Consider the following 60,948-nt stretch of genomic DNA (forward strand, 5'->3'; position numbering starts at 1 on the left):
GGATTAGCTAATTTTGGTGGTACTTTAAAAATAAAAAGCAACTGCAGTGTTTAAAAGTACTTTCTGAAGGGTTTTTAAATCTGCAAGGAGGAAAAAAAGATTATACTGCACTGGTGCCTTATAGTTGCCCAGATACATTGTGTGCGATAATTTTCATGTTAAAAAAAATAATGATCAGGTTAAAATATTTTAACCAAGAGATTACCAAACCCCAGCTGATGGCCTGCTTTTCTCAAATAAGGAATTTCAAGATATTAGAAAGAATTTGGACAACCTCTTAGTGTTCATTTTACTGGGATCTGAGATTTTATGGTTTCTGTACGTTCATTCATTCATTCTTCTAATAATTAATGAAATCCCTCTATGCTAGAGTACTGATGCTAAACTCTGGGGGGTATAGTGTGGAATAAGAAAGACATGATCCCTGCCATCAGAGAGTTCAGTGTGGCAAGGAAGACTAACATAAAGAAGTAACTATATTATATTGCTGTGTGTGTGTGTGTGTGTGTGTGTGTGTGTGTGTGTGTGTATTGCAATTGTAGTAAGTGCTATGAATGGGACTCAGGAAGAGCAAATAGCCAAGAGTCCTGACTTCCTCTGGGCACCCTGGATACTTTACCTGAATTCTTTCACTAACTCCTCACCACAACAGGATGCCCATTTTACAGGTTGAGTGTGAGGCTTGAAGAAATCAAGTGACTTGCCTAGAGTCATATAACTAATCAGTGGCAGAGCTGGGGCCCTTTGAATGTGCTACCCATGCCTGGTGTGACTATGTCTTTTTATTTTAAATAATACTTTTTTAAATTAAAAAGCGACAAACGAGATAAAACTTGGAAAAGAAATGCCCCTCAAGTGTCATGGGCGTGTGTTGGTACCAGCATTAGGGAGTGTAACCATACCACAGGACCTGGGGTCCCTGTGTTCCATATACAAGGATTTCAAGCATTTAGAAAACCTACAAAATTACATGGAAAAAATGTTTAATCCTCAAGACTCTCAAACTTAGCATGCCAAGGAAATGTGGGCTGTGGAGTATAGCTCTCCAGTATCCACTGATCTGGAGAGCAACAGGGTAACTCCATGCTACCCCCCATTTTGGATTCCCTGGGTTGGATTAAGAGAATGACCCACCACCCCCTCCACTCCCAGCCAGGGTTCCATGGTTTATAATGTGGGTGTTACTAAAATGCAAGTTGTTTCTTAGAATCGTCACCAGGGCTCCCTTGACCCTGAAGTGCAGTTCACCTGAAATTCTCAAACACATCTAAGGCCCCAGGAGGAAGTGCTAGACACAGAGGCAAAGGGAAAACCCCAGCCTTAGGAGAGAGCAAAAGAATCACCGGGAGATGCCAGGAATCTCTTGTTATTTCCTTTCCCAGAGTGCCGGCATCTGGGCTTTACAAGCCTGTGTAATTGCAATACCTCTAGGGCATTTCCCTATAGCTCGGCACTTTTTGGTCTAGCATTGTATACAAAACAGACATATCAAATTTTTCCTTTATCTCTTCCCCTTGGTGCAAGCTGACATGTTGTTTGCCTTCTACAAGATGTCATCTCATTGCATTGTCTCAACAACCCTCTGAGATGGGTATCACATCCATTTTATAGATGAGGAGACTGAGGTTCAGAGATCATTTGAGCAACATCACACAGCTAGTGAGTGGAGGAACCAGATTCAAGCCCACGTCGGCCTGACTCTCTGAGCCTGTGAATGTCTTAACTGATGCCCTGTGGCAACCAGTCTTTTGCCACAGTCGTAACCTGGACAAATTAATAGACGTGCTTGTGGAAGCATCAGGGACAGAGTGCTGACTCGACAGGAAGGCCAGATCTGGTCCTGTCTCTGCCACTCACAGCCTTTGTAATCTAAGGGAGTAAAGTGTGGGGCAAGGTTCTCCTAGGTTAGCAGTGGTCCTAACAAAGCTGTGATTTGTCAATATTCAGTCACCCCAGCCAAGGGATGCTCATTTTTAAGGTATTGACCAAAAATTTTGAGTCTTATTCTTTGTATGATTTATTCAGTGGTCTCTGAGCACATGTTCCTGCTCAGAGAATGTTGGTGCTCTCTGAGATGGATGGAGGTGTTTCAGAATGAAATTAAATAATAATCTTCACTATCTAATTTAGAAATAGGGTACAATTTTCACATTCTAAATATTTGCACAAACCCTGGACACTAATCTAGATTGAGTTTTACTATAAGATGGTGGCTGATTGGGCACAAAATGAGGCATTTCACTTTTCATAGTGGGTATATCAAGATTTTATGGTCTTCTCCCATAGAACATCTTGATTTTCAGAGCTGTGGGCCCCCAACATGGGTGAAACCAAAGCTTCTCAAAGTGTGGTCCTTGGACCAGCAACATCAGCTTCACCTGGAAACTTTTAAGAAACGCAGATTCTGAGGCCCCACCTCCCACCACCCCCAGATTCAGCCATCTGTGTTTTAACAAGGTTTCCAGGTTACACTGCTGTGCACTCAAGTTTGAGAATCACTGGTGTCATTGTGTAGGAGCAAGTAACCTTTGAGTTTTGAGCAATTATCGTCTAAACACGGAGAGAAACTCAACCTCGCTACCGGATCGTTGCCATAATTTGGAAGATCGCCTCTGCTTATCCCCTACCCCACTACCACCCCAAGTCCTTTACCCCCAGGTGTCAATGCACATACTACCTTGGGTACAGTGATACGAGGTATAGCTGGTCTCCCCAACTGGAGGGTAGGCGCTTAACACACGAACTTCATAAATATTTGTTGAATGAAAGTGTTTGCTCTTAGAAGGCAGAATTCAGGCCAAAATCCTTCTTTTTTTTTTTTTTAACTCCCAGTGACTCTAGCCCAGAGCCCTTTACCTAGTAAGTACCAAGTATATCACTGCTGAATGTTGATCCAGACAAGTCATGTTCTTTCTCTGAGTCCTGAGTTTCTCAGCTTAAAAATAAGAGGATTCTATCAGAGGGCTGGTCCCCTTCAGCTCCAGATGGTCTGTGGTTCTCTCTTTGGAGATATTCTTAGCCAGAGACTGGCACCGGGCTCCTGTAATTCATGTAGTATTACTCTGATAGTGCAGACAAGAAAGAGAAAAATCAAGATGAAAAACAATGTACATAGAATGAATATGGTTTGCAAAGCAACTGAATAATTACTGACATCATGTCTTCTCTTCTCCTCTCTTTCTCCCCGTCCTGCAGATGCATCCTCAGCAGCTGGTCGTCTCTTGGTTTTCCCTGGTTTTGCTGTCATCTCCCCTCATGGCCATATGGGAACTGGAGAAAAATGGTAACCAGGCTCTCCTTCTCTGTGGCGGCCCCGAAATCTAAGCCAGGACTTATCAGGCGGGCCCTGGGGGGAAATCAGACCGAAAGGGGCAACCAGGCCTTGGGGGGTTCCTAGTGAGTGCCATCACTGGGAAAATGCAGGCCGTCTGTCCTTCCTTCACCCATGAGGGCATCTATGTCGTTTGGCTTTCATACTAGGGGCCAGAGTAGGAGCTTTTTGTGGAATGTGATAGGAAAGGTTATATGGACTTCACAAGTATTACTAAAAACCAGCTGTATCATACAATGAAAATTCCAAAGTGAAGGCTTTGGAAGGATTAAGAACTACGTTCTCTCATCCCCCCTCCACCGCACAATATCGCTCCCCCCGAGCACCAAGAGGACTCACCCCTTACCAAGCACTTTGGGGGAAGCATAGGATTTAGACTCATGTTGACTTGGGCTCAAAGGCTGACTCTGTTAGGTGACTTTGAGCTGGGTCACCTCTAAGGCTGGGTTTCCTCAACTGTGAACTAGGGATTACACCTACGACACAGATGATTGAATGTTAGTGAATGCAGGAGACAACTCAACACCTGTGAAGTGAGGGAGTAAATGTTAGCCAGGATTGTTTTGGTTGTTTGAAATGATGCCTCTGATGATTCAAAAGAAACTGTTTATAATCCCAATGATTGATAAAAATTACTAGTAGAATAATAGAATAGGTAGGTATTAGTAAAATCAGGGGTTCCTCTATCCTATTTTCTCACACACAGTAAATAATGTATTAACTGATGGTTAGCTGTTCCTGAAAGATCCTCAAATGTTTCTCATGGAAGCCAACATAATGTTGGCAATTACTATCTGTAATTGTATCCTGGTAATAATAGTTAATATTTGTTGAGCACAGTATTTCATTTAATTCTCACAACAACCTTGTGACATAGGAACAGTCTGTATCCCATTTTATGGATGTTGCAAATAGAGGCTACAGAGATTAAGTAACTTCCCCAGTTTGACAGCCCTGGGAAGGATGGAACAGGGGACTTGATCCCAATCCTGTCTCACTTCAAAGCCTGTGCATTTAAGTATTTGAAGAAGGTTTTAACAAGAAGGACATGAAGTAATTGTTTCCTACATGCTTGGAACACAGGAGGAAATAGGCATAAGTTAGAGTGAAGACATTTCAGCTGATGATCAGAAATAATCTGTTGATAGGAGAGTACCACATTAGAAAATGGATAGATGGTTAAATGTCTGCCTTCGGCTCAGGTCAGGATCCCAGGGTTCTGGGATCGAGTGCCGCATCAGGCTCCCTGATCCTTGGGAGCCTGCTTCTCTCTCTCTCTCTCTCTCTCTGTCTCTCATGAATAAATAAATAAAATCTTAAAAAAAAAAAAAAGAAAATGGATACCTGAAAGAATTTTTGGACTATCCCTCCATTCTTAATCATTTTGGGAAGGCAACAATCCAGCTATCTCCCTTCTGCCCAAGGAGAGTTTGAGAGTTTTAGACCCTCCCTTGAGCAAAGGTGAAGGCCTGAGCCAGATAATTATGCCAGATCCCTTCCAACGCTGGGATTTTTGGTGAGCTCAGGAAGCTTGGCCCTTGCATAGTAAACCCCGAAGTTACTTCTAATTTGGTAAACCACAGAAATTCCAGGAAGTCAATGTGAGAAACAGAGGGCAGACGACTTTGGAGGCAAGATGAGGAGATGAAGCCAAGCACTAGGTTCTGGAGGCTCTTCCTTAGGCTCCCTCTTGCAGTTGTTGTCCCCCGCCCTTGGGTAAGGGTCTTCTAAGCCTTCTGAGTCTTAGTTGTGACAGGAAAGATAGCCTTGCTGTTCAGTTGCTGGTGGAACAAAGAAAAACTAGAGAAAGCCAAAGGAGCCACGCGGTTTTATGTCAGCATGGCTAATCATTTCCAAAGAGTTGGGTCTCAAATGCTTTTTACCTCATGTCTTTGTTGCCCATTCAGTAGTTATAAATGCCTCTGGTCTAAGAACTTTCTGGATGCCAACAATAAGCGTCACCGTTTATAGAGCATTTAAGGGCACTGTGTTAAGCTGTTGGATGAATTCGCTTGTATCATCCATGTCTCGACCTGCTGAAGCAAGCACTAATATTTTGTTCATTTTAAAAATGATGACATCGAAGCTTAGAGTAATTGAATGTCTTGCCTAAGGCCACAGGCAAGTGTAAGATATAGAGCTGAATCTAAACTCAGACCTATGTGACTCCAGAATCCAGGCTCTTAAACAGTGTGGCTCTCAAACTTGAGAGGGCATCAGAATCATCTGGAGAGCATAAAAACCAGATCATCGGCCCCATCCCAAAGTTCCTGATTCGACAACTCAGATTTTGCTTTTCCCGCAGTTTCCTAGGTGTTGCTGCTGATGGTGGTTCAGTGATCAGGCTTGGGGCACCATTACATTAAATGACTCTAGTTCATTAGTAAGTGATGCATGCATGAATGAAGCTGGGATGTGATGCACTCATTGCAGTACTCTCCTAGGCCATTCCTCAAGTGCCAGTTTAGATACTCAGGTTAGAGATCCAATGCCAAGCCAACAAGGCAGAAGGCCTGAGATTTAGCTCTTATGCTTCTAACTTGGTATAAGCTTGCTTAGCCTCTTGGTTTTGGCATGCTCCTCGATGAAATGGGAAGACCAGGATCTACTGAACTGCTTCATAAGAGTGTAAAACTGTTTTAAAAAAATAGAATGAAAATCTCCATGGGTGAATTAATTTATATAGTAGGAACTAAATCCTCAAATGCCCATGGAAAATTATAGGGCAGTTTCTCTGTGCAGTCATTGGACCAAACTTTGGTATGTGAATAACAATAACCAACACTAAAAAATTAAAAAAAAAAACAATAGCCAACACTGAGTTTACAATGGTAAGCACCATGCTAAGTACTTTATATGTTTTTTTTTTAATTTAATCCTCATAGCCAAACCTATGACATAGATGCTATTATTATCATTTTACAGACAAGGAAACTGAGGCTCATGGTGATTTACTACCTTGTTCCAAATCCCCTAGCCAGTTAGTGGGGACAGGATCTCAGTGTTGGTCAGTCTTTCTTGACATCTCTGTGCCCTGCCTTATTCTCCATGTAACTGCAATTATACTGGAAGGTTCTTCTCGCCACCAGGCCTTTGGTAAAGAGTTTTGTGCTGTTCACATTTTTCGATTATATCAAGGCCTTCCCCATCTGCCAGAGAATCGGAGGTTAATTATTAAGAATAGGCTGCCAGTTAATGACTCGATGGCAGCTATAAAACTCTTTGCTTATCTCTTCACGACCTTAAACCCAAGTAGGGCTCAGTGACCTGAGATCAATCATCTCAGCATTTGCTGTCACGAGCAAGGCTGTGCTCTGCAGTGCAGATGCACGGGTGGCTCATAAAACCCAGTGCTGGGGTTCCTGGAGCTTACAGTCCAGTTCTCCACTCCCTGTGCTCTCCAGTTTATGTTGTAGAGTTGGATTGGCACCTGGACGCACCCGGAGAAATGGTGGTCCTCACCTGCCATACCCCTGAAGAAGATGACATCACCTGGACCGCGGACCAGAGCAGTGAAGTCTTAGGTTCTGGTAAAACTCTGACCATCCAAGTCAAAGAATTTGGAGATGCTGGCCGGTATACTTGTCATAAAGGAGGCAAGGTTCTGAGCCATTCACTCCTGCTGATTCACAAAAAGGAAGATGGAATTTGGTCCACTGATATCTTGAAGGAACAGAAAGGTAATTCTATTTGCTCAGAGGATGTCAATTTTCTCTTTTGCTCCATAAGAAATAAATTTAAAAATGTAAAAGGTTAAGACATGACTAGTGATATCAAATCCCTTACTGAAACCACCCAGCCCCTATGTTTTCCTTTGCTTTCTTAGAAGCTTTGGGTACCATCCAAATCTGTGAGAGATTTTCACGGTTGGTTTTCCTGAAGTTCTTTTTAAATGGCTAATGGAAATTAACCAACGTGTATAGTGCATAACTCAGCACGGGGCGGCCACCTTGAAAAATTTAATGCTTCCCTCTGATGTGTTAGGTGCATAGTATACTCTGCAGAATCAGCAACCTATTGAGACATTCTCAGTCCTCGCTGAACTGCCTATCAGGGGAGCAGCATCATTTTCCAAGGGAATACATGGAAGATCTTCACTCCTGTATGAATTGGTGGCCTATGGTTCAACACATTTAAGATCTATCTGAAAGAAAACATGCAAATATTGAATTTTTGTTGTTTTCAAATCCAGAATCCAAAAATAAGTTCTTTCTAAAATGTGAGGCAAAGAATTATTCTGGACATTTCACCTGCTGGTGGCTGACGGCAATCAGTACTGACTTGAAATTCAGTGTCAAGAGCAGCAGAGGGTAAGTGAAACCATTCTGATTTCTCAGTATTTTGCTAGAACTATTTCATTAAGAAAATAAGGGCAACCTCGCCATGGCCTATCAGTTAATGATAAGGGAGAAAACAAAGTCAAACCTATATTTTTTCAATGCCCTCTCTTGCCTAAATTGGGGAAAGAACATGGAGATTTAAGCTAATCACCTGAACAAATGTGTGGGTTAGAACAGGATATTATTGGGGCCTGAGCATAGCCTCTGCTGTGTTTGAACCCACTCACCCAGATTGCCTGGCAATGCTTCGTTAAGGCTCATAGCACCACGGGGAGGGATAAAAGGAGAAATCGAAGCTACAAATGACTTGCCGAAATTGCACCTTGAGATGAAAATAGAAACAAGAGCTCCAGCGCATAGATCTTGAAAGCCCTGAAGCCAACTCCAAAATCCTGAGGCTTCTAGAAATTTTCCCAGAGCCAGCTCAACTCCTTTTCCTTCTGCCGACACCACTAATCTGAAGTTCATTGTTTGTCCGATGCACTTGGACTTCCCCTAAGAAACCAGTTTCCATGGATACTGAACCTATGTTAGCAGGTCTGTGTGACTTCCCTCCCTCACCATCCAGGTTCCTGAACAAGGCAGGGCGACAGAGCAAACCCCAGGTGATCAGCCTGGCCTAGCCACCATGTAACTGAGTACACGAACCTCTGGGGTCTCCCTCTTCCGTCTTGAAAATGAAAATGGTTACTAAAGGAATGCTTATACAAATGCACAGAGACACAGATACCAGTGTTCATTGTGATGTTTTTGGTAATCAGCAGGGGAAAAGTTAAATAAAGTGCAGCGCCTTATCCTCCAGCTTAACATGCCGCCATCAAAATGGATAACCCAGTCTGTGTGGTCTGTCATGGAGCGCTTCCCATATGTTCAGAGAGGGAAGAGATGGTTATAAACCACACATATATATAGTTGGGTCCTATTTAATGAAAAATAAAATCGTTGTGAGTATATATATATATAGGCAAAATATGTGTGTTTCCATATATACATGTGGATATATGATTGCTTTGAATATTCATAGACAAAGGTCTGGAGGGATATGACAAGCTCTGAATAGTATTTCTATTTGGGGAGTGAGATTAGAGTTAAAAAAGGCACACACATTTCATTTATACACATTTTTATCTTTTTAATTTTTTACAATTAGCACGTATCGATTTTGTCATTACAATGGGAAAAATGAATTTAAAATTTTAATAAGGAGATTTAACCAAGGGCTCTGGATCTAAACATTTCTGGATTCATTTAGGCCAGAGGCACGGACATGCAGTGTTGTCTCTAAATATTTGTACCACCTCTTGTGGCAAAGCTTGTTCTCCTGGGGAGGGCAGCTTCTTGGCCCCTGTGGAGAGATCAAACCCGTTGGAGAAATTGTGTCCTCAGATGGCTGTCTGGCTCCAGCCACTGGGAACTGACCCACGAATGGGTGAGACACGAGGTAATGTCTGTCTTTGATTTCAGCTTCTCTGACCCCCAAGGGGTGACATGTGGAGCAGTGACACTCTCAGCAGAGAGGGTCAGAGTGGACAACAGGGATTATAAGAAGTACACCGTGGAGTGTCAGGAGGGCAGCACCTGCCCCGCGGCCGAGGAGAGCCTACCCATCGAGGTCGTGGTGGGTGCCATTCACAAGCTCAAGTATGAAAACTACACCAGCAGCTTCTTCATCAGGGACATCAGTGAGTCCTCTTAATTATATGTGCTTCATAAAGATAAATGCCATTTGTCACATGTTCACAATGCCCCATGCACCAAGGTAAGGGGTTTATGCGCCTTGTCTCCTTTATTCTGTCCCCCACCCCGAAAAGAGTACGATGTAGGTACTATTCTCTGCATTTGAAGGAAGAGAAAATCGAATCTCAGACAGATTAAGTAAGTTGCCCCGGATCTCACAGCTAGCAACTCAGACCCAGTTCTGCCCCATTGGAAAAAGCAGGCTCTTGGCTACCCTTCTATCTGCTGTCCAGGCAGCTTCTGTGGTGAATCCAGGAGGACCCCCTCAGGCATAGTATTTATATTCAGAACCAAGTTTTCCCTACTAATTGTAGTTATTCCCAGTCACGCTTTCTCTAGCATTTGAAAAAAAAAAAAAAAACTTCATTATTGGAATATAAGCCCCTCCAAAATGGACATCTATTTTTTTTAATCAGAAGATGGAGATTTTGCCATTTGTCACTTCCTTTGCCATTTGTCCATTGAACGTTCATCATGAAATGAAATTCATAGAACCACAGGACTTGCTCGAGCATTTGTGGAGAAATTACTCTTGGCAGGTGGGTGGGGGGAGTTTGGGTTTACATAGGATAGCCAGGGAAGGTCTCTCTGAGGTGATATTTAGCTGAGTTCTGAAGGAAAGAAGATGTCAGTTGTGTTAAGAACAGAGAGAAAAATATCTGAAAAGCATCTACTGGGAGCCATGGTCTTTGGGCTTTGGACATTCCATAGAATGTCTCCTCTGCCCTCATCTAGGCAAAGGTGCTACTTGAGGACAGAGTCTTTGTGGTACTCGCTGCTCTATCTTCCAGTAGCTGGCACATAGCTGGTGCTCACTCTGCACTTATTGAATGAATGAATGAGCAGAGAGACAATCTGACTTCAACTACCGCCAGACCCCATGAAAAGACAACAGAAATAGTACTAGGTGGAAAATCTCTCATCTCATCCCTAGCCAGAGGCTCAGCTCAGGTCCAAGTTTGGTGCCAAGAGGGGTACGGAGCACAGGAGGGTGGTCCTTCCCCACCTAGCCCAGATTCAAGAGTCTGGTTGTCTCTACGGAATTTCTTCTGAGCACGACGCCAAGACGGTTCCACTGCTGGGACTCATCGGCTTGTGCAGGGATGAGAAGGATTCCGAGCCTCTCTCAGGTTCAGCCAGAGAGGAGGGGACACTGGCGAGGACACCAGCGTGAGCACGAGCAGCAGGGGGGCCTCATGTCTGCCAACCAGGTGCCAGGGAAGTTAAGCAACTGTCCTAGGGACTCACGGCTGGTCAAAGGGGAAAATGGGATCAGAAGCCAGAACTACCTTACACCAAAGCCCCCTGAGGAAAATAAAGGGTGTTTCTTTATCTTCTTCCACAGTCAAACCGGACCCGCCCATGAACCTGCAGCTGAAACCACTACAAAACTCTCGGCATGTGGAGGTCAGCTGGGAATACCCTGACACCTGGAGCACCCCGCATTCCTACTTCTCCCTGACATTCTGCATACAGGGCCAGGGCAAGAACAATAGGGAAAAGGTAAGAGATGATATATACCCAGAGCCATATACCCAGGTTTCTGCAGGCCCACATCTAGGAGACGAGTGATGATAACAGTAGCTAACATCTATTGAGCACTTTCTCCTTGCCTCAGACTGCTTTAAGGGTTTTACATGGATAGCTCACTTAATCCTTAACATAACCCTACAAAGGCAAGTGGTATTATCATCAACACTTCACTGGGGAAGACAGTGAAGCTCAGAGAGGTTAAAGGACTTGCCCAAAGTTACCCAGCTAGGAACGGCCAGAACCAGGAAACCAGTCTGGTGGACACAAATTCCACGTACCTAAGCACGCTGCCGCCTCCAGTATGGGTGGTCATTAATTCTTGTGCTCAGAATTGGTCCTCACATAGGAAATCTGGGCTCCAGGGGTCTCAAATCATTATTGTTTCAAGTTAGTGAGTATAATGAATGATAGAACATGCGTGCTATGTCTCACCCAAAATGGGTAATTGCCAGCTGTCCCACATATCGTGAAATGATTTTGAGCAGAATGTTAGTGCTTACAGAGGCTAAGACAATGGCTTTCAAACTTTCCTGCCTTGCCATCATAATCCCAAGGTCCAGAAGGCACTTTTATAAAGCCCAACACTCCTGGGGCCCCGGTTTTTGAAATCACTGGATAAAGGCCTTATTCAGGATGGTGTTTAGCATTTGGTAGAAATTCTGCCATTCAGTCACTCCCTGAGAATTTATTTTTGTAGGGGGGAAGGGCTATTCTGGAGTAAACTTTACCTAAATACTATTTAAAATCTTGATATGTATCTTCCCTACATAAGATTTATATCATTAATAAGTAATATTTACTGAACACTTTCTACTGATTAAAGACTTGGCCAAGAGTTTTACGTGAGGATTACCTTTAACATTTCCACATCTATGAGATGGGAATAATTATTTTCCCTCTTTTTATAAAGGATGAAACTGAGACACAGAGCCCAAAGCATTTTCCTGTGGTCACACAGCTAAAAGTTAACAATCCCTGGATTTCAGCACGTTTTCTTTTCTTTATTTTTTTTTAAGATTTTATTTTATTTATTTGACAGAGAGACAGCGAGAACAGGAGCACAAGCAGGGGAGTGGGCAGAGGGAGAAGCAGGCTTCCGGCTGAGCAGGGAGCCCGATGCGGGGCTTGATCCCAAGACCCTGGGATCCTGACCTGAGCCGAAGGCAGACCACTGAGCCACCCAGGCGCCCCTTCAGCACGTTTTCTGATAAAAGGACCAGGATATAGTATTTCAGAATATCCAGGGGACAGCTAGAACATATCTGCCTTTGTCCCACCATCAGGCTAGTACAGGGGTGAGTGTGCACGGGGCCTTCAGGCAAGGCAGCTCTTCTAGAAAGATGAAAGCTGGACCAAACCATCTCTCCCTCTGGGCTGAAATAGAAAAGCTGCATCTGTATTTAGAGCTTCTATCGGTAGGTGGCGCAAGTTCTACACAACTCCAGTGTTTATTTGCTACTGTGGTGCCCCAAAACCAAGGTGTGCTTATTTGGGGAGATCAAGCTTTGCAGAAATACGCCCAGCCCCTCTTGTGACTGCATTGCCAACGACTTCCCTCTCCTTTGCAGAAAGAGAGACTCTGCGTGGACAAAACCTCAGCCAAGGTCACGTGCCACAAGGATGCCAAGATCCGCGTGCAAGCCCGAGACCGCTACTATAGCTCCTTCTGGAGTGACTGGGCATCTGTGTCCTGCAGTTAGGTGAGCAGGCCCACAAAGCCCAGCCCACACCTGAACACTCAGTGTCCCCGGGTGCCGGGCAGTGGTGGGGGGCAGTGCGGGAGAAGAAAGGAGAGATAGGGTGCCTGGCTCACAGTCACCAGAGTCAGAAAGATACCTTTGTTCATTAAACAGATATTATTTGATGCCCATGGTGTTCTGGGCACTATGCTGGGTACAGAGATACTGCAGTAAAGAAAACAGGCGTAGGTCCTGCCCTCCTGGAGGAGAAGGCAAAGAAGGGGGAAAGGGGAGAGGTAGCTACGAGTCAGAGCAAGAATAGCTCACAAGCTGTTTTCAGGAGTTAGAACATTATCCTGGGCACCTGGGGGTAGGGGGAGGACATCAGAGGCAACCAAATCCTAGGCCACATAAGGACAGGCTGGACCCTTCTGACATGGAATCCCCAAACCCAATTGCCCCAGTCATGTGTCCTGTGAAATAAGGGTTCGCTGCCGCATTTCTAATTCACAGAAACTGTTGGCCTTCTTTTTCAGGTTCCAATCTCAGGATGAAACCTTGGAGGGAAAGTGGAAGATATTATGCAGAATTTTCTAAAGACTCAATAGAATAGGCCCCCAAAGTTATTCTCTACCTAATTTGCTTTTTGTAAAGGATCATTATCATGTTTTTGCAGTATTTTTACATTTACAGGCCAAATGGCCACTGAAACAATCAGCTATTTTATTTATAGATTTTCCAGCTAGCAGGTTGCCACTGACCTTAATGCTATTTAAATATTTAAGTAATTTATGTATTTATTAATTTATTATTTTTATTGAACACTTGTGTGCCAAGATGTATTGTATGTTTCATACTCTCAGGACCTGATTTGTTAAGGAAGAGGCCCTATTACGCAAAATGTGAATTTATGTGTTATTTACACTGGAAACTTCTCAAGCGAGACTGCAAGTGTATGGGTTTTACGACAACCACTGAGAACACAATGTTCTGATGCCAGCACCGTAATATATTTGTGATGGATGAGAACACAGAAAGTAGTTAAATAGAGGCATGGAGACATGAATCCATTTGAGAAGGTTCTGAAGATGGAGATGTCAGTTCCTGTATCCATGAAGACTTCCTTGAGGTGGTGTTGATAAAGCAATTCAGGGCCACCTACCTGTACTTCTAAGCAAGTTTAGTTTTGGGAATGCCTGAATTTAGAAAGGGCTAAAAAAATAACTGAAGTTGAAATTCAGCTTCAGCCACCCTGGCAGTCCCTACTCCCATCTATCTGTAAGACATAGGAGAGGGACCCGGAGACAATGTAAGTGTCTGGAAAGTAAAAAGGCCTTATGATCCAGGAAGGAGAACCAGTAGGGCCAAGCACATAAAGCTATCAGAGTTGCCAGGTGCTCCTTAATAGCCAAGCAAAAAAGCACAAAGATGCAAAGAAAATGATCAAGAATTGCTTACTCGTCAGCGTGAGCGAACCTGACCGGATGTGACCAGAAATTGCCCACCACTAAGATGCTACTTTTAAGTAATGAATGTGCTTTCTGTAAAATGATTTCATTCGTTTTCTGTTTACTTGTTTTTAAATTCTGATGATGAACTAATAAAAATATAACTCTTCTTTGCAATAATACTTTGGGCTTTCTCAGCTGACTCGAGGATCCTATTCCCACATTTACCAGGACTGCATTATTTTTCCCCTGCCATTTAAGAATTGCCCTTCTTTGAAGCAATTTCACTTCCAGTTTTGCAGAGTTGCCCTTTCCCTTTATAGGATTCCCAAAGTCAGTGTCTTGCTGAGCTCAGGGAATGTCCCTGTGGTCTGACTACAGGGAACTCTGCAAGGGCACTGAACTGCATTATGCCCTCTTTAAGGGTTGGATGCTCTTGCTCTGTTCACCTTCTAGCCTGGAATCGACTCTACTAGTTCCAGAGCATCATGAAATAAAACTCCAACCTGGTCGAGTCATAAGCATCCCATCCCATAGGGCCAGATCCAGTGTTTATGGAGGGTTTGTCATATGTCTGGACATGTGCTAGCCCTTGAGGTTGAGGAGTTCCAGAAAACCTTGGGTGGCCTTCCTCCAAACAGTGCCCACTCCTGGCACAGCTTATAAGACAGGGATGAAAAGTTAACTTCAGTACCACTAAATGCTAAAATGTACAGTATACGGTGCCCTGGGGTAAGAACAAAGGAGAAGAATCAGTGTAACCTGGAGTTGCCCAGGAAGGCTCAATGGAGAAGGGGAGGTCAAAGAAAGGGCAGAGCCTGCCAATTCCTCTTCGGTGCTTCCCATGGAAAGAGCAAGTGGTGGGATCCAAGAGAATGGAGTCCATTCTCTACTATCTTCAATGGCCAAGTGAACATACCTGGGCTTCCTTGCAATGGCAACGTAATTATAATACAGATGTTGTAAGTGTCCTTATTTGAAGTGACTCCTGGAGCCCTTATCTACTCTGCTTCTGACCTGGAGGAACGGTGGAAGATCCCGTCATCCTTATCCAACATTTGAAACCTATCATCTTGTATTAGGAGCCCACACTTGATAGCACATGGTTGGTTAATAACAACTCTTTGTCCTCCTACAGGGCCTTTCATCTAGACATACCAAAACACTTAATGGGCACTTAATGAACAACGCTAACCAAGAAAAAATAATTAATCACATTTATGAGTACAGAGACCAGGGGACATTTCCCAAAACTTCTGGCCAGCAAAGGGCCGAGCTCAGATTTCTGGCTCCCAACTGACATGACCTCTTAGCATCCGATGAATTTTAAATTCAGTACATGCACTGAAGAGCTTGTCTTTGAAAGATATTCTCCAGGACAGTCCTTTATTATGAGGCGTCTATCCACTACAAATGTATCAAATGTTCTAGGAAAAGAGCTCAAGGGACCGCAGGAGACTCGTTCTGGCCAGCCCTGCTACATGACCGTTTGACCTTCAGCAGGACACAGAACACAACCTGCTTGTTGTCCCATCACTACTCACTCTCAACTTCTTTCTCTCCCTCCCGAGCTCTGGGTTTGGGAAGCTAAGTAATCACTTTTCTAGCCACACTGGCTGCCCAGCAAGGCCATGAGACCTAGTTCCAACCCATGACACCTAAGAAAATTCTGCTGGTGCTCTCCTGAGAAAAGACAGAGCCAGGGCGAGTATCACCCGTTCCCTCCTTCCTCTCTTGAGCAGATGAAATTGAAGAAGTCTCAGAGGAAACCCTGCAACCAGAATGGAAACCATCATGCTGAGACTATAAAAAGACTCTGGGACCCTAGCAACAACAAGAAGCTGAACCAACCCTGGTAACTACCTACCCCAGCCTTCTTGTGTTAAAAAGAGAGACCCATGTGTGTGGTTTTTCAGATGGTGGTAGAAAACACATGAGAGAAAATGTACCATTTTTGTCACTTTTAGGTGTCGCATTCAGTAGCATCTGCTACATTCAAATTGTTCTGCGACCGTCACCACCAGCCATCTCGAGAATGTTCTCTTCTTCCCAAGCACACTCTGTACCCATTAAGCAATAACCCCTCCCATGTTTGTTTTCAAAACAGGAAATAACTAAAGTGAAAATTAAATAAAGATATTCTCTTAAACATCTAGATCCCATCTCTGAGAGTCAGGACAACACTGGTAGGAACTGGTGTCAGAACACCTGGGTCTGCCCCTTACAGAACATCTGGTATACCCCTTGGGGAGCCCTGGAGCCATATTCAATGATGCCATGTGGGGTCCTGGTAATACCCTGCCTGTCTGAAGAAAGGGAACCAGGGTCAGGAAGCTTGTGCTGAGGGCAGCCTGAGCCTGAGCAGGACTAAGCTGGGGCGGCGGGGGGGGGGGAGGAGGTTCGGGCAAGCAGCTCCCATGGGAAAGACACCTCTGTTGTTCCTTCATTCACTCCACAATGTTTTTCTGAGTAATTGTGCGGTCCCAGGCACCAACCTCAACTTTCTGGATACAAGGCTAAATAAGACTCTGCTCTCCCACTTCTTCCGGTCTCCAAGGGATGAAATGCTTGAAATTCTAAGCAGTGAAGGTTACTTCTTGAGGGTTAAGAGCTCTATAAAATGAGATAATCAGTTTAATGGGATTAGCACGGTACCTGGCCCACAGTAAGCACTCAGTGAGTGGTGGCTGTTTCCACTGACTAGCTCTGTGATCTTGAGCAAATTACTTAACCTCTTCAAGCCTCAGTTTTCTCATCTGTAAAATGGGATAATAACAGTAACCACTTCACAGAGTGATTGTGAGGATTAATGGAATAACCCTTAGAAAGTGCTTATAGAAATCCCTGATCCATAATAAGTACTCAATAAAAGCTGATGGCTAATATTCTTATTATATTACCTATAACCTGAAAAAAGAATAATCTGGGACCCTATGCTTTTGTGGGGGTAGGGACATGGAGGGATCATTGTTAGGAGGTCATGATGTGTCTCAGAAGGTGAATTGGGATGGAGGAAGCATTAATCGGTCAGTGAAGAGATCAGTCAAGCTCTTCAATGTAGAATCCCTTTCTTATAAATAAAATTGCAGAAACATCCCTACATGGGGGATACCAAGATGCAATGAACCCTATTCCTGCCTTCAGGGATTGCACAGTCTGAAAGGGGCAAACATGGTGAATACATATTTTAAAATATAGCCAGGCTGGGATAAGGGTATGTGCATCCTAAATATTTCGTTTTACAAAGGTTTTCAGCTCTCAGGAAGAGCCTTTTCATTTCCTTTAGCCTTTCTGGATGCAATAATTTGGCATAAACCTACCAATTCACCTTGCCTATAAATCAGATTTTAATCATCTCTTTCCATTTCATTGCAGTTTGGCCCCTCTTCTTGGACAGCATTTGTGAGCAAAATGCACTTGGACAAGACTTTCTCCATAGAGCCATATTATAACCAAGGAAATGAATTCCCTCTCCCAGGCTCATAAAATGCAAAAATAAAACCACCATTCGGGTTGAGGGCAGAGGAAACCAGGCGCGCATACTGAAAACCCTCCTTCTGCAGGAAGCACACTCGGGGAGCGGATTTACATTTACCTTCACGCAAGTCTGGGTTTCGCAGGCACGGGGCGTCTGGGCAGCCGCCGCGGTCCTGCGCAGCCCCTCTGCCCAGTGCGGGCCCGTGTGTGTGACCGGCTGCCAGGCTCTGCAGCTGCTCACTAATCTCCCCTGCCTCTCTCATAAGGAACGTACACTATCTCTCCCGGGCCCTTGGCCACCAGCCCACCAGGCGGCTTCCCTGGCTCTTTGCAAAAGGGCCAATCGCTAACCCCAGCATGGGGGTTCCAGAGAACTGAATATTCTGCCAGTGACCCTGGGGTTTGGAGGAGAAGAAAAGTTGGGGAGAAAATCTGGGACACACCGTAGTGTCCAGTTCATTTCCTCCTTGCCACACCCACCATCCAACAAGCACACGGCTAACACTGATGGAATGGGGGCTACAGTGCTTGGGAGGATCCAGAGCTCAGGGGGTGTGTGTCCACCCAGCCCTGGGCAGGGAGACCTCAGCTCAAATCCCTGCTGCCCATTTACCAGCTCTGTGCCCTTAGGCAATTCCTTAATCTCTCCGGGCCTCAGTTTCCTTCCCTCTAAAACAAGCATGCTAGCAGTGCCAACCGCCTCCCCAGGGATGTTGTGAGAATGTAAGGAAACCAGGCTCCCAGCACCCTGCACCTGGCAAGAAGACCTCAAACAATTACACAGTTGCAGTTTCTGTGTTTATAAAGTCAGGCCAAAAAGGAGAAGCAGTCCTAAACCCACCGCTTCCTCCCTCCACATGGAGATGAGGGCTGGTTCAGGACAAGTACTTAAGCTTTCCAGTCCTGACTCAGAAATTGGTGTCCTCTGGCCCATCAGCCCTCTCCTGGGTCCACTGCCAGCACCCAGCAGTGACATCCCCCCGAGATCACAGCACACAGAGCCGTGCTCTGTTTCAGAACCATTGCACGGGCTTCTGCTCAGCCTTATTAAAACATCCTCCAGCCATGGCTGACTTCTTTCTCTGAAATCCCTCTTTTTACACTTTTGGGGTCCTTAGAGGCTCACCAGACCCATGGTCTCCCAGCTTGTTCGAGCTGAACTCCCTGTGTTCAAGTGGAAATCTTAAATGAAGTCCCACCATACACAGGCACTGGGGAGAATGGTGGCCAAAGGGACTTTAGGTTTATCAGCAATGTTCTAATTCTTTACAAGAAGAACATATTAGCATATTCCTGCATAATTAAAAATTAATTTTCTATAAAGTCCTATATGTAAAGCAGACAAAAGCTGAGTCGTTCTGGTTGAAGCCTCCCGCCCATTCAGTACCCTCTCCTACTCACCACTGAGAGCCCTGGGGCCCCACCTCAACATCCCTAAACTCTTCAGGGTCCAGTTTGAAAACCTCTAGTTATGAAGGCGAGAGAAGTTTGGTTCCTTGCTCAAGCATCCAGAGCCTGATTAATGCCAGGGCTCAAGCTTGAACCTAGGTCTCCTGACTCCTATTTCGGCTGTTCCTGACATATTGAGTCATAATTCCCAGAAGGTTGCTTTTAAAATGACCAGCCTATCACCAGCGAGGGGTGGCACATGAAAACCTAGGGATTCCCACAAACACTTTCATACTAATCAGCTTCTCAAAATAGTTGTCCAGCTTCTTGGGAAGTGGTGCTTGGAACCTGAAGAGCATCCTCTGCTCCACAGGAAAGTGGAAAAGAAACAGCAAGGGCATGCACCCTCTAAGACAAGAAAAGTCAAAATTTGGGCAGCCACAGCACTGCTACTAGCCCTAGAACACCTTAAGGCTAATAAGAAAAAAGGTGTCTCTTCCTCCGGGCAGACCCAACCCCATGCCAGGGTACATGGCTTCCTGAGCAGACAGCAGGCTCGATTTCTGCTCTCTCGACCCCTCAACCAGGGCCCTTTGTGCGGGACACGACCTGCCCAAACACACATGGCAACCCTGGTTGTGGGGACAGTGGTAAGTGCTTGGGGTAAAGAAAATTGAAGGAGAGGGAGGGCTTTCACTCATTTGCTCATTCATTCATTAAGCAAATAATTACTCATGTTTACTGTGCCAGGCACAGAGGTGCAGGGGAGAATCCATGAGCAAGGTGGGCAGGTCTGCTGCCTCCAAGATCTTACAGCCTCAAGAGGGCTGAAGCCAGCAGCTAGGACAGTAAGAGTACAGTGTGGAAAGTGTTAGCATAGGTAAGGAAAACTCTGCAGAGTTATCTGGGGATTTGCCTTCACAGAGGCTTCAGGCTGCAAGTAAGGGAGATCCCACTAAAAAGTGACTTGAGCAAAAAGGAGCTAGAAGGGCACCTAACAAGAAGTCTGGAGGTAAGGGGTGGTGGGATGAAATTCAGCAATTCGATGACATCATCAAGAACTCAGACTCTTTTCAACTTTCTTCTCCACTAGCTTCGGTATGCAGGCTTTTGTCTTCATCTATTCCCCTCAAGATGGCTACTGCAGCTTCCCGTGTCATGTCCTCATTTCATCAGGCCTGAGGATTGGAAAGGCAGTTCTCCTCTAACACTTGTTTTTAATCAGAGAAGATAGTCTTTCCAGAGTCCTTGGGCAGACACGCTCATGCCCTACCTACCAGGAGGCTGGGAAAACAAGAATCTGGCAATCTCTCCCTCTGAAGTGGGAGGCAGGCCCTGAGAGCAGAGAAGGAGCTGAGTGGGAAATGGTTCTTGTTTAGGCAACCAACAGTGCCTACCACCGGACTGCAAAGGAGGGACCCAGAACCTCGATTTGAAGGTGGGCATCAGTGGCAGACAAAATAATGCCTTTCCCAAGATGTCCATGCCTAGTCCTTAGAACCCGTGAATAGGATGAGATCATCCCAGATGATCCAGGTGGAATGAGTGTAATCACACCAACCCTTAGAAGTCAGATGCAGAAGAGGGAGAAGTCACAGATGCATGAAGCACAAGAAGGATTTAACCTTCAAGCTATTGCTGGCTATGGGGACCTCACTCCTACAACCACAAAGAATTGAATTCTGCCAAGAACCTGAATGAGTCTGGAAGCAGATTGTTCTCCAGAGCTTCCAGAAAGGAACACAGACCTGCCTTGTGAAACACTAAGCAGAGAACCCAGCCAAGCCCACCTGGACCTCTGACCTTCAGGTCTACGAGATAGTAAATGGGTATTGTTGTAAGCAGCTAGATATACGGTACTTTGTTGGAGGAGCAATAGAAACTAAAATAGGTTCCCAAATAAAAACGTATCCATGCTGTGACTTTTAAGAATTAAGAGGAATTACCAGGTAAAGAGAATAACATGAGCACAAGTCTAGAAGAAAGACATGTTTGGAAACCAGCGGAAGCTCCTTTGAACTGATGCATAGTGTGAAGGACAAGAAGGAAAGGAGAAAGAGAAAAAAAAAAAAAACACGAGGATGGAGGGTAAACAGGAACTAAATCCTACTAAATAACTGAAGTAGGTGAGTCCTCAAGGGTCAAGCTTGGGCTGCACCATGACGGCAACAGAAAGCCATTGAAAGGTTTTAAGGAGAAAAGTGATGGGTAAAACAAAAATCTGAGCCCATCACGTTACTGCTTAAAACCTGAACCCATAGTTGGGTTCAGAGCCCATGTATGAAATGTGGGCTAGAGATGGGGAATGGGGGATCACTGTTACATGCCAGAAAATTCCCTTCAGTCATGCAGAAGACAAGGCCTATGAGGAGAGGGGTTAAGAACTGGGAAATGGGAATGTGACTTTAAAAGCTTTCACCTCCCCCTTTTTGCCTTGGGAACAACGCTGAATAAGAGACAAACTGAAAACTGGAACTGTCTTCTTCAATGGTGCTGGCTGAGCCTGGTGCCAGGAAGCCCAGGGATGCTCAATAAAGGTTAACTGAATGAAGGAATGACTCAAGAAGGCAAACAAAACGGACCCCAGTGGGCAATTTTCTCTGATTATTTGCTATCAAATGGAGGAAACGTTTACTCTCCGCTTTTCTTAAGTAGCTCCACTGCCCCAGGATGCAGCCCCACATGATTTGAATGACTGAAATTTAATCCCAATATTCACTTGAATTATTTACTCACTTTCAAAATGGAATCTCTCCTTGGATGACTAAAGCTCCTTTCTTGGGAGGACTAAGACGTCGGATGTGAAGTGTTTCCAAATAAGCAGGTGTTTGATTTCACCATGCTGGGGTGATTGTAGAGAAATGGGGGGATGAGTAAACAGGATTTGGCACCCACATGTGTACTTTACTATTTTTCATCCCTGGAATTTATACATAAGATATAAAGAGAAACTAATTAAAGGTAGCCATTTCACATCCCATAAGAAACTTTTGGGATTGAAAGCCTGGAGGAGTAAGGAGTCCACTGAGAATATGCAGATGTCAGACTGTAGAGGTTTTAATCCACTCGGCCATCAACGAGCTGTAGTCCTTACCACTCTAAGCATCAGTTCTCTCGGCTATTAATTGGAAGAAATAATAGCACTTACCGCAAAGGGCAGAGTGAAGATGCAATGAGATAATGCATGTGAAGAGCCCAAGATAGAGCCTTGGGTGTTGTACGTTCTCAATACACGTTAACTCGTGTATTCGTTTGCCAGGGCCAATTCACAACGCACCCCGAGCCACGTGGCGTAAACAACAGATACTTACTGTCTCACCGGTCTAGAGGCTGGAAGTCCAAGATCAAGCTGTCAGCCAGGTTGGTTTCTTCTGCGGACTGTGGAGAGAATCTGTTCCACGTTTCTCTCCAAGCTCCTGGCGGTTTGCAGGCACTCTCTGGTGAACTTTGGCTTCTGCTGCATAATTGCCCCGATCCCTGCCTTAATCTTCACATGGCATTCTCCCTGTGTACCTGCCTGTGCCCAAACTTCCCCTTTTTGTAAGGACACTGCCTAAGAGGCCATCCTACTTCAGTATGTTCTCATCTTATTACATCTACAATGACCCCATTGCCAAGTAAGGCGATATTCTGCGGGTGTTAGAACTTCAGCATGTGAACTGGAGGTGGGACACAGTCCAACTTATAACAGTATTATTACTAGGAACATTACTCCTCTGCTTGGTTCAGATTACCAAATCAATATACCTATTTCTGTTTTCAATTTTTTATTTTGAATTCATTTCAGAAAAAGAAAATTGCAAAATAGTACAAGAGCTCCCTTATGACTATTACCAAGGTTCTCCTAGTACTAACATCATCCATACTAAGATAATCTTAGTACAAGTATCTGAAGCAGGAAATTAATGCTGATACAATACTATTAACTAATCCCTATCCTGATTCAAATTTTGCCAACTGTCCCACCAGTGTCCTTTCTCGGGCCCAGGATCCAATCCAGGATGAACATTGCATTAAATTTCATGCTCCCATAATCGCCTCAGATCAAAGACAGTTTCTTGGTCTGCCCTAATCATTTGTTATCTTGACATTTTTGAAATGCAGTGATTAGTTATTTTGTAAAATGTCTCTCCACTTGGGTTTGCCTGATGTTCCCTAAGGATTAAACGTGGGTTCTGCATTTTTGTCAAGAATCTCACACCAGGGGCGCCTGGGTGGTTCAGTTGTTAAGCCTCTGCCTTCAGCTCAGGTCGTGATTCCCAGGATCCTGGGATCAAGCCCTGCATCCGGCGGGCTCTCTGCTCGGCGGGAAGCCTGCTTCTCCCTCTCCCACTCCCCCTGCTTGTGTTCCTGCTCTCGCTATCTCCCTCTCTGTCAAATAAATAAATAAAATCTTAAAAAAAAAAGAATCCCACACCAGTGCCACTTTCCCTTTCTCAGTGAATCCTATCAGGAGGTGCACGGAGTCAGGTTATCTCAGGACTGGTGATGTTGACTTTGATCACTTGGTTTAGGTGGAGTCTACCACGTTTCCCCACAGGAGAGCTTCTATTTTTTCCGTTAGAATTAATGTATCTAGTAGAGAGATACTCTGAGAGTATGTTCATGTCCTCTCTCTCATCATACTTTTAGCCAATAATTTGATACTTGTTACAACAATAGCTTGGCCTGATGGTGATCTTCTATTTTCATCATTCTTTCTACATTTATTAATTTGAATTCTACCATAAGGAAGGCTTTCCCTCCCTCCTATATTCTTTTTAATAAAGCATTCCTAAATCTGAGGTTTTATCAGAATAGGCCATTGTGTTGATTTTCCCAGGATCCTTGATATCGGATTCTTGGGTCTGCACAGTTCTGAGATATTCACTTATATGCCTGCATAAACGGAAAAAAAAAAATCTTCCTTATTCTGCATTTCAACCTCATGGTTTTAGTCCCAGTAATAGAATCTTTGAGGGAAGCATGTGCTAAACGCTTTGTGGGGTGAAGAGGAGGTTTAAATTATTCAAGAGAACTGCTTTTATACAATTTGGATGTACCCATTTACACATAAAAATTAATGCTAACTAGATATAATTTCTATTTATTCATTAAAACAAATCCCAGAGCATTCCAGAAATCCTTAGTTAGCCTAACGTTATTCTAGGCACTTAAAAACAAAATTTCTTTTCTTAAAACAGGAAAATCCCGACTTTGTCTTTTCTGAAAACCCTGTGGCACTAACAGCAGGGCCTTCTTGCTTCTCTTGGGCGGCCGTCTCCTCCTGCCCTCCTAATCAGGCAGGCACTCAGTCAGCAACTGAGAGCCTACCCTGCATCAGCCTCTTCTCTAAGGGCTGGCCCAGCGCCGCAGACAAAACAGCCTCGAGCCCCTGCCCTATGCAGCTTCCAGATTCATGGAGGGAGATGAACTGCAAGCACGAATAACAAATCCCAGAAATGGTAGCTTCATGAAGGAACGTGAAGCAGCGGAAGAGAAGAGAATTATGGGCAAGGGAAGCTCTATGTTCATTTAGATAGCATGGACGGGAGACTCCCTCAGATGAGGGCGAGGGGATCAGATGTGATGGACAGCTGAAGGATGTGAGAGAGGAGCCCCATAGCCCTCAGTAGGGGGGTGGGGCTGGGGGCTCAGCAGAGAACATTCTGGGAAAAGGAACAGCAGGTGCCGAGTTCTGCTTCAGGGGCATTGATTGGGCCATATTTGCTAGTAGGAGGAGTTGTTGTGTGTCCTTCCCCAAACTGTTGCACTTTTGCTATATATACACAGCCTTGTTTTACTAAGTCTTAAGCTTTTAGTGTCTTCCAATTTACTTACTACCCCCCCCACAATGAATTTTTTTTTAACATGTAGTTTTGAATATCTTTCATCATCTGGAAGAGTACCATATATGTGATAGATAGATAGATAGATAATAAAGATGCATATACAAAAAGAGTCCAACTCCTTTTTTTGATGATTGACAGTCGATGGCTTTTGAGCCTCACCCCTCCTTCTTAACTCTGTCCCACACCCACATTTGGGCAAGCTCATAAGAAAGCCTGGGTGTTCCCTCCTTTGGTAGAGCATCTGAACCAAATTTTGAGTGAAGGTTCACAGCACACACACACACACACACAACACACACACACACACACACACACACACACAAACACACACCCCTGCACTGTTCAGTACTAGCACCAGCCACATGTGGATACTGCACTTGAAATGTGGTGAGATGTGCATTACATGTAAAATACACACTGGGTTTCAAAGATACTATGAAGGAATGTAAAATAGCCCATTAATAATTTTTATGTTGATTATATGTTGAAATGATGTTGTGTATATATTAAGTTAAAGTACTCTTAAAATTCATCTCACCTGTTTCTTTTAACCTTTTTAAATGTGGGTACTAGAAATTTCCAAATTATATGTAGAGTTCACATTCGAGGTTCACTTTCTCTTCCTGTTGGAAAACACTAATATATCAAGGTATTAACAATGGGTATATCTTAGGGTTTTTAAAAAATATCGTTCTTTTATCTTCTCTGTATTTTTTGAAAATGTATTTCAAACTGAAAAGATACTTTCATGCAGTTGTCAGTGGAGGTAGGGGAGCTGTTCTGGGACTCAGAGGAGGAGTGATCACCCTGCTCAAGAATTCCAGACACTGAAAATATTTTCCAATCAGTCATAATTCTAAAACTGAAGTCCATCCCCTAGTCTGCCCATGCTCTGTGAGGGGGGCAGGCAGCCGCCCGGAAGCTTTGGAGGAAATGACTTTCTAATGGTGATTCTAGAGTTTGCAAATGCATTGATGCGCCTGCTGCAGGCCTTCAAGCCCTGGGTCTTTAGTAGAGGACCTGCTAATCTGATGTGCTGTCATCGATAAAAACAAGGCATGGCTGGCTCCACTTTTTTGTGTGCATCCTTGGGGTGGCCACTTGCACTTGACCCAATCCATGGTCTTTACAAGCCTTCAGTGTTTAGATCCTTGTTCACAAACCAGGAGGACCAAGCTCAGGATGGCGATCCAGACACAGACCAGCCTGCTTTCCTCGGTAATGCTTTGGAACAAACTGTGCATACTTAATCATGCAAAAATGATATTGTTTTGAAGAGGTCAGAATTCAGAACATGCTTGGCTAGTCCAGCAACTGAGGTTTTTATTGCCACTGACTCTCAACCCAGCCATTTGCACTTAGGTAGCCCGCTCTTTCTACCAGAAGAAGGGATAATAAGAGAAGAAGGAGCAGAAGAAAAAACCACATGGATTTAACTAGATCATCACATAAAAACTGCAAATGTCCTATCACTTTTCAGAAAAATTCACCATCTGCTTTCAAATGATTTTGCAATTTGTCTCTTCTTTACACAAATAAATTTAGAAAATTCAATCTGAGTAATTTCAATTCTGTAAATTTTAAAACTTGACTGGGTAAGAGAAATATTGAGTACTGAATCTCAAAAGGCAAGTATATACAAATAAGCAATTTGTGAGTTTACATTTGGCCCTAGATCCAAAAAAGGGAAGAATTTCACTTTTGAAATAATGGCAAAGTTATTCAAATATATACAAACAAACTCTCACTTTGGGCTTTACTCTTTTAACTCTATAGACTGAAGCCATTATTAGCTACTAGAATTTGAATGCCAAGTTTTTTTAATAGCTATAATGAGTATAATTCACATATTACACAATTGACCGTTTAAAGCATACAACTCAATGGCTTTTGGTATATTCACAGAGCTGTGCAACCATCACCACAATCTATTTTAGAATATTTTCAATACTCCAAAAAGAAACCCAGCACTCCTTAGCCATCAGGCTTCAATCCCAGCATCCCTCTCCTCTCCGGCAGCCCTAGGCAACCACTGTCGACTTTCTGTCTCTGTGGTTTTGCCTGTTCTATAATTTCATATACATAGAATTACACAACAAGCAGTCCTTTATGACTTCCTTCTTAGCATAAGCAATCAGAGAAAGAATATAAATCTTAAAATTTATTTCAAAGTCAAGTTAGATATTATTCTTGAATTATGTCCTGCCTTAGATAATCAATGTCTTTCTTTGCCTTCTCTCCTTATCACATAGATAACTGGTTTGATGCTATCCTTTGAAAGACTCAAGTTCAAAACTTGAAATTATCTATACTCTAAGGAGTTCTTACAAGGGCCATGATTTAGGAAGACTTAAAGTAATAATCAGGACATTCATTGGTTATCACCAATGATTCTGACCATCACCATCACATTTATTGAATGCTATGTCCCAGGCACCATGCAAACACTTCATAAGTGTTATTATTTTGAATCTAATCACCTTGTGAAGTATTTTGATACCAACTTTACAGATTAGGATCAGGGATTGTGGCAGAGAAACCATAAAATAACCCTCAATGATTCTACCTCCTGGTGTTCACACCTTTGCGTAATTCCCTCCCGAGTGTGGGAGGGATTTGTCACTTGATTCTAACAGAATATGGGAAATGTGATAGGATGTCACTCCCAGGATTACTTCACGTTATATAAGACAACTCTGTTCTGGCAGATTGGAGTCAGAGACTCTGCTTGAGGGTTGGATGAGGTTAAGTCACCATATTGGAGAAGCTCATGTGGGAAGGAATTATGGGAAGCCTCTAGAACCTGAGGGCAGCTGACAGCCACTAAAAAGTAGGGGGACATCAGTCATACATCCCGCCATATAGCCTCAAGGAAATGAATTCTGCCAACAACCTGAATGAGCAGATTCTTGGGAAGCAGATTCTCCCCCAGGCAAGCCTCCACATGAAATCCAGCCTGTCCAACACCCTGATGCAGACTTGTGAGACCCTGATCCAGCTAAACTCTGCTCAGACTCCTAACCATGGAAATCGATGAGATAATAAATGCATGCTGTTTTAAGTCACTAAGCTTGTGGTGATGTTATGTGGCAATAGAAAACAAAACACAGGGAGTTAAGTTTCTAATCCTAGATCCCCCAGAAGTTGTGGGACTGGCTGTCCAACCCAGACCTGTTAACTCCCACGTCCGTGTTTATGGGGGCCATACCCTGCCCTGCTGTCCCCAAGTGGTGCTTTCAAGATTGCATGAGATCCCAACCTGTGCTCCAAAACACGACTTAGCTGAGTTCCTCCAATCACTCAAACCACAGGATCATCCCTGACCTACGGGATCTAACTATCTTTTCACATATGCTGAAGCTGCCTGACGCAGCAGCAATAATATGGGTCCGCCTTGGGCCCTTTTTGAGAAGTGTTAGAGCTCAGTGGCCCTGGAAGGACTTCCTCAACACGTGGGCTCCCATGCATATTCACTGAACCTCACAGTGGGGCTGGATATGTGGATGCTTAGTTACTCAGTGAACTGGATGGCAGCAGGCAAATTGTAGCACTTTGTTTTCAATGATTTGCTGTTCAGTGGCATCAGTATAATACCTATCTGTGTCCTATCAATCAGAACGGACAATCATCTAGTTTTGAGCTCCCAGAATTCCCTGAGAATATCAATGTATGAGAAATAATTATGGCATTAGATATGGTGCTCTGCACTTCTATTACTGTCTGGTGAAGGCATTTGTAAACCACATGAATCAATTTACTACTATACTAAAAGCAAAATGTTATCTAAGAGACAGATGAAAATATCTCTTGTATATCATAGAGACATAAGACTATAGTAGTTCACCCACCCAACATCACTGTTATCAGTAACCGGAACTTACAAATTTCTTCTTTACAATAAGCTTTCATGAAAATATTTTCCTTATTTCACTATATCCTCCTATTAGGTAGATGGAAAAAATCAATACAGGGATTGATTCTTTTGCAGGAATACAAAAAGAAAAGGGAAATAAATACATGTATTCTATTCTGTCATGAATCTTGTTATAGTTGGAAGCATTTAAAGAAGCAAATGTTAAAAATAAGGGTATTAAGTAAGCATATTTTATGGCTTGTTTATTTACACATTTGTTAGCTTAACTCTTGTCACAGATCTACCAAGTTCAGAAACTTACGATGTACCTGGAAAGAATACAAAAGTAATAGAAAGAGGATCTGTTTCCAGAGGCTTTCAATTATATGGATCTAAAAATAACCACACAGGCTAATTCAAGCACAGAGAGTCACTGAGACATGTCTAGCCATTCTTACACAAATATTTCATCAGTACACATGGACACAGAGAAAAGCCCGGAAGGAAGTGCATCACAATGTTAACTGGGTCACCCCAAGATGGTGAAATTATATGTAATTTAAAAAAATTACTTGTACTTCTCAAATAAATATAGTCCTTAAAAATGAAAACGAAAGGTCTTTTAAACAATTAGGTCTAACATTGACTCAACAGATTCACCAAATCCACCAAAACAATGATGCACACTCATTCTTCTTTGAGCGAAGAACCACCTAGGGGGAAATGAAGAATATTCACAGTCCCATATTTTCTTTTTAATTATGTCTTCTTAAAACAGTAAGATCGGCAATAGTGCTTAAGTATTCATTCATTATTTTCCCCTTAGTAGATGCTCAGGCTTAGCTTATTATTTTGATTATGCTTTGACTAAAATTTCCAAAATTTTACAGCAGTGCATGCTCTGAAAGATCTGATTTTAACGCAGCACCTTTGAACCAGTTTGCATGAGTGTTGGAGGAAGGCTTCCTGGGATTGAAAGTTGAGAAAACATCTGGCAGCAGAACTCAGCCACCGAGTGAGAGCACACATTGTAGACCCATTAGATGCTGGGGAGGAAGTGGTTATGTTGAGTATAAATGCAGAGTACTCCGTAAATGACTTTCTCTGCTGCCCATGTACGAAACAGCTAGGATAGTCTATACTCCCTGCAACACTCCCTAGAGAAATGGAAAGGGGTCTTTGATCTTTCTGCCTGACTGCTCCCCTCCACACTGTCACACGCCATGCATGCTCATACTAGACATTTCACCACAGGGCCAGCCTCTGGACAGCAGGATGGGCTGAAGTCCCGGAGGGCTTTTTCACTGTCAGTATAGGTGGAGTAAGAAAAGTTCTTTGTATGTTGACTTTTGATATGCTGAGTTCTCCATTCTTCAAATGAAATGCCTGAGCAGGTGGTGAAGCCCAGAGGGATGAGTTTGCCATGCACGGTCCCACAGGGGCATGATCCACAGGGCAGGGATCACGCCTGCCTCATTCACCACTGGAGACCTAGCCTCTCAAACAGTACCTAGCACACTACGGGGCCTTGACTGGTAGTTAGGAAGTGATGCAGTGAAGGAGTGAAGGAATGCAAACTTTCCTTTGGTCACTTCGGAAACCTCTCTCACCTGGATAATAACAGTAACCTCCTAACTGATCGTCCTTTCTACTTTTGCCCCTCTATAGTCCATTCTCCACACGCCAGAATGATCTTTTTAAAAACAAATCAGGTTCTCAAATTAGATCATGGTCATGGCTGCACAACTCTAAATATACTGAAAATCACTGACTCACACTTCAAATGGGTGAATTTTAGGTTGTGTAAATTTGATCTCAATAAGGCGATTAAAAAATTATCATTTCCCTACTTAAAACCCTCCTCTGGTGTCCTGTTTCACTTAGAATTCACCAGATTACTTACAGTGACCTGCCAAATCCTATCCCCATGGGCTCTGCCTACCTCTTCACCCTCTTCTCCCACCAGCCACCACTCACCTCCCACTATGCCTTAAGGCCTTGCACATGCTCCTAGCTCTACCCACACTACTCCTGTTCATAATATTCTGAGCGATATCTCTTAGCATTCACGTCTTCCCCCTCCCATGCTATTGCCAATCACCAACCTTCAACTCCACTTTCTGTATTATGTTTGTATAGCACTTCTCGGTCTCTGAAAATTATATTTTATCATTTTCTTCACTCAAACACAAATTCTGTGAGAGAAGACAATCTTTTCATGTTTACCTCTGAAGAACGGCACCTGAGACACATAGTGGGGACTAACAAATATCCGTTAAATGTGGACTGCCTGGTTCCTGCACAGACAGTTCATTCTGCCAAGCCTGTCAGGAAAAAAACTAGTATCTACCTTAGTACAGCTTTACAAGAAAAAAAATGCTTAAAAAATTCTTATTGCTTTGGAATGATTATTTTTTACACGCATGGCAAAATTAGCTAGCTTCTGTCTGGGAACAGCTTTTCCAAAATTAAAATTATGTTAATATTCCACTATACAAGCTGTAATTACAATGCCCCTAAAGTTTCAAACATACCTACGTTGGGGGGGTTAGGAGCAGGGCTGGCAGGTCTTCTAGTCCAGGCGATTACTAACAGCAGCTGGATACTTACAAAAACATGGAGACTGTAAGAAGTCGTCCTCATTCTACTTTGTTTAGGACTCTCAGAAAGCCATGGTAATATTTGTAAAACATACACTTAATTACACAAGGTTTTCCTTTTACTACTACACTCTTGGTAATTATAATTTCAAGAATGACACAGCTCAATCATAGCCACACTCTGAACCACTTCTAGCAACATCTAAGATTCACATAAGCTTGAACTGCTTCCACATACTTTCCCATGAATTCTCATTTGATCTTTGCAACAGCCTATGGGAAAGAGAAGTGTCATTATTAGAACTTTTTTGAGGAGGAAACAAAAGTTCAAAGAATTAGAGAGACTGTACAAGATCTCACTGTCAGTTAAGGAGGGATTCTAGCCACGGGTTTTTCTGACCTATCACTTGCCTTTTCTTCTTAAGGCCTCACCTGGGAAACTAGCTGTGCCTACATATTATGTAACAAGAAGTATTAGCAATCAAAAGTGCTCCAGGGAATTAAGAGTTGGTAATAGGATTAAGAGGGATTTGTATTCAATTAAAACTGTTTATTTCATTTTAATAATCTCTATGTTCCTAAAAAGTCCTCAGTTTGGCCTTTACTGTCACAAATTACACACATACAATGTAACTCATTTGTTGTAACCCTATTGACTTATGGAAATATCACTAATGTGTAAGCAATCTGTTTTGGATATTTTTTGTTTTTGATATTTTTAATGATTGTGTTCCCACTGTTTATAAATGGTTTTATTAATGATAGGTTGAACTTTTAAAGCTTTTCAGAAGGAAATCAGGTTTTAATAAGTAATACTTTATATCAGGAAGTATCTTTACACCAGCATTTAAGAAGTGCTTGCTTACTTCCAAAGAGTTTTTAAAAAATCATCAGTGTCAGAGATTTTGTACGATTTTCCATTCTACATGGAAACTCATGGATATTTAGGTAATTGATAGTCTTTTTTAAACCCACAGGATGTCTGATATTTCTGTTCTAGTTCTTATCATGCATTAATTTCTCATAAGTCTTTGATAAATCTGTCAAACTAATCTTCAAGGATTTCTCTTTAAGATCTAAATACTTAGCATTCCCATCAAGACCGACATAGCTTCTCCAAAGCAATTCCAAAAACTAGTATATCCTTACATAAATATGTAAGTGTTTACTCTAGCAACACCTCTTGGGCTGCTATTCCAGTTAATAAGAATAAATTTTGATGTAAAAAATACCTTAGGGGAAACTGTAACAATTTCTTCCTTGAGAGTTCTGTTGATTACTTGGGATGAGAAAATCCTTCACCCAGTTTATTCCCTATTCACATGTTTTATTACTATTTTGGCAACCAACTGTCACTTAAAAACCAAGCAAGAACCTAAGTAATTTGCATTTTTCCTTTTTTTTTTTTTGCATATTCTTCTTTCCCAGGCCCCTTTCCCTACACAGCTCCACAAAACTGACAGTCATTTTACTTTCTCTGAATAAAGAACATTTCAGTTACTCACTGTAATGACCCGTATATCTATTCTTTGCTTTTAAAACTGAGTAACCCCTATAGGTATCATTAGTCCAATAACTGATTTTCATAAAGGACCTGAGGGGCTACTAGATCTCAAAGTGCCCTCTGAATCAAAGACTTAATGATGTTCTGCAATTTTTAGATTAAATATACTTCACTAAGAACCAACTGCTTAAAAGTTTGGAACATATAAACCATAGAACTAACTTGCTGTTTCATCAGCATATGTATATGCCTGGTTCTGTTGTGTGAGCCACATACACAGAGGTAGATCGATCTGCTCAATAAATCATGAGATGCAGAAGACAAAGTAAAAACGCCAATACTCTATTAGAAAACACATGTGATCTCGGTAAGCCGACAGTGACAATGTTCTCCCAGAACTAAATTTTGCATACCAGCTAATAAACTTTGGTTTGAGCACCACCTAATGGCAGAGAGCGTTTTTTTAAAAATCCTACTTTGCTTTGAGGCTTGCTCACTTTCGTATTTTATATTGATTTAGAACATGTTCTGCTCTTTATTGAACTAAACAGTTCTAAGTGTTCAGTTTTCTTAACAAAATTAAGCCCTTTCCATGCCTACCTTGGAACGATAAACTGCCTTTTACAATGGGAAAATGCCCCAGTGAAATGAGTATTCCAAAAAATTCTACTCCATCCTTAAATATTTAAATTTAGCCTCATAATTTAGAAATATGTTAATTGAATCATCTTAAATTATTTAAGGGTTCTCAAACTCTTCTGCACTGTATATCTTTATAATAACCTGTCACAAAGAAAACAGCTTATCTTCCTGAAAACATGGTACTTATTAGAACTAAGTAATTTAACATATCTAAGTAGCTGCTAAAACCAATTCTGAATGAATAGTGATTCACACTTTTAAACCATACACATTTAGATTTTTTCAAGAGGTCCTTGCCCCAGCCTACTGTTTGTTTCACTTTGTGATTCAACAAAGAGGCAAAATATGTGGAACAGTAAAGAGCAAAGCCAATGTTTTAAGAAAAAGTATTTATTATTTACACCACTGAAATAGTCCCGTGAGAACAATATACACCATGTTTATTTGAAAGGATCAGATTCCTTTCAAATATAAGAACTGTAAAGCAATACTGTCAACACAAAACAGTGGTCACATTACATATCTGCAGGTGTAAGCATTGCAAATAATTTTTTTTAATCTTATGGCTAAATATTTTCACTGAGACACAGTGTTTGCAATTAGACAAGATATAGCTGGAACAGAACAAAAACTTTTTGTTCATGCTTTTTAGGGCTGTCCCCTTAAAAATGTATTGCCTTTAGTTGCTTTCATGACAACGGTTTTAGGCAGAAGTGCTTCTACTTAGCCACCAAAAAGAAATAACTTTTGTTCCTTAGTTTGTATTCTTCAGTCTTATGTTTTCTATTTCTCATACTATGAGACACACTTGTATCACAGCTGACGTTTTCCAGTTTTACTCAAAAAACACGGACACACATATAGACCAAACTGAGACAGCTCAAAATTTAGAGATGTAAATAGTGCACAGTAAGAAGAGAAACGGTGTCTATGACAAAGGAATAAAAAAACTCTTGGTGATTTTAAGCATACCAAACTAGGATCCTTATGCAAAAACTTTTTTTTGTTTTGTTTTGTTTTAAAGGGAAAAGGAGTAGTTGCAAGATGGGTTTGGTCTTTGATTTAGTCAGACAACAACACAATGAAACAAAAACGCAAGACATAACTTGTTTCCAAAGTCACAAAATGACATTGTTGAGTATACATTTTTGTCGACTTTTGTGTTTTGGGGGGGGGGGGGGGGGGGGGAACTCAGTACTCAATGCTGGAGAAAATATTTTTCAAGGGTAAGAGTATATTCATAGAGGGGGAAAAAAGGATTTTTTTAGCATATTGCTATGATCTTCAAAAAATATAAAATTAAATTTACAAAAAACTGGAAGACCAAGTATAAGCAGTCTGATATTCACTGCAGTGTCCAGCACTATCATAATGATTTCTAGCATAAAAGCAAGAGGTTCATGATCTCAAGTATCCTCAATAACTGCCAGTATAACTTGTAACTATTGTCCTTGCTTCTTTGACAGATACCTGCAAGAAATAAAATAAAGATGTCTAAGCTGTATCATGATAAATTCACAATAACAATCTAACTCTCCTCCCAAAAGAAGCAGTTCATTTAATAACAACACTTCTCCAGATGAGTAATAATTGTTAATAATCTAATATCTGTTGATTGTTTTATGTGCCAACCACAGTTTTAAGTACAGGTATTAATTCATTCATCCTCACAACAGCTCTATGAAGACCTTTTTTTTAGAACTTATTCCTATTTTACAAGCACAAAGAGGCTAAGTGCCCAAGTTCCCAACCAGCTAGAAAGTGGCAGAGCTCAGATTCAAAACAAGGCTCTGGAGACTGCATTCTCTCCCTTCATACTGCCTGACTACCTCATGTGAAAGCGGTATAGTAATACTGTAATTTCCAAAAAGAACCTCAAACTCATTTAAAAATCTTATTTTTCCACGGGGCGCCTAGGTGGCTCAGTCGTTAAGTGTCTGCCTTCGGCTCAGGTCAGGATCCCAGGGTCCTGGGATCGAGCCCTGCATCGGGCTCCCTGCTCTGCGGGAAGCCTGCTTCTCCCTCTCCCACTCCCCCTGCTTGTATTCCCTCTCTCGCTGTGTCTCTCTGTGTCAAATAAATAAATAAAATCTTAAAAATAAATAAATAAATAAAGATCTTATTTTTCTTGAGTAACAATTGTGGGTTTTCACATTTACAAATTACTATACTCAGTAGTATGGGGTGGGGAAAGAGCTCTTAAAATCATTAGACCTGAACACATTTTAATGGTGTAAACTTGTTCATTTTGTGGCATTTATTAACTCCATGCCTTTGTTACATCATTAATAATTTGGAGATGAGGATAAAAATGCCTGCATTACCTTCCTAATAGGATTATGAGAATCATCTAATAAGAAGCTATATGACAGAGTGATCTGAAAAGCCAAACTGTTATTACATGAACAGTACCTTTTGTTGCTGTATTAATGCAAGCAGATTTCTAAAAACCAAATTCCAAAAAATTACTTGCAGTACACTATAATCCTGTCCACTTCCCCAGAGGTTTCCCCTACTTCAGAATCTTGATGTTCATATGCAGGCTATATGTAGATGTGTGCCTATGTTTGTGATTAGAAAAAAAGACTAGAAGACCATACACCAAGATGGTAAGGTGGCTCTCTTTGGAAAGAAAAATCATTAAGTAATTGTTTCTCTACTGGATTATAGTTTTCTAATTTTTCTGCTACACAGAGAGGTTACTTGTAGAGTGATTTTTAACAGGAAACTTTTTAGTGTGTTTTACTTTATCCTGACTTTATTTTATAGTATGAGAACAGGGACTACCTTCCCATATGATTCATAAAAGAGTGACCTATCCAGTGTCACAAAATAATTTATAAGCAACACAAATGTGTACCAGTCTCAAATCCTCTCTCCTAGAAGCATTAAAGATCTTAAGAGATGCAGGTTTATGAACAGGGTAGAGGTTAAGATGAAAGGGAAGAATACTTTTGGGGGAAATGTCACTGCATTAGAAAATAGTTTTAGAATTCACCCATCTTAAATAAAAGTTCAGAATTATGTGTATACCAGGGTCACCAATGTTTTCATTCACTCCTGTGAAAAGGAAATGAATAAACAATTAGCACTTACCTTTCCCAATATTTGTGGTTTAGGTCCAAGAAGTCATCTAATTTTGCTATCTCCTTGAGGTACTGAGTTAATTTTAAAAGTTCTTTGTCTTTATCTCGATTTAGGTGCGCTTTCATAAAAGGTCTTATCTGTTAGAAAACAAACATCCAACACTTCACACTGCAATAAGGAAACTAGCACAAATCTACACTATCCTATCATTCAGATTCAGTTAATGAGATGAAAATATTACTAAGGATGTCAGTACTAAAAATGACTTTTGCACTATCTCAGTGAAATAAACTGACAGTCCGTGTATAACGTTTACAGTAACAAGTTGAGAGCCCTTCTACCTCATGTACCTAAAATACTAAAATCCCTAAAACTAAAATACTCCGATGACTCTGGATCTAAAAGTTAAACTAGTTAAGTGGAAAAAAGCCTACTATTCACTTAACTACCTTCACTTGTTCTAGCATAATCACTTCTTATTGTAACATTCTTTAAAAATGATCTCACTAGCAGGGCAGAATATATATGACCACTGTAGCCTCATATCAAAGAAAGATTTTTGGAACTTAAGATGGTCTAGATTATCTGCATTCTCTTATATCATCATTTCCTTGTATAAATAAAAATGAAATTTTCAGAGTATTGATTTATCCATGACCAAAACTAAAGTTTTTTTAGTTCAGTACTGTATTCATAATTCACAATGTCTTATATATCCTATGTCAAACCTTAAGATTAGCAAGCTTATATTAGAAGTTTACTGTTCTAAAAATGAGCAGTCATCTTTAAGATCTCTGTGAAATCTTTTTTGAGACTTCTATCAAGAACATTATGAAACCATGACAACAAAACACAGTAAGAATAGTTCTCAATTTCAAAACTGCTTTTATGTCAGTGTGGGCAAATCATTAATAACTACCTTCTTAAAAGAGGTTTTCAAAAGGAGACATATGAGAGATTTCTAGTGGAATGTTTAAAAATACCTCTCTTGAATTAAAATTTGGGGGGATTGTAAACATGTATTTTTAGAAATTCCTTCAGTGATTCTACGGAATGCCTAGTTTAAAAAAAAAAAATCCTGCTCTAAAGTAATATGAAGAACTAGAAATTTATATCATCCCTGCATCCAAAGGTAAGTAGGGCCCAAATGTGGGCTAGGAAAATAAAGTTTCTTCTAAACACATATGAAACTAATGATCGTATTTTTTTTTTTTTTTAAGTTAAAGCTTTCCTCAAAAATCATCCTTGAAGATCATGACTTCACCTCTTTTCCTAAACAGGTATTAACCATTAGGTTCACAGAGAATTTGGTTTAGAGTAATTGAATCTTTTCTCAAGAATTTATTCCTGTACCTCACACCTGGCAAACTACACACAAGAAAAACATTTCTCCTAAAGCCTCAAAGAGAAACCATTTTTAGAGAAGAACATAACTACCAATTCACCTCAAGTACTTTTCTTCCAAGTCAACAGCTTTTATAATTGTGGCAATTCACTACCAAGATCAGCATTCTGTTTCTAACCTTTCCTCATACACTAAAGACCACATCCAGAAATGTAAAGTTTTAAATGTTTATCTTACCAATTTACAATGCTACCAGGATTAAATGTTACTATCATGCCTATACAAGATCGCATATGACTTCATGCTAAGATCACCCCTGGCCTAGGAATCAACTAACTTAGATTCTAACTCAGATTCTGTCATTAACCAGTTACATACATGATTTTGGGCAAGTTACAAATTTTCTGATCCTCAGATTGTTTATATAAAGTTAAGAAGGTAGACAAGGTGACTGAGATTCCTAGTTCTGGCATTTTATAACTCTTAAGATCTCTAACTGCCCTGTACGAATTTTCAAAAACCTCAGTTTCAGTTTAAAAAGGAAAAAATAAACCCTTACTGCCAGCTATCCAGCTAACCAGAACATCAGAAATCCCAAGATTTGTATCCCTAAAATAAAATGTCTGTTGCTTTCACTTGTGATGCTGAAAGTCAATGTAAACCCATGGTGTTCCACAGAGCTAACTAAACAGAAAATACCTGGATGAGTTGGCAACCCAAGAAGATATCAACATGGGAGAGAAAATGTTCAACTGTATATGAATTTTTCTAAATATGTAAGCTTTCTTGCCTGTGACCATAATACAGTACTTCTGAAAATTTATGAAATTCAACAGTGCTCAAGTTCTACCACAAATTTCAGATTACATAAGCATAAAATTATGTCTTACCTTTAGTCCATTCTGTGGGTTCATTAGAAAATTTCTTCCAATGTCATCAAACATTATGGTGTTTTTTTTGCTGTAAAACTCCGAAAACTTTCCCCATATAACACCAAGAGGCTTTACCTTAGAACAAAAGTTTAGATTTAACTCCAATTTTATCAATAGTTCATCTTTTCTTAAAAGCAGAGATACCTCAAAATGCCCAAACTACGTCAGAGCACTCCTTTCCTCCTGTAGGACAGTGACGGCTGGCTGTGTGAACAGACCACAGCTGAGATGCAACACATTTTAAAGCACAACAGATCTCGTGATGTTAACTTCTGAAAGGTCTGCTCACGTCTACCTACCTAAACCCACTATAAGACTCTCCATAATTTTAACATGAAGATTTGGGGTTAAAGGAGGAGTAATTATTTAAAATATAAGAATTTAAAGTAATTGCTTAATTGTCTGCTGAGTAGTCACATGACTTCTGGGCTAATACAAGCCCCTCAGAGCTTGAGTGTCACATGGGGTCTGTTTTCAAAACTAGAAAACCTTAATAATGAACAATGTGCCTGGTTCTATTAATACAGTATTTAAATACTTTGTAGAGGAAAACTGATTGTCTTATTCAGTGGCACAGGTGCACAATTTCTAGGGCAACTGGTTAACTTCAAAAGCACTATAATTTGTAAATTCTTTTATTTCTGAGTTGTTAAAATGAGCCTTCAAAAAAGATAACTCCTTATAGAATTTACAACTTCAGACAATTGCATCCAGAACTGCTGACTTACAGATTTAGCCCTTTATTATTAAACTTGGATGTTTTCATAAGTAAAAAAAAAAAAAAAAAAAAAAAAAAGATAACTCCTTACATATTCATATCTGTTGGTACTTGCATAAAGTCTCTGGAAGACCACACAAGAACAGTAGGAAGAGAGGACTAAGTGGCTAAAGGGCCAGAGGGAGGAAGACTTCTCATTACATACTTTATTTTTATTTTTGAATTATATGAGTTTATTTTATACATTCAGAAAAATTTTTTAAATAAATTAATTTTCAGAAGTACTTTTTTGCTGAAGACAGGAATCTCTCTTACAGTAATATGAGATTATAGGAAATTAAATGGTAGTAAATAAATGGTAACAAAGGTTGTCATTTAAAAATGTTGTTTTTCTTTTTCTTTCTAGAACTTATTTTACTATAGAAAGCCTTTTTTCTTAGTGTCCTAGCTAAGCAAAGAATATTATTGAAATTATTTTATTATTTAAAATATTTTAATTTTATTTGCCTTAGTTTTTTACTCTTTGTTTACTACTGAAACCAACCAACCAAATACTTTAAGACAAATATGGAACTTACATAGTAAGCCAAATTTTTTATTTTCTTTTTCTTTTTTTTTAAGATTTATTTATTTATTTATTTGACAGAGAGAGAGAGTGAGCGAGATAGGGAATACAAGCAGGGCAGAGCGGGGAGCCTGATGTGGGGCTCGATCCCAGGACCCTGAGATCATGACCTGAGCCGAAGGCAGATGCTCAATGACTGAGCCACCCAGGCGCCCCAGATTCTTCATTTTCTTAGCTAACAAAAGCTTCATGAAATAGGACAAGAGCTTTAGTTTATGACACCCAGGGTTAACATCCTACATCCTCTTAAATAGCGCTGTCATTTTCTAATTATGTCAAGTGCCAAAACTTGGACTACTTTGTTCTCAATTAAAGAAATAATACTGCTGACTGTAGAAAAAAAAACCTGAAAACACAGAAAAGCACACAGGAAAATTTTAAATTAACTATAACCCAGTCATTACGAAGGATATATTTACCTCCAGTCTTTTTTAAGATTTTATTTTAGAGAGAGACAGAGTGCAGGAGCAGGGGGAGGGGTAGAGGGAAAGGAAGAGAGAGAATCCCAAGCAAACTCCATGCCTACCACGCCCCTAAGTGGGGCCTGAGCCCAGGACCCTGAGATCATAACCTGAGCCAAAATCAAGAGTCCAAGCTGGAGCGGTCCAGGTGTCCCTCCTCCAGTCTTTTTTATAAACACCAGCAGCTTTACAGTTTATAGATCTTTTGTTAAGGGGAAACCTGAACCAAATAAGGGTTAAAAACTATTTCTAGTTTGCAGTCTGCAAATACTGCTCTCTAAATTATTCTTTAACTTTAATGATGTGTCATGAAAAATTTTTAAATCACTAAATATTCTGTTACATCAAATATTTGTTACATCAAAAATGCATTCCATTTTATGGATGAACAAAAATTTTTATATCCAATTCCCTGTTAGATATTGAGGATTTATTCATTTTTTCTTGAAATATAATTATCATACAGTGTTACATCAGTTTCAAGTGTACAATATAGTGATTCGACAATTCTCTACATTACTCAGTGCTCAGTCACTATCTGTCGCTATACGTTAATCACATTATTGACTATATTCTTTATTCTGTACTTTTATCTCCATTACTTATTTCATAAGTGGAAATTTGTCTTTCTTCATCCCCTTCATCTTTTTCACCCATCCCCTCACCTATCTCCTCTTTGGCAACCACCAGATTTATTTTTATTTCTCTAATTTTTCACTATTATAAACATGACTATGTTTAACATTCCCCAAACTTTTTTTTAGTGTTTAGATTTTATAAATGTACAACTTTAGTAGGTAATAATGTTTTTCCCTTGATGTATGAAGTATTTCCTTTATTGAATAAATCTCCACACATTTAAAGGATTCTGTTTATGATTTTGACAATTTCAGTAGTCTCCTCTATGCTTTCCTAGTTTGCTAAGTTCTCCCCAATTCTTATTAGTTCGTGTGCTTCCCAAAGGTATAAGACCATGTCTCCAACAGTGACTACCATAACACCTCCAAATAAGAGTTCAATAATAGGACTGGTTACTCAGTGAGTAAACAAAGTGAAGAACCCTAATCTTTTTAGCCCAACGCTTTTCTCTGGTGGTTCTTGTTGCTCCTCTCCAGGGTTACATATACATCACACCAAAGTACATGCATCATGCTTTCTGCTTTTACTTACAGTTTTATATAGGGCAGGGTGAGTATGTGTTGATTTGCTTCTAGTATCTTCCTCAATGTTATTCAGTATTTTTTCTCACCTACTCTGTTTTGAGCAACACTGTGCTGCCATCATCATGGGACAATTATCCATGACCATTCTTGACGGTCTTGCTCAAGATCCTTAATTCTATCATTAAAATTCCAATCTATTAACCTTACATACATCTTCCTATGTCAAACTCAACTGGTAATTTATTATCCACTCAGATGTACTTCTCAACTCTTTCTATACTTTATTCCACCAACATAAATACAAAAAGTATACTAGAATATAAACATTTAAAACTTTAAAAAGAAGATGATTTCTTACGTCTATTAATCCTCTCCTTGGAGTATGCACTGTTATCATAGCAGCACTGTCCAACATGAAGGTAATCTTATAATTTGCATTTGTGCTCACTCCCAGCTCCTATAAATACAAATATTCATGTGGTTAAAATATAATAATATGAAAAATTCCAGGCTTTCTCAATATTCCAGCTACCATTTCCCATAACGCCACCTTCTACCCTACTGGCCACCAACCACACCTTGCTCAACAACTACCAAGTTTATTACTTTCATTTAAGCCAACAAATGGTAGTCCAAAGAAAAGAAACTAGAAACAGATTACATCCCTTTACATATTTCAGAAGAACATCACTTCTTTATTATACACCAAAGCAAAATACGGAGAAAAAAAAAATTATTGTAAAATGGAGGGGAAAAGGACATGGAGCTCTGCTGTACTTTTTCTTAAAAAAGACTTAATTACACAATACATTCCACCATTAACCAGACTTTAAGCACACAGCTCTATTCCTGATAATGGCCAACTGTTTATTAAATGCCCTCCAATGAGAATGAAATTAATTTAACTTGGAACTTCTAAAAAGACAAATGCAATTTCAAAACATTCTTAAATGGATTGTCTAACACTTACTTTCATTTTAGCTTCAATCCACTTCATATTTGTTGCGGCTAAAATATGAAGAATGATAATACGATACAAATGAAAAGCTTGAACTTCATTTAAAAATTTTTTCTTCTGTATAAGTTTTCTAAGCAAGATTAAAAGTTCAAATGCATCACAAATAATACTTCCTAACATATTTATGGTAATTTTAAGTATTTATAAAAATGAACTTTTAGTGCATCAGCGCAGAATAGAATTTTAACAACTTTTATCTAAAAGATGCAGGTAACCAATGTTCAAAAGAATTTTGAATCTAGGAAATTTATAAATCAAGACCTAAATTCCTGTTTTAAAACAGCCCTGACACTGTTCTCCATCAATCCACATTTAAATATAGGGTGCCTGAATCTCTAATTTACTTCCATGTTCCCACTGCCAAACCATGCACTGGCATATATGTCAATATAAGCAGATTAATGTTATGCGCCAAAAGTTGATGTTAAAGACCACTAGGTCCAATAAAAATCAACACTTTACCAGGCTCAGGAAACTTAGTGCTCACTGAGTCTAGGAGCTTTTAACAATGAAACTGACATAACTAAATTCATAAATTCTGTTATGTATCTGCTCATTGTCGGACAACAACCAGTTTTGAGATCACTGATATTAAAATTCAACCCTCAGTTTTATATGCCCTTCTGGTCCCAAGTTACTGGACTAAACTACATAGCTATTACCAAGTAAAATGTTTAAAAAGGGAAAAGGAGTTTAATTTTTACAGCATGTGTACGTGTATTTTTTAAAGACAAAGGAGGTACCTGAGTTCTCAAAATAAAAGTCTTCAGCACACAAACACACAAACTGAAAGAATTACCTTACACACAAAACTGGTCAGTTGAACTAAAATTTTAGAGACTGATACATCTACAATGACAACAATCATGAGATAGGGAAAAACAATTTTTTTAAATTCAGTATCTATTTTAGGTCTACAATCCCCAGATGAAAAACAAAAATATTCATAGCTAATAAAAAGGGTTTCCAATTAATTACTTATTATATGTCAGACATGGTACTAGTTGCTGTACTGATACTTTTATTCTTATAACTACCCTGTAATACAGGTTTACTTATCTTCATTTCTGATGAGGAACTTAAGGCTCAGAGATATTAACTGACCTGCTCAGTATCACAAAGTAAGGACAAAGTCGGAATTAAACTCTAGTTAATTTAGCTCCAAAGTGAAGTATCCTTTTCAACAAACTACCATTAGATACCATAATTTACAAATATAACTTTAATTTTAAATATATGATTGTAAAAATTCTCTAAATTTCTAAGTCTACTTTAATAACATTTAGAGGAAAAACTTTTTTGTCAAATATCATCTCAGGTGTCAGCTGAACAAAAATTTGTTCCCAGGAAGCTTTCCTCCCTGTATCTTATAAACCAGAAAACTATGTATTTAATCTAAATGGCTGTGAACTCATATTAATACTGAAAAATGGAGATACTCTGATTAAAAGGAAAAGTACAAAGGAAATTTAAAGACTGAAGTAACACCTTTGTGGTCACTCATCAAAAACCTAGTACAATTAAACATAGCATTTTTCATGATGAGATTTTATTTAATTCACAATCAGGATAGCTCTTTTCTGCCTGTGGCTTGCCAAGAAGCAACTTTAAATGTTTGTGGGGATGTAAGATATAAATTAATACACAGTTTCTCTTCATAAAGTCTTGCCACAACAAAATGTCCATTGAACTAAATAATGTGCTCAGTAATGTAGTAAATTTACTTTCTGGAGCAAACTCATGATCTTATCACAGACCTGTAAGCTCCTGGAATGGTCCACAGACCACAATTTGAGTAATACTGCCTTAGTCTGTTTAATTTTCCTCAAGTTAATTCATATTCCTTTATTTCTGAAGAACAACATCACTGTGATTTTTTTTATACGTCTTTCTCCAAATATTTTGAAACTAGAGTGATAAAGAAAGGAGAAAGCAACAATATCCTGAAGCAGCAAAGATTCTACAGTAAAGATCAGAAAGAAAAATTCCTAATCAGGGTGGGGTCTTATGAAAATAAGATCATTTTTATTCTGACACCATAACCTACTCCCTTTCTGTATTTAACTACTTCAGTGGTATTGGCAAATATACATATAAGTTTATATTGTGATGCAAGAAAGTCAAACATGTTTCATCACAAATTAGCTAGAACAAATGAAAACTGCATCATATTTAACCACAGGTCATTTTAAGTGACATTTTATAAAGCAGAATAATTCACAGAACAAGATTACTTCCATGGAAATCTAAACAAAAAATATAGCTTACACCAAATAACAATGTCATAATCCTCATATGCAGATGTTAGGAATTCATGAAGATATGGTCGCATTAATTCTACTCCAGTCTCTGCACAAGACCTATGGTCTAAAAGAAAATCAGTCATAGATGATTACTAGTTTGTTATGGACAAGTACCTGATATCAATGAAAATTATGAAATGTAATATAAACATTCAAATGCAAACTACCTGAGACTGAATTATACTGGCTGACAAACAGATGTCTTTGAAAGCACACAATTTGATATCATTGCGATTCAATTTTAATTAATTGATTTTTTTAATTTGGGAAGAGCAATACCCAGAATTCAGGCTTATACAGTAAACTGTAAATTTAGTTTTCATGTAGTCTTTAAAATATAGACGTTATTTTGTCACATGAAAAACAAACTAGAGCCATCTATACTCACTTTAGCCATTCACCTTCCAGATATAATCACATTTCACTAGAATGACAGGCCCAACTAACTTAATAATCAAATTTTAAAATAAGTACACATTAACTTATGACCTGTACTTAAAGTTTAGGTTTAGAGGTAAATAAATTCATGCTAATAACAGGAGTTAGTTAACTTAGAAGTCAGTTCTTAGAAATATTAGAGGATGAAATAAACACCTTTCTTTTTTGCTGACACGAGAAATTTTACATTTAAGAATCTGTCCTGGGGCACCTGGATGGCTCAGTCAGTTAAGCATCTGCCTCCGGCTCAGGTCATTATCCTAGGGTTTGGGGATCGAGCCCCACATCGGGCTCCCTCCTCAGCGGGGAGTCTGCTTCTCCCTCTGCCCCTCACACCACTTATGCTCTCTCTTGCTTTCAAATAAATAAATAAATAAAATCTTTTAAAAAAAGAATCTGCCCTGAACATAAATGAAAAACCATTATCATTTGAAATGATAAAATATCAAAAATGCTTTTTAAATAATCCTCAAAAAATTGAAATGTTAATCAATAGAGAATGACATGATTAAATTAAGATACAGCCATAAACTAGAGTAGTGTTGACCAAAAAATATGTATCTTTAATTCATAATGAATAATATTAAATGACTGATCATTAAGCAAAAGTAAAAAGGATATACATACAAACACACCCTGGAAGATACACTTAAAATATAAGAACAGTTATCTTAGGGGTTTGAGATTACAGACGACTTCAGTATTTTCTACAATGAATGATATACTTTTTATAATAATAAGAAAAGCTTTCAAATATTTCATATTGGAAGGAAAAAATAAACAAAAGGAAAAAAAAAGAGTTGTTATGGGTAACAGAAGATAAAGCACAATTTTAGTTGACTTACCAAATAACGTATAATCAACATCTAGTACCAAAAGCTTTTTCCCTTCCCTGGGAGGATTCAAAATTTCCACTTTATACTCTTTTACTCTGCGAGAAATTTTCAGTAGGTTTTCTTCCCTAATAGAAAAATAAAATCAGGTGAAACATTCACTTTTTTCTCACATTACAACCCATTTCCTTTGATAATATAAAGCACTTACCTATTTTCTACTTCAACTACTTCATCTTCAATATCAAAGTCGTTGATAACATCATCATTGTCAGGAGGTGGACCTAAGACATCTTCCTATTAAGATGAAAAATAGTTTTGTTTTACCAAATTGTCTTTAACATAACAAATACATGCATAACATAAAAATCAAAAGATACAGTCTGAGGTCAAGAATCTTTCAAACACACACTGTGAGAAAATTTCCACATTTTATAATTCATTATACACATTCACTGGGCAGATTTACCATGTTATTTTGACCATTTGCACTACTACTATGCTTATGGCTAACTATATACTAACAAGTTCCCTAGTATTTGTTTTCTGCTGAATTAATACCACATACATTGTGAAGTTTTTATTTTTCACTGACTGCCAAACTGACAATTTTACCACAATTAAAACCATGACACAACAGTGTAATATAAATCATATCTTCAAAGGGACAAATGGTAACAAAAGTAAACATTTACCAAGCTCTCCTCACGAGTTCCCATCATCATGATTTTAGTATTTGGTTTCAGTTTGAGAGCTCCAAGCTTAACATCATTTTCTGCAGGTTTGCCTACAATACAAGCAAATGACTGTTTTCTCACTAAAGTTCAGGTGCTGGTTTCACTATCCCATTATACAAAACCCTAACATTAAAAGTTTTGGTACAGATTCCACAGCAGTTTTTTTCTTCCTCAAATTAACAAACTGTCACTGCTGAATTAGCAACGTCTAACACACTAAGAAGTAGCAACTAATACAAGATTTGTTTTTTCCCCAACTCCATTTTAGAGGACACCTTTATTCAACTAGCTAAACAAAATAAATTCATGTTTTATTTTGTTGTTTAAGATGAAGATATTTTCCAGAAAGTCTTGAACACTGAGCACCTAAGATAAAGCTAGAGATTTATTGCTACCCAAAATTCACCCTTCAATGATACAACAAACACAAAGACCATGAAAGTCCTTTTCAGATTGGATATGAACACTGCCTATAATTTTCAAATCATCGTTTTAAATCATCATTACTTTTGAAGCAGAAAAGATAATTTAGGGAGAGTACAAGAACGAAGCTGTAATGAAAAAGCTGTGCTAGAACACAGATGTCAGAAATTACAGTTTTACTTGAGACTTCTGTGCCAAAAGTTTAACAAGTGAACATCAACTATCAGAGGAATCAAAAGTAATCTTAATAGTGGTGGTATTTTCAAGTAATTTTTAATATTCTTATTTTTATTATAAAACAATTTTAGGAATATCCCTAACAAAGAAATCTCCAAGGGGAAAGACTTATTAAAGAGAAAATATAGCTAATATAAAAATTCATAAATATATCAACGCAAAAAGTTTAAAGTGAGGAGAGAATTACCTTTAACTTTGAGTCCAAGTAACTTTTGGCGTTCTGGTAGCACTCCTGTAAGGGTCTTAAGAAACTGTTTGAGATCTAACACGGTATCATCTTCTGAAAGTGTGGTCACTGAATATTCCTGTCCACCCCATTTTACGATGATAGGGAGAGCCATCCTTGAAACATATGATCAAGCAGCTTTCACTCAGAAAAAGATACCTAAAAAGAAAGGGATATACAAGTAAATAAGTTAAAATAGATATATCAAAGATGTAGCCAAACTTGTAACTAAGTTTTAGGAGCCATGCAGTTTGCGTCTTACTTTACAACTTGATGGTGGAGAAATAATATTTTCTCCTTCAGAAATGCTACCAGAACACCAAAAGCAATTAGGACTCAAAGTTAAAATTCCCCTACCCTCCCAATTTTTGGCTTAAAGTTACTACTTCCTAATACTCTGTCTGATTCTCCCTGTTCAACTGTTAAGCTGCAATGATCAGCTACCTATCCCTCCCTCTCTGTTTGACCAGGTTTAGGCTACAGGTTAAGTTCCTCCATGATGGACCATTCGTATTTATTTAACACCTGAGAAGTGGCACCGTGAGTTGTTAACAGGGCAAAGTCTAGAGCCAGAGTACCTGGGTTCAGATCCGTTATCCCACTTACCAGCTATTTGACTCTGGGAAGTTATCAGACTTTTAGTGTCTAGGTTTCTTCATCTGTAAACTAAGGATGAGAATACTGCCTACTTTGAAGTTCTTATGAGTTAAATTAGCTAATTATTTGTAAGTCACACAGACCTGGCACATAGTAAGCACTACATAAATAAGTACTGGCTAAATAAATTTTCCTAAAAACTTGAGCTGAAATGTTCCAGGCACTGTGCTAAATAAAAAGTATAGCCATTATGTGTTTCATATTTAATAAATTGGACAGTTTTTATGCAATGTCATTTAACAAGGTTGATAAGAATTGTCTCTCTTTTAAAATTATGGAAACGGGACTTCAGCGAGGTTAGGCAATCTGCTCATGGGCACAAAGCTGGGAACAGAACATGTCTTCTGACTAAATCTCATGCTTCTTCCCCTACATCACAACTGCCTCTCTTACATTGGGACCTACAGGAGGCAAGGTGTCAAAGATCAGTAAATACAAAACCCACAGGCACAGATACAAGCACACAGAGATTAAATACTGGCTGCTATTCTCATCAACAATAGCATGTAGGTCTCTTCCCTCTTAAAACTCTCTATCAGTTTTCCTAAGTCTACCCCCCTGCCCTCTTCCAGGTCAGAGAACTGAATTTCCTAATCTCCATTTACAAATGCTATCGCTTGTTTAATGAAATATTTGACTGCGTTCTCCCTGGATTATGACCAACTGCAAGAAGGCAAATTGTGAATCATAATATGCAAAAATAACTTAGAAACTTAAGCTGTCTTCAACATGTCCACTAGAACAGAGCACCATAAAATCACTTATATTTATGCTTTTATATCTGCTCTACTGAAATTTAAATAAAGTGCTAATTTTGGGCAATGTATTCTGTTAGAGATAACTTGTTCTAACAAATGTTATGATCCTCAATAAACAGCCAAAGAGAGTTTGAGCCAAACTAAAATATGGTTTAAGTATTATTTCTCTGTGAAGGTGGGAGTAAAAATGAAAATTTCCAAGAGCTGAGAATGCAAACAGCACTAACATAGTTTATGTTGTGTTGGGGGTGGGGGGCGCAGAGAGTTTGGAGATCACCTGAGCTTCAGATGAGCCTGGACAAGTCATTTCACCTTTAGACCAGTATTCTCAAAGTGTGGTCTCAGATCAATCAACAGCATGACCCTACTTGGTAACTTGTTAAAAATATAACTGGGGTTGGAGAGAAAGGACCTAGCAATTTGTGTTTTTTTAACAATCCCTGTCTCAGCCTCCCCCTCACCTCCATCTCTGAGGCATACTAAAAGTTTGAAAGCCAGTGCTCTAGACTCAATTTTCTCAGCTAAAAAAGAAAATATGCCAGATGGCATGGGCTCTGCATGCTTAGTAAAGTAGTATACAAACGTTAAACACTGTACACCTACACCGCTAGTGGGAATTCCAAGTTGGCAAGTGCTCTAAAGGACCAAGCATAACAAAACAAACACCATCAAAATTTTAAATGCATAGTCCTTAAAACTGCTTTTGAACCTCATTTCTTCAATATTCAGATCATTCACAACGGAACACACAAATGCAAATGCCTGAGTCTTTTTGTTTTCACATTTAACCTTTTTTCTCACACAATTCTAACTTTGTATGATTCTAGACCCTATCAGATTTGCAAACCAAAAAATGATTTGGGGGTGGGAGTGGTTGGCAATTAAACCTACACAAGTAAGGATCGCACCTTTATAGCGAACCTAGAGTCAAGAACAGCTGTTTGGGTTAGTTCTTCTCTCTACCATACTGTACTGACTTGCCTAGTCAATTCCAAAATTCCTACCTCAACATGAGACTATTAATATTTACTTAACAAGAACAGTGTTAACGCGTGAGGTAACATCTGTGACAGCACTTAGTAAACTCTAGAGAGCAAGACGAATGGTGGCGATGACAGCAAAATGACAACATGCTAAACAACTTATCTCACTTTATTTTTGCAATCCTGAACTAACGACTATTGTCTTCATTATACACATTAGAAAACTGAAAAAGAAAACAACTTGTCCAAGACCACACGACTAAAATGTTGCAAAGGCGAAGACTTGAAACTAACGGCAGCAAAAGTTAACATCTTGGGCATTGAGAGGTGAACGTTCCAACAAGCCTACAGCACAGCAGCAGCAACCGCGAGGTAGTGCGGAGGCGACAGCTATGGGAAGTGAATGGTCTGGGACAGCATACAAGCATAGGAGAAACTCAAAAACCCCAGAGGCCGGATGCCTTCAAGAGGGAGGCTGAGGAGGAGGGCTAGACAAACCCCAGAAGAGGGAGGAATGAAGTTAGGGGACGCAAAACCCACTGGGGCTCAGGAAGCCCACGACAGAAGCGAGAAGGCCGGATGGGCGGGCGGAGGCCCCTGCGACGAGCTGGCCAGGGCCGGAGGCCTGGGCCGCGGATTGGGGCAGACGCGGCCCAGGGCTCCTCCAAGCAGCTTCCAGCCCGCCGCGGCCGGCCGCAGTGGAAGCCGCGTCGCGCGAACACCAGTGCTGCGCTGCGGTCCCCCGACCCCAACGGCCTCTCCGTGGGCAGCGCCCCGGGGTGCCCTGCGTCCCCTCACCTGGAGCGCGGCGGAACCGGCAGCAGTGGACGCAGGAACCGGCCGCAGCGGAACCGAGGGCGACCGGAAGTGAAAAACGAGGACCGGAACCGGCTAACGAACCGGAAGTTCAGGTTTGAAACGGAAACGCGCTGGAGACCGCGCGGCACCTTCTCGCGTTGGTCTTTGGTGGTGGTGGGGGGGTAATCCTAGATAGCCGCTGCCAGGGATCTCCTCACCCGGTGAGGGAGCCAGGCCTTTCCGAGACTTTAACCACTGTGCAGATACCTAGGGTCCCTGGATGGCTGCCGGCCTTCGCCTGTTTTGCGCATGCGCCCGCCAGTGGGCGCGGAGCTGGTGGGGGTGGTGCTTCAGGCGAATGACGTCTCTGGTATTGTTTCGCCGAAGTCGGAGGCGGGTCGGTGGCGTTAACCCTGGATTTCCAGGTGTGCTGAGAGCTTTGTAGGACTCACTAGGACTCGCGTGGCTTTGTCATGTTCCGGATGAGAGATGAAAGGTGACCTTTAAGACCGAAGACTTGGAACTCCCTCCCCTCCTCCCCCCCGCACCAGGGGCCTCCAACACTAGCAATTTTAGGAGCTTAGACTTTTCTACCCATTTTATCCAATGCAAGGGTAAACTGAGGACCTGCAGGAATGGGAAGGGGCAAGCCTAAGTCACTCAGAAAACCAAAGAAGCAAATCTGAATTCGAGAGCTGCCATCCAGATCACTAAAGTATTGTAGCGAATTTTATCTCCACCTGCCCATCCCCACCTCCCCTCTGAATGCGAGGAAAGCCAGTTACAAACCCCGACAAAAGAATTGTAGACTTTAGTGGAAATTCAGAGCAGTCTCTGATTCATACAGCGAGTTCTCAATGTGCATCACTTCAGGCAGAAGAAAAAAATCAATGCCGCTAGATTGTTCTTTATGGCGCCAAACAAAACTTAGATCTTCAAAAGGGAAAATGCGAACATAATATTGGCCTCAGATATGCACAAGTCTTTGAATTACGTATGTTTTTCCTTCTACTTGACAGTGATGTAATTGATTCATGTTTCCCTTTTGGCTGTGATGGAAGGGAAGCAAAGAGCCAAGTATTTTGTCTTAACAGTTTTTTAGTAAAGACAAACGCTATTTTATGTTCTCCTTACCTCTCTCTTTTGGCAATTTTTATTGCATTAGTAATGCATGAAAAGCTGCTTATTTTAAAAAATGAAACATTTTCAGTAAAAAAAAGTACACCCTTTTCCTTAAAAAAGGGGGGGGGAGGCACGTCGGTGGTTCAGTTGATTAGGCATCCCACTCTTGATTTCAGCTTAGGTCATGATCTCAGGGTGCTGAGATAAAGCTCCCCCTCCGCACTATGCTGGGCTTGGAGCCTGCTTAAGATTCTCTCTCTCCCCCTCCACCCCGACTCCCATGTGCTACACACACACACACTCTCTCTCTCTCTCTCTCTCTCTCTCTCTCTCTCGCTCTCTCGCTCTCTTGCTCTCGCTCTCAAAAAAAAGGGGGGGGGAGAAAACTCAAAATTAAAAGAATTTGTACAAAAAGCACACATAAGCAGTCCAGCCGAAGAGGTGGTCAAAAAACAAGGGACTAAACTCGATAATGAATTATAATTTTCTTTCAACCCAGTCTGTTCCTTGTTCATGTGCTAACCAGCTGCTTATAAAACCACTTTATATTTTTTACTGTTTCTTGAGAAGCTTGTTTTTGTTAATCATAAATGTCAACTAAGACATTTTAAATTTTAAATCTAAGCAAAAGGATGCATAAAGAAATTCTTTTTAATGATAAAATAACCATTCTATGAAAAATCTGATAAGTTTAATGTTACTCAAGCATAGATAATTTAATAATTGCAGATGTTGAACAGTGGTATTTCTTAGAGAATAATGGTAGCAGAATAGTTTGGACGAATAGTCCATTTAACAGATGATTTGCCCATATCTCAGTTCTTCCAAGTCCATTTCTATTTAGCTAAACATTCATGAAATAAAAAAATATCGTAAAGGAGCTGGAAAATTAAGAAGTCAGGAAATAAGAAATATTGGTGCGGATGCGGAGAAAAAGGAACTCTCTTACACTGTTGGTGGGAATGCAAGCTGGTGTAGCCACTGTGGAAAACAGTATGGAGTTTCCTCAGGAAGTTAAAAATAGAGCTACCCTACCACCCAGCAATTGCACTACTGGGTATTTACCCCAAAGATACAAATGTAATGATCTGAAGGGGCGCGAGCACCCCAATGTTTATAGCACAATGTCCAGAGCCCAGATGTATCACCATATGAGTGGATAAAGAAGATGTGGTATATATATACAATGGAATATTACTCAGCCATCAGAAAGGATGAATACTTACATTGATGTGGATGGAACTGGAGGGTATTATGCTGAGTGAAATAAATCAGTCAGAGAAAGACAATTATATGGTTTCACTTATATGTGGCATATATGAAACAGCACAGAGCATCATAGGGGAAAAGAGGGAAAACTGAATGGGAAGTCATCAGAGAGGGAGACAAACCCTGAGAGACTCTTAACTATAGGAAACAAACTGAGGGTTGCTGGAGGGGAGGTGGGTGGGGGGATGGAGTAATTGGGTGATGGGCATTGAGGAGGGCATGTGATGTGATGAGCACTGGGTGTTATAGGCAACTGATGAATTATTGAACTCTACATCTGAAACTAGTGATGTACTATATGTTGGCTAATTGAATTTAAAGAAGAGGAAAGGAGCTGGACTCCTGGGAACTAGGAATAAATATAAAATGGACTTAAAAAAAGTTCTCAGAGCAACTCACAAGTGTCATTAGGAAGAGAATAATTAAATTTCTCCTTCCTGTTGCTCACCAGATCTTCCCTTCTAATGGGCAGAGAATAATATATTTGCGCCTCACCCATAATTCTTTGCAGCAACTAAAGACGTCTGGGAATTCTTCCCTAGGGTTTTGATAGGTTGTTAGGTCTAAGAGACTAAAATAAATACAGAACCAATTTCATAAAATCAGATGATAAACTGCTGACATCACTGTGATCATGTTTGGGTTAGAAGGCTAAAGGACTTTCCTGCACCCCAGCCAGAAATCCACCACCACCTTGCTTTTAGCCCCACGTTCCCCTGACCTGTTTACTTCCTTCCCCTTTTCTCTCAGGCCATTTTCTCTCTCCTCCCATTTGAAAAACTAGCCTTTCTTCCTCCTTCTCTCTTTTCTCGCTCTTTTTTTTCCTTTCTTTCCTTTAAATTTGGATACTATAGCACTTTGTTTCTCCTAATACCTATTCCCTTCCTTGCCTTTTCCCTGACTGCAGTCAGTGTGCTGAAAATGATTAGACTCTGCCCCATAGGGCACACTCTACAGGCCCTTAATTCAGCCTGGCAAGTTTACTATCTTTCTCTATTTAGCTTGCTTTCCCAAATGACAGCTTAAAACCACAACTCTCTTTAAACCTCAGATCTTCCAGTTTACATCCTTGTTCTTGGTGGATGACATTGTCTTATATTTTTGATAAGAAAAGGGAAGGTCTCTGGGCGCCTGAGTGGCTCAGTTAAGTGTCTGACTCTTGATTTCGGTTCAGGTCATGATCTCAGGGTCATTGGATTGAGCCCCTTGTCAGACTCCACGCTCAGCAGGGAGTCTGCTTGAGGTTCTCTCTTTCCCTCTCCCTCTGCCCCTCCCCCCTCAAAAAAGAAAGAAAGAAAATATAAGATCTCAAAGAGGAATTACCTTAACTTCAAACCTCTGGAATCTATGAACTAAGTTAAATCTGCACCTGTCTTTGCTTATTTTGCTTGTTTTTATATGGCAATTTCCTTCTACCTGAAGCCAACCCTTATACTTGTGCTCTGGCTCCTTCCTTGTCAGCTTACTTTAAATCTAGTATCCTTTCTGGCAACTGTATTTTTAATCTTTCTCTCTACTGGTTCATTTCCATCAATGATAAGTATGCCATGGTATCTTGCCATCAAGATACCTTTCCTTTCATAGTTGGGCATTTCAAAAACATAGTTTACCTTTGTCTAAACTTGACACAATCTGTAATTGTGTATTTATTTCAGAAGATTTTTTTTAGTGACGGTCTCTCACTGTACTGTAAGCTTTGTGAGGAACCAGACCATGTCTGATTAATTCACCATTATATCCTCAGAGTCTAGCATGACGTTGGCTAAAGCAGGTAATCAAATATTTGCTGAATGGATGAATATTAATGAATAGAACGTCAAGTAATGAGAGCTTGTTATATATTATGCATATAATAATGCATATCCATGAATGATTATAATTTGTATATGGCTCTGGATGCATAGGAAAGTTCTGAAATATACACCAAAATGCTAACAGTTCATGGTACCATAGGATACACGCAGTATTTGTTAAGTGAGTTAATTGAAATTATCTCTTGATGGCATCATAGAGCAAGTGCTTTTCATCTTGTTTATGTTTTTCTATATTTGGATTTTTCACAATGATTTTGCATTCTTTTTCTTTTTAATATAAGAAATTCATGAAGGCATTTTTTAAAAAAAAATTTCAAATAATACAGATATATCCTTAGCACATAATTTTTGTGCCTATCCTTGCAAGTCATTTCTATGCTTTAGATTTATATACATTTGTATGTACAGTTTATATATACTTTTTAAAAATAATTATAGATTTATAGGAGGTTTCAAAAAGATAATATGCACCCTTCACCAAGTTTTTTTCTAATGATTGTCTTTCATAGCCTTAGTACAGTGTCAAAACTTTGACATTGGTATGATGTGTGTGCATATAATTTTAGGCCATGTGTTATCACATATAAATTCATATAACCACTACAATCAAGATACAGAACTCTTCTATCACTACAAAGATGCCCTTGTGCTACCCATTTATACCCACCCCCACCCCCATTCCTCTTACCATTCCTAGCCTTTGGTCATTAATCTGTTTTCCATCTTTATACTTTTGTCATTTCTAGAATATTATGTAAATGGAATCCTACATAAAGGCCTTTTGAGTTTTTTTTTTTCCCCCACTCAGCTTAAGACACTTGAGATCTATTCAAACTATTGTTTGTAGCAACAGTCCATTCCCTTTTATGGCTGAGTAGCATTTCCTGGTATGGATTTACCACAATTTGTCGAATTATTCACCTGTTTGGGCTTTTTTTTTTTTCAGTTTTTGGCTTTTACAAACGATATAGACCATTTGTATGTAATACAATTATTGATATGTTAAGGCTTCATTCTGCCAATTTATTGTTTTCTGTTTGTTCCTTCTGTTTTTGGTTTTTCTGGGTTTTTTTTCATGTCTTTCTGTTGGTTATTTGAACATGATTTTACAATTCCACTTTGATTTGTCTGTAGTGTTTTTGAGTATATCTTTTTGTATGAATTTTTTAGTGGTTGCCCTAGGTATTGCATTATATATACCTAACTTAGCACAGTCTACTGGTGATGGCATTTTACTAGTTTGAGTGAAGTATAAAAACCTTAACTCTGGGGCACCTGGGTGGCTCAGTAGGTTAAGTGTCTGCCTTTGGCTTAGGTCATGATCCCAGCATCCTGGGATCCGGCCTGTGTTGGGCTCCCTGCTCAGCGGGGAGCCTGCTTCTCTCTCTCCTTCTCTCTTTCCTTCTGTCGCTCCCCCTGCTATGCTCTCTCGCTCATTCTCTCCTTTTCTGTCTCAAATAAATATATAAAATCTTAAAAAAAAAAACAAAACCTTAACTCCATTTATGTTTCTTTACTCTCCACAGTTTATAATTGTCTTAAACATTTCTCCTACATAGACTGAAAACCATATTATCAAACAATATTATAATGTTGGCTTCAATCATCAATTATAATTTAGAAAATTCGAGAAGGAAAGTCTATTGTATTTACCCATATTTTCACTCCTTCCATTGTTCTTTCTTCCTAATATCCCAAGTTCCTTCTATCATTCCCTTGTTGTTTAGAGAACTTCTTGTAGCCATTCTATTAGGATAGGTCTGCTGGTGCAAATGCCTTGAGACTTCCTTCCTTCGAGAATGTCTTGACTTCCCCTTTATTACTAAAGGATAATTTCACTGGATACAGAATCTGGATTGATAATTCTTTTGGCACTTGAAAAAATGTGCTACTTCCTTTTGGCCTCCATTGTTTCAGAAGAGAAATCTCATCTGAATTGTTCTTTCCTACTCTTTGTAAGCTGTTGTTTCTTTCTTACTGCTTCAGGATTTTTTTTTTTTTTTTTGGTCTTTAGTTTTCAGAAGTTTGACTATGATGTGTCTTGGTGGAGATATATTTAGATTTATTGTTTGAGGTTCACTTAGCTTCTTTAATCTTGGTTTATGTCTTTTGCCAAATTTTGGAAGATTTTTAGAAATTATTTCTTTAAATACTTTTCCAGGTCACCCCTCTTTCTCCTCTCCTTCTACGACTGTACTGGAACAAATGTTAGATCTTTTAGAGTAGCCCACAGGTCCCCAGAACTGTTAATTTTTTAAAAATATATTTTTCTTTATTGTTCAGATTGGGTCATTTCTATTATCTCTGTTCAGGTTCACTGATTCTTCTATAATGCTCCATTCTTCTGTTCAGCCCATCCACTAAGTTTTTTTAAGTTTTATTTTAGGATATTGTAACTTTTCAGTTCTAAAATTTCCATTTGTCTTTTCTCTATATCTTCCATTTCTTTGCTGAAACTTTTTGTTTGTTTCAAGCATGTTCATAATTGTTTATTGAAACATTTTTATGCTGGCTGTTTTAAAATCCTTTTCAGATAATTCCAACATCTGTCCTTTCTCAGTGTTGACATCTGTTGATTGTCTTTCTCATTCAAATTGAGATTTTCCTGGTTGTTAGTATGACAGGTACCTTTCTATTGTAGCCTGAACATTTTGGATATTATATTATGATACTCTGGATCTTATTTAAATCTTCTGTTTAAAGAGGCCTTCTTTGATACTGCAGAGTGGGGTTAGGGGGATTCTACCTTATAACTTCCTGGTTGAGGTACAAGCTCATATCCCCATTAGGCCTTCTTTGTTACCCCATGTGGGCAGGAAAGGGCACCTCATTACTGTTGTGTAGGAGTGGGAGTTCAGGTTCTCCACCAGGCTTCCACTGATACCCCCCTAGTTGGGAGGTCGAAGGATGCCTCATCACTACTCCCCACATGGCCTCCACTGACATTATGGGTGGTGTGGGGGAGGACCTCATTACCACTGGAAGATGGTACAAGTTCTGGCTTCCCACTCAGCTTTCTCTGACACCATCCTCATAGAGGGATTGGGGTAACTCATTATAGTCTGGCATGAGTGAAAGTCTAGGTTTCCCACTGGGCTGTTGCTGACAGAAGTGGGGGTGGGACCACCACTTTTTCTGCAATACTTGGAGTATGGCACTATGTCAGGAGTCTCCATGAACACTCTGCTGTTCAGTGATTCACTAGGAGTACTCACTGGACTCAATATACAGTTGTATTCACTGATGATATTTTCAGCAAAAGGTTACAAAGCACAATCAGCAAAGAGAAAAGTTTTGTGGAGTGAAGTCTAGGGAAAACCAGGCACAAGATTCTAAGAGTTCTCTCCCAATAGAATTGCCCAGGATGCACTTAATTTTTCCATCAGTGAATTGTGACAATAGGTATTAAGTATTGTATTCCAGGGACATTTTTTTTAAGATTTTATTTGTTTATTTGACAGAGAGAGCGCGCACAAGCAGGCAGAACAGCAGGCACAGGGAGGGGGGAAGCAGGCTCCCTGCTAAGCAGGAAGCCTGATATGGGGCTTGATCCCAGTGATGACCTGAGCCAAAGGCAGATGCTTAGCCGACTGAGCCACCCAGGCACCCCGAGTCTTCCAATGAAGTTTATTAGAGACTCAGTACCCAAGGTTTTTTTGCACTGGTCATATAGGTACCCATTGCCTAGCACCAATTCCAGACCCCCAGAAGGAAAGCAGGTGTACAGCATAAACCATTATCACTTGCATGAACAGTCTAGGCACAGTGAGACAGCCATATCATTTCGGGAAAGTTTAATATCAATGTAGGGAACTGTTTTATCAGTGAAGCTTCTAGATGTTAGCCAAAGGCCAACCTTCAAGCAAGACTTTCTATGGCTCAGGCCTCCCACATTAACTTTTTTCTGCATGAGTGGTTATTAACCAAATTTTTTTTTTCCTTGCAAGGCTGTACCTTTACTGGTCCTTTGTCTAGACAGAGCAGGCTTTTGGGGGCAGTTTTGGTCTGAGCCTGCTGGCATTTCTAGGTTGCCTGCATCTGCCGGACCTAGTCTGAGGAATATGAAGCAAAAGGAAAACCCAGGGAACTCACTGCCATGTCTTTCGAGGTAACTAGCCAATCTGCCTTTTCTCTATCTTTCAGAGTCTTCCTGTATTTGTTTCATAATACCATCCAGAGTTTTTGTACTGTTGTACTTAGCAGAAGGAACTGGGAGAAGTGCAATGACTCTGTCTTGTCCCCGACCTGGAAGTCTCTGTATTACTTTTATTATTAGGAAAAAAAAGAGATTTTAAAATTTTTAATTGTTTTCATTGAAAACAAAACATGTATATGACATAAATTTAACTTTTTTATTGAATTAAGAACACTTAACATGGGATCTATTCTCTTAAAAAATTTTTAAGTGTACCATAGTACACTTAACATAGTATTGTTAACTATAGGCACAAAGTTGTAAGGTAGATCCCTGGAACTTAATTTTAAACCTGAAATTGGTAGGTTTAAATTAATATAGGGTCTAAAAATTACCAATTGTAGGAAAAAATCATGATTTGATTCTACTTATTCTGATAGTAAAATTTATTTCTGCCAATTATGAAAATATGTATTCATTGTAGAAAGTTGATTTTATTTTTCTTTGTTTAGTAAATGGAATGAGACTTTTAAAGCCAATAAAGGCTACAGGGTGGCAGAAGATCCAGATTCATTTAACTTTGCCATCATCTTATAGGGAAAATATCAAGAGGAGAATTTTTCCTGTAGTTGAAGTATAGAATTTAAACAGGCCTCCATAGGTGGCCCTGCAGGCAGTTTCCCATACCCAGTGTTAATGGTAAAACTTGTGCTTCTTGTTTATATCCAAAGTTTGTGCATAGGAGATAATATCTTTTAAATTGTGGGAGAAATCATTATAAATGTCCCTATCCACCAATTCTAGACTAATGAACTATTTCTGAAATGAAAATTTTAGTATAATATATTGCTAACTAAGCAACATTCAATTTGAAATCTTAAGAACATAAAATTGTTATTATGTTGCAGCATTTCACATTATGATGGCAATTTCATTTATTTGTTTTTTATATCCATGGTGACTCATAAGTGGATAAATTAATATCTCCATTCTTCAAGAAATATTAATGAAATGTCTAGACTGTTACAATCCAAACATTTATGGCATGACAAAGCAAGTTTTGACCACCAATAAGCTATCTATAATGAATAGGCTACCGTTATTTTATTCATTATACTTCTAATTGTCAGGAAACATTTCTTTACAATGTGTTTATGTCCAAAGAGCATTAGGGAGGGTTCTAGAAGCAGCCTTGCCTAAAATTATCCTCCTGACCTTGAGGTAATCAATTTCCTCTGACCTCAATCCCTGTTTATAAAAATGAGTTTATTGAATAAACAAAAGATTTTTTAAAATTCTGTATTTCAGAATCTCTAGGGTTTAATTCAATAGTTCCTAAACAACATGGTATAGACCTGAACTAGATTATGACATAGTTTCCATCAGTCTTCTGCTTACAAAATGAGAAATAAAAAGATCATGTAGTGTACTGGTCATAAAGCCAAATGGAAAAACCATGTTCTTTCTTTTTTTGATAACTATTATTACCTCTCTCTTGTCTG

General features: G+C 39.9%; 2 protein-coding genes across 3 annotated transcripts in view; one reads left to right on the plus strand and one right to left on the minus strand.

Moving 5' to 3' along the window:
* IL12B (interleukin 12B) overlaps positions 1-14,211 on the plus strand; it is a 14,792-nt gene extending 581 nt beyond the window's left edge. The window contains exons 2-8 of the mRNA XM_027606174.2: positions 3,196-3,283; positions 6,736-7,011; positions 7,524-7,641; positions 9,136-9,353; positions 10,754-10,911; positions 12,510-12,641; positions 13,157-14,211. Coding sequence (XP_027461975.1) covers positions 3,196-3,283; positions 6,736-7,011; positions 7,524-7,641; positions 9,136-9,353; positions 10,754-10,911; positions 12,510-12,641 — 990 coding nt within the window. The 3' untranslated portion in view covers positions 13,157-14,211. The remainder of the gene's footprint in view (positions 1-3,195; positions 3,284-6,735; positions 7,012-7,523; positions 7,642-9,135; positions 9,354-10,753; positions 10,912-12,509; positions 12,642-13,156) is intronic.
* A 19,533-nt stretch (positions 14,212-33,744) lies between these two features.
* Positions 33,745-51,255, minus strand: UBLCP1 (ubiquitin like domain containing CTD phosphatase 1). Of its 2 annotated transcripts, none has more exons than XM_027606897.2 (11): positions 51,107-51,255; positions 47,872-48,069; positions 46,983-47,074; positions 46,499-46,584; positions 46,300-46,415; positions 44,982-45,080; positions 42,666-42,703; positions 42,054-42,152; positions 38,687-38,803; positions 36,461-36,588; positions 33,745-34,834 (listed from the first exon to the last, which is right to left on the minus strand). In XM_027606897.2, the coding sequence occupies exons 2-11, from the start codon at positions 48,023-48,025 to the stop codon at positions 34,807-34,809; spliced, it is 957 nt and encodes a 318-aa protein (XP_027462698.1). In that variant the 5' UTR covers positions 48,026-48,069; positions 51,107-51,255; the 3' UTR covers positions 33,745-34,806. The 2 variants fall into 2 exon arrangements, with proteins under 2 accessions (XP_027462698.1, XP_027462699.1); XM_027606898.2 differs by lacking the exon at positions 51,107-51,255 and adding an exon at positions 50,849-50,971.
* Between the last annotated feature and the right edge of the window lie 9,693 nt (positions 51,256-60,948).

The sequence above is a fragment of the Zalophus californianus genome, chromosome 5, assembly GCF_009762305.2.
Source record: "Zalophus californianus isolate mZalCal1 chromosome 5, mZalCal1.pri.v2, whole genome shotgun sequence".
Classification (NCBI taxonomy): domain Eukaryota; kingdom Metazoa; phylum Chordata; class Mammalia; order Carnivora; family Otariidae; genus Zalophus; species Zalophus californianus.

What these genes read in the sequence shown, in the direction of transcription:
- UBLCP1 (XM_027606897.2), bottom strand. Translation starts at nt 48,025, where the DNA reads ATGGCTCTCCCTATCATCGTAAAATGGGGTGGACAGGAATATTCAGTG. An exon ending in GTAGTTGAAGTAGAAAATAG is followed by an intron (nt 46,416 to 46,498) that starts GTAAGTGCTTTA and finishes TTTTTCTATTAG; the next exon opens with GGAAGAAAACCTACTGAAAA. An exon ending in GGATTGAAGCTAAAATGAAA is followed by an intron (nt 42,153 to 42,665) that starts GTAAGTGTTAGA and finishes TTGTATTTATAG; the next exon opens with GAGCTGGGAGTGAGCACAAA.